The following is a 72,089-nucleotide window of genomic DNA, read 5'->3' as shown; positions in this document are numbered from 1 at the left end:
TTAAAAAAATGAAAGTGTTAGATTTGTAAAGAAGTGAAAAACCAACTTAATAAAAAATGCATAAATACGAAATAAATAAACAACATAAAAAAATGATAAAGTCAAATAGAAGGAACAAAATAGAATGATAAAATAAACAAAAATAAAATAAATATATAAAAAAGGACCGAATTGAAATAACCAGAAATCAAGGGTTAATTTGCGAAATGCAAAAAGCATAAACGTGACCAAATTGAATACTCGAAGTTCAAGGCCAAATTGCATGTAGTGACCAATTGTAAAGCGATTTAAGCTCTTATGGACGGCGGAGAGAGTTTAACAATACTGTAATTGCACTATGGTCCTTGGTATATAAACCTAAAAATCCCTTATTCTCCTTCATTCTCACCATTCCACTCAAGCTCTCCTCTTTTAAACGAGAGAAAGCTCTCTCGATGCCCTTCACCGGCGATATCCGCCACCGTCTGGTGGCCCACTCAACGCACCACCGCCGTTTCGCCGTCGCCACCGGCGGTCGGAAAAACCCAATCCCACCAAATGCTTCTCTCAAGCCCGTCAACCTAACCCCGAGCACCGATCACGCAAAAACAACCTCCAAATGGCGTAGATCTAGGCTTTAAACCTTCGATTTTTACCTTTCACTAAAACCGCTCGTCTTCCCGGCGTTTTGTTTTTGGCTTTTGCTTGTTGGTTTGTTGTTGTTCCTTGGTTTGATGTGGTTTCTGTTTTGTTGGTCGATGGTTTATGTTGGTTCTGTTTTTACTTGTTGTGGTTTGAACTCTTGGTTACTGTTGATCCGTTGTGGTTCTCCTTGATCTTGTTTTGGTTATTTGGTTTACTGTGTTTATGCTTCTGAGATTTGCGTGGTTTATGGTTGGTTCTGTTTTTACTTGTTGTTGGTTTGAACTCTGGTTTACTGTGATCCGTTGTGGGTTCTCCTTGATCTGTTTTGGTTATTTGGTTTACTGTGTTTATGCTTCTGAGATTTGCGTGGCTGTCCCCCCCCTCCTGATGGCCGTGGTGGGATATTTTATACCCACCCCCACCGGGGGTCTGCTCCGATGATAACGGTAACGTGCTCGTGGTTAGTTGGCCGGGATTTCGGGATGGGTCAGTCCCGATCTCCTCGGCCGGAAATCTCGGTGGCCGGTGTGACTGACCCTTGACCTCCTTGGCTTACTGCGCCTGTTTGAACATACGTTGGAACCCTAATCTGAGCTCTGGGCTGGATCAGGCCCTCGAGACTTATTGGACTGTTTGGACCCTGAAAAAAACATAAAAAAAATAATAAGAAGAATAAATAATAATAATACTGATATAATATAAATTATAATACATATTTCAAAAATATTTTTTAAACTATATATTATATTTAAAAAAGTTTCAAAACTATATTATATAGTTTTCAAAATGTTTTAAAAATATTATATAAGTTTTAAAAAAACGTTTTTAAAACTATATATATATAATTTATTCAAAATGTTTTTTTAAAACTATATATTATATAATTTATTCAAAAATGTTTTTTAAAACATATTATATAAGTTTTTAAAATGATTTTAAAACTATATGTTACCCATATTTTCAAAATGTTTTCTTTTTAAAAACTATATATTATATATATATTTTCAAAAACCGTTTGCAAACCATATAATATATATAGGTATATATGTATAAAATAATAATAAAAAATATGGACGAAAATTAGTGTCTACAATGATAAACTAAGAGATTTCAGTTTAACCACCGATCTTTTAGTTTTAGTTTTGTGAGTCAAACTATCAACTATTTAAATGATATGAATCTAATCACGTTCATCGACGAGACAATTAATAAAATTGATATAATTATATATTTGATCTTTAATGTTTTGCATAAATTTATCAAATGTGTAAATATTGAGGACCATATGTATAATTATATTAATTTTGTTAACTCTGACCTCAGTTCCTCCATCAACCTATAATGGAAGGTTTAGCGAAAGGTGGTATAATTTACATAATTTACATAATTTAAATAGTTAAATAGTTTGATTGATAAAATTGAAAGAACGGTGGTTAAATAGTTAGATGATCATGGGTGTAATTTACCATTTTATTAATGGGTATTTTCAAAATTTATTACAACTTGACAACCTCGTATAATGTTTGCTCCTTGTTACTCGCAGGCTGGAACTTGGGAGGAGAAAAACCTTAATAACTGGGCTACACAAAGATTAAAGGTTTTTATACAAAACTATGCTTTCTTTTATATATAATGTGTGTGTTTGTATATCTAAATTTAAAGCCTCAAACGTACTGAAAATCCAGTTTTATTTTCCAGGAATTGCTTAAATCTGTAGGCACATTGGACTTACCTCGCGGCATAGCGGAAATTTCTGAATTAACCAAGTGTGTTAGTGATGTCAGTTTTTTAACTTTCATTATTCTATTTTAATCTTATAATGTTATTTGACACCATTGATGTAGCTGTACTAAACTGCATCTATGGCTGTGCATATCGATTTTAATCTTCTTTCCTGACGAATATTACCGATTGTGCAGGCATTTTTGGTGACTGTACGAAACAAGAAGCGAGTAGGCTATACATATGAGTTGACATTAAAAATCGAAGGTAAGTTGGGTCTAAATGTGGTGTTAGGCTTTACTTGCTGAGCTTATTTATCATTTTTCTCTGATCAAATTGTGACTGAACCAATATCAGGCGAGTGGCATAGACGAGGAGAAAAAGTCTGTTAAGGGCCATATTGATATCCCAGAATTCTCATTCGGCGAGCTCGATGACTTGCAGGTACGATTGAGTTGTGTGTTAGTGATTATCAATTTGGTGTAGAAGAGGTACTAGGATAAACTTGTTGACTAGATCTAGGCATGAATTCTTTGACATGTTATGATGCATGGGCCTAAGGTACAAACTCGACGACTTCTAGTGCTAGGATTGTTTTTGGTGTAGAATATGTCTTACTATGGCTGTAAATGAGCCGAGTCTAGCTCAAGTATTGTTGAGCTCGACTCGAAAACTCTAAAATGAAGTTTGACTCGACTTGAAAACTCGCAAACTTAAAATTTTCAAGCTCTATTCAACTAAGCCGAGTCTAGCTCAAGTATTGTTGAGCTCGACTCGAAAACTCTAAAATGAAGTTTGACTCGACTTGAAAACTCGCAAACTTAAAATTTTCAAGCTCTATTCAACTAACTAGAAACCATCAATTGAAGCTCATAAAAGCTCGAAATGAAAAAAAAATATTGAACTTAACTCGATTGAAACATCAAACTCAAAACTCAAACTTGAACCTTAAACACATGAAAATCTTATATTTCAATATTTTTTAAATCAACACATAAATGGTAATATTATTAATAATTATTTTAAAAAATAAAATTTTAATATATTATATTTTCAAGTTTCTTGCGAGAGTATCAAATAGCTCGTTTCGGTTCGTTAAGAAATCTAGTCAAGCTCGAGTCAAGTCCATTCGAGTCTAATAGATATCGAGCTTTGACCGAGTCGATCTCGAGTAGCTTACGATCTGTCTCGTCTCATTTACAGCCCTTTTGATTACTATTTATTTAGATGATGTTTAGGTTGACTTCCAAAATTTGGATTCTATACTTGATCTTGGTTGAAGAAAAGTAAGAACACAGTTAAAGCCCCAACATAACATGAACAAATAACATGTACAATATGTAAATGTTGGAATTTGTTGGAAGCCATATAACACGAATTATTAGCGTGATAGAATTTATAGAATATATCACTATTATGGCTTAATTTTTTTTTGACGTTTATATTTTTTTTTTCAATTTAGCCCTTATGCTTTTTTTGAGCTAAATTTGACCCTCAATCTTAAAAAAAGTCGAATCACATTTTAACAAAAATGCTGACTAACAATTTTGAAGTGACAACTTATATGGCACCATAAGTATTTCATGCTGACGTACAACAAATAATTTAAAATTATAAAATTTTCAGAAAAAATATTACGAGTTCCTAAAAGGAATCTATGAATTATACATGGAGTAACATGTGAGATCCCATGTCAATGGCATTAAAATTTCCACGTTTTAATCAGTATTTCTGTTTAAAAATAGCGACTCAACTCTTTTTTAAAGGCCGAGGACTAAATTTGACTCTTTTTGAAAGGTTTAGAGCAAAAATAACTCAAAAACAGAATAAGGATCAACATAACAAAAAATAAGAATGTTGAGAGCTAGTTTTATCTTTACGTCTTAAATTTTTTTATGGGTTAATGTTCAAATTGATGCATGGTCTTGTCTTCTTGGTTAAAGAAACCATAGCATCAATTGGAACCAAGAAGTTCAGATGCCAAGTCAAATTGGACCTTCAAATCTAGTTCAAGTTCCAAAATGTATTTCTATAGAACGGGATAAGAATGTGATTTTAGATATAGGTTTAAGGAAAACTCAATGATATTTTAAAGTTAAAATTAGCGCAATAATGATGGTGTTGATGGAAATTTATTTTGAGATCTATGACATTTACTATAGTACTTTGGAAGTTGTCACGGGAAACGAGTTTCAATAAAATATGATTTTTTTATTAGAACTTGTTATGTTCCCGTGATAAGTTTCAATAAGAAAATATTTTTTATTAGAACTCGTCATACCTACGTGACGAGTTTCAAAACATTGTAGTAAATGTCATAGATCCCAAAATGTATTTGAAGGTGTCCTATTTTGCTAATTAATTATTCCGCCTGCATTGTCTGTCTGATTTTGTCTAATTTTAAACCCTAAACCTAACCTTAGGGGAGTAATATTATTTTCCACATTACATCCCGTAGTTACATGTGAGGCATTGGTAAACTATCGACTTTTTGTACCATAAACTGCTAAACAAATGTTCTCTGTGTATTTCCAACCATAGATGGAAGTGAAGCTTAGTGAAGAGAAGGATTTCATGCAGCAAGACAAGCTGCAAAATATCCGGGACTCGAAGAAACTATTTCTGCATCCGGTCCGGGAGAAATTGCTTCAATTCGAGCAGGAACTCAAAGATCGGTGGCAAGGGTTCATCTTTCGTTTCATTTAAACTCGGGTTTTTGGTGAAACCTCGAGCAAAAGCGAAGACCAAATTAAGAATTCACCTATTTAAAGAACTAAATGTGAAATCAAGCCTAAGATGGAAGCTCTAATATTAATCTTAATTAATTGTGCAAAAATTAAAACACTAATTGAAGTTTAGGGACTATAAAGTCAAGATTTAAAAAATACTGATTTCTAAGAGACTAAAAGTTTAGGGACCTAAATCAATAAATTCTAAAGTTGAGGACTAAATCTAAACTAAAAGCTTAATTATTATCTAAATTATTAAACCTAAAGTAAATTTTTAAAAAAATATTAATTATTAATAAATTTTAAAAAGTCGAGCAATCGATATCGAGTAATCGGATATCTTATGTGAAAACTCGACTCGAATTGCTCCCTAATTAAACTAGAGTGTAGTCCTAATTTCTAAATTTGATTCGAATGTTAATCTAATTTAAAGCTAAATCTAAAAATTTAAATATGAAATATGAAACAATTAATAAACTTAATAAAATAAAAAAAACATAAAATAAAAGAAAAAACAACATAAATTAAAAAATAAAATAAACCTACATTTAGGGACCTAATTGCATAAATTTGAAATTACTGAACTAAAAGAGAATAAATTAAACATGCAATAGGGGCTAAATTAAAATAAATTAAAATTTGAAGTCTAATTCGAAATAAAATAAAACTAATAGATTAATGACTAAAATACAAAACATGCGTAATATATAGGGACCTAAGAGAAAATTTTCATTTTTATTAAGCCTAAAAAGTAGACTGTTAAATAAAAAAGGTAAAATTATAGAATCAATCCACATACATTTAAAAAAATTAAATAGTCACTACACATGATTAAAATGCAAAAACACGGCAAACTTAAAGGGACCAAAAAGAAATTACACCAAAATAAATAAAAATAAGCAAATAAAAGGAAAAAATATCAGTTTTGGTCCCTACAGGAACCGAAATGCAAAAACACGGGTAAGTTGGGGGATCAAAACGCAAATAAACAAAAAAAACAAGGTATGCACAGAAAAGGTCAAATGGCAGTTTTGGTCCTTAAAGGGACCACGGTGGCCGAAGTTCCCAAAATGATCCAAAAAACCCGCTGAACGTAGATCCACTAGCCTAGGACATTTTTAGGGGGTAGAGCCACCGAAAAAAAACCTAAAACTCCAAAAAAAATCCCCGAAACCTTTCGATTTCCCATATTCTAGCAACCTCCGTTGAGCCCCCTTCGACTTAGGTAAGCCCCAATATACCTCTTTTATTTATTTTTATTTTATTATTTTACTGTAAAATATTGGTTTGTTTTGATTGATTCTAAAAACCAAAAAATATATATCTTTTTTTATTCGAATCTAAAGGTTTCTGTTTTGTTGATATTCGAATATAAACGAAAAAAGAAAATAAAAATAAAATATACTGTAAAAAAAGGATAAATAATCTTAAAAAAATTTATTGATGCCTGGATCTCTCCCAAGAAAACGAGAGAGTTACAAAGTTTTTGCTTCTGGATCTCTAACCGAGAGGACCTTGTTTTTCATTCGAGATTTATACCCGTTTTTACAGAAAAAATGAATGATAACTCTTTTTTTTTGTTGTTGTTGTTTGTTTCTGCAGGTGGCGTGGAGATGGTGGCTTCATTAGCATTGGAGCAGAGAGGGGTGGCCCTCGGTTGGAGGAAGTGGATGGTGGCCACTGATTGGTTGTTTGGGCGGCTACAAGGCTAGGTTAGGTTTCAGGTAGGGTTTGGTTGGGTCCCAGGTCAGATTAGTGTCTGGGTCGGGTTAAGGCTAGTTTGGGTTTTAATCGATTTTGGTCCTTTTTTTATTTGGGTTAGGGGTTTTGATTTGTTTGGGCTCTGTAAAAATGGTGCTCACACTAGGTATTAAAACAAATTATTTTTTTTGAAAAAAGTATTAAAACAAATTAAAACTGATAGTTTAGGTATTAAATGCATAATTTACTTTTTTTAAGAAAAGTTTTCATGTTTAAGGATGAGTCTACAATGAGTTTCATTCATTGACATGCATTGAAATACACCATTAATATAAAATAGGGTAAAAATAAATAAATAGTCACAAAAAATTTTAAATTAATTTTATGTAGCAATGAATTTTTAAAAGTTACAAAATAGACATTAAACTTTAAAATTTATTAAGAAATAAATAACAATCATTAAATGTTATTAAGGGGTGACATAACATACTAAATTAATGAAAAATATCTTATTTAGCCCCTCAATTATAATAAAAATTTTATTTTAATAATTTTCATTGTTTTTAAGTAATATTTCTACAAAATTAAAAAATTTAGATTTTTTATAAAAAATATGAAAATAAATTATTTTTAAAATTAAAAAATATTTTCAAAAAATTCAGTTATCAAAGAATGAAGTCAATTTTTATTAAGCAAGAAATATCAATGGTTAAACGAAATAAAATAATCATGTTTAACCATCTTTTAATAAAATTAAAAAATATTTTCAAAAAAATAGTGGTGAATTGCAAGGAATGACATGCATTCTAGAATTTTCCTATGTTTAACCAAATTGGTTTAATGGAATAGGCTAGATCTTTTAAACAAAATAAGGGATCGAATTCTAACGTTATGAATAGAGTAAATTAGGTTGAGAGTATTTTATCTAAATTAATCAATCAATAGATGAAATATCAATGGTTAAACGAAATAAAATAACCATGTTTCATATATTTTGTTCGACGTATATTCGGATATTTATGTAAGATATAATCCTCTAAATATATGGCAAAACTTCAATAGAATTATGCATAATTGTGTATATGTGATATATCTTTGAATTTATATACTATAAATTGATTCATTGCGTATGATTCTTCAAATTTATGAAAAACTTTGACATAATATTGTATGTGTATAATTTAGGGATAGTGTGAGCATTTGATCGAGTCGAGTAAAAAATTTCAAGTTATTCGAGTTGACGAGTCGTATTTTACGATTCAAATTTAACTTGAATTTTTTTCGAGTCGAATCGAGTTTAAGAAATTTGAGTTGAGTTATTTGAGTTTCTATACTAATTTTATTGTAACTATTTAGAGTATTATGACAATGATTTGTTGCAATTTTTGTACTTTCTCTAACCGTATAATATATATATATATATTCTTTTCACATTATAGTATTATTTAATATATCAAATACAATTTAAAATTATGAAATATATTCATAATATTATATTTTAAAGAAATTATTTTGAGGGTAAAATATTAATGAGAGTATAAAGGAGTTAAGGAATTGATGGGAAGAAAGAATTTGAAAGCAAGTGTAGTCAAAAGAGCAAATTGAGTAAACTGCAAAGTTAAAGGATTAAATAAAAAAGAGAGTGTATTTTTAGTAACAAGTGAAAATTGAAGTTACATAGGTATATCATTGTGGTATATGAGCATGTGGTTCAAATTTGGTAAAAAATTGATTTAAAATAAAATGATAAATTAAAGAAATAAGGAAAATATGAAAAACTGAAGGACTAAATTGAAAAATAAAAAATTTGTTATCAAAAAGAGGAATTGAAAATACATGTATATTTTTGGCCTGGTTTAGGAGTACGTTGTTCAAATTTGATAAAAAAAATGGACTTAGAATGAAGGAGAAATTGAATAAATAATGAACTCAAAGACTAAATTATAAAATTGTCAAAATACTTATTCAATTTTTTTGTTTTCGAGTAACTCGAAATTTCAACTAGACTTGAATTTGAAAATTGAATTGATCATTCGAGTTGACTCGAATAAATCGACTCAAATAACTCAAAATTAAAATTAAAATTGATTTTTCGAGTTGAGTCGAGTTTTACTCAACCATATTCAAGGATTTAATTATTTTTAAGTCTTCTTAATTTTGAAGGTAGACAAATAAGTATTCCCCCTAATTTTTTGGATTCAATTGTTTTTTTAGATCTCTTAGTTTTGAAATAATGTGAATTAGATACTAACACCCTATTTTCTAAGTACAATTACTTTTTAGATCCCTCGTAGTTTTGAAACAAGGGGAATTAAGCACTAGTTTACTATTTTATAAGTTTAAATGCTTTGTAGGTCCCTTTCTATTTCAAAACTAAACAAATTAGATCTTAGTCCCTCCATTTTAAATTTTAAAGAGTTAATTGTTTCACACGTCCATAAACTACAACTCTCATTCTAAATTAATCCTTAAACTTTTGGATATTCTAATTTCATCCCTAAACTATGACTCACATTCTAAATTAATCCTCAAACTTTTGAACATTCTAATTCCATCCTCAAATTATGGCCTCAAACTATGACTCCCATAGTTTAACCTAAATTTTATATTTTTTCAAACATATAATAGTATAACTTGGTCTAACGATTTTAATAACGGAGGATTTGATTAGCATATACTAATAGTTTGAGATGAAATTGAAATGTTTAAAAAATTGTTGGGATGAGATTGGAACATTCAAAAGTTTGAGGACTAATTTAGAATGAGAGTCACAATTTAGGAATATAATTGAAATATTTAAAAATTTAACGATTAATTTAGAATGAATATCATAGTTTAAGGATGTACGATGCAGCTAACTCAATTTTTAATTGATCGCTTAACAATTATAGTCTAACCATTATTTTGTTCCTATTTATATTTCTCCTCCTGAAGTTTTATCCTGACTTCGTCCTTATATATATTATATGTTTTTTCATGTATCTATGAGATGTGAATCAATATTTTTGAGAGGGGAAGGTAAAAGATGGTAGAATTGTTGTTGTGAAAAGACTGTCTCATGAGAGATCCCAACAAGGAGAGGCAGAGTTTGTTTCGATGTGAGGTTGCTCACAAGCTTCCAGCACCAGAACTTGGTTCGCCTTCTCGGATGTTGCTCCGACGGGACTCGACGTTTGCTTGTATATGTATATATGAAGAATGGTAGCTTGGACCACATTGTATATGGTATATATAACTCAACCCAATCCTCCTTTTTCTTCTATAATTCATAAAAATTATGGGTAAACTACACATTTAGTACATAAACTATAACACCCCTAACCCATACCCGACCCGGATACGAGTCCGAGATGTCACATTACCTTTTTAAAACCATATATTTGTACAAAATAATAGAAGATTTAAACTTATATTATAAAATCCCATAGGTTACATCAGTTTAATACAAAAACTTACAAAATGTAATCAGAGCATATAATATACAAATCTCTTAGTACATGCCAACTACAATTAATATAATAACATACATAAAATTCAAAACTCTTTTCTGATCTGAATTTCGTAAAGGAGAGGCTGACATGTCTTGTTCCATTTAGCTTCTATTCTTGCTTCCCGGAACCTACATGTGAAACACTCACACGCTAAGTCGATGACTTAGTTTTGCATAAATAAATTTAAAGATAACCTCTCATTACTAACTCCTACTATGCACACTTCATGTAATCATATTAAACTATAACATAAATTATGCATCAAAACATAAATACATACACATACATATAATCTTATTATCCTTATTATTATTCTTATCATTATTAGTATGATTATCATTCATATTTTTAATCATATTCTCTTGTACCTAAAATCTTAACCAATCAATACACACACCATCATATAATTTCTGTAATACATTTCACATCACAACACATATACACTACATATGATGTAGTTATTATTATTTCTTTATTAGCCCATGTACACATGTGAGAACTAAAGATATGCGAGTACATAGAGGTTGTGCACATATGCTATCACCACAGCTCGTATAATTCCCACTAAGGGCACTTAGAATTTGTCCCGAAGGACCACTTATAACACATATGTCCCGAAGGACCACTCCTTAAGAACCATATACATATTCTAATGGACCAAATAAGTGTACCGAAGTACCACATATATGTTCCAAAGGATTACATATATATCCTGAAGGACCACGTAGAACCCTCGACTCTTGACATGTCAACTATACCTCTAGCTCTCCTGACACATAACATGGGCATTATCTTTATACTTATCACATAGTCACTTATTCATATCACATAAGCTCATAGCTTCTTGTCATATCATTCACATTCTCTGACTTATCTCTTGTGATCATGTAATCACTACACTTATTTTCATACAACTTATTGTCACATAAATCACAAGTCACATATTACATATAGACACCTAGATGACTTTCACATGGCTTATATCAACTTTCCAAGTCCTTTCATATTACTTGTCACATTACTTAATAACATATATCATATATGTATATAATAACTTATATCATATCATATACCTTATACTTCATTCCTTTGTATTCACTTAGATCACATAACCTATATCATATTTATAAACATATATCACTTAATAGTATTTTTACATAAATCACATAGCACATACAAGAACATATCAACTCATATAATCAACCATACATACACTTTATGCACTATAACTATAAATAAGATCACTCACCTTAGCTTCACTAGTCCAAGTTATGCACTTATCTCCTTCTTGCTCAATTTCATCTCGTTGACTCATCAGATACTTGCTTCCGATTAACATCTACACAATTATACAACTTCTATAAATATTGAAGTTTGAATTGTTATAACCCATCAATAAAACGTAAGCTGAAAGAAACACATAACTTATCATTTTATACTTAATAGTATCAGTACTCCCCATATAGTACCGATACTACTCTTCTATGGTATTGATACCCCTCCTCGGTACCGATACCCTATTTACATTCAATGTTTACACCTTGATAATGGTATCGATACTAAATACTTAATACCATTCTTTAGGTATCGATATTTCTTTAAAGATTTCATCCAATTCTATCATATGGTATCGATATTGTTCCTTCAGTATCGATACCCCAAGCTCAATTCCTACTTATTTTGCTTTGAAGTATCGGTACTGGATGAACTGTATCGATACCCCATGCCCAGAATTCATATTTTAACTCGAAACTTCACTCATACCTACCTATACCTTCCATTATTAACTCATTTCATACTACTAAACTTAACTATACTTCCTAAAACCATTTTATATCCATATCAAACATCATTATCTTCAATATCCCAATTAAATTATTGAAACCAATAATCTCACTACATTTTCAACATGTTCTAATTTCATTTCTAACACCTTAAACTTCTTTTTCTAACCGATGTCAAGTCAAATTTAATCTCAAAACTCATTTACTAACTTCTTTCCACAATTTCACTTAATAACCCCTTATATTATTTTTCCATAACTTCCTTATCTTTTAGTTTTACACTACTATAGCCTTTCTTTAAGCTTTCTTAACACTCCAAGAATCAAACCAGCTTAAAAATTCAAAGAACAAATAACTTGAAAGCAACTCACCTTAAAATGGCTTACGGGAAGAGGAAGAACAAGAAGTTCCAGACTTCTCTTTCTTTTTACCTAAACTCCACGTGGTTAATTCCTTATAAAGGGAAAAAATAAAAATCTTTCCTATGAAAAGACCAATTTACCCCTCACTCCATCAAATATTTACTAAAAAATCTTTCACAAAATATTCCCAATTAAGTCCCTGAACTTTTAAAATTTTCAAAATCATGCCTCAAAGTTTCAAAACTTTCATTTTAGTCACTAGCCCTGATTTTGGGATGTTACATAAACTATCAGTTTTGGCCCGTTTTAGTACTTAATTTGTCATTTTTAACACTATATCTAATGTTTAGTTTTCATTTCTTTTTAGTACCCGCTATTAAAAACATAAAGCATTTTTTACCTAAACTATCAGTTTTGTTCTGTTTTAGTACCTAAACTTTAATTGTTTTTCAAAACTTAATGCTGAATTTTGAGCAGCTACTAAAATGAAACAAAAACTAAAGTTTTTAACGGTGGGATACTAAAATGAAATAAAAACTAAACTTCAAATATGATTTTGAAAAATTAAAAGTTTAGGTACTAAAATGGACTAAAACTGATAGTTTAGATAATAAACGTGTAATTTACCCTAAAATTATACCCAAAAAAGAAGGGTAAAAAATACTAGAGGTCACTAAATAATGCCCAGATGATCATTTTGATCAATGAACTTTCAAAAATTGAAAAATGATTATTAAATTTATTGAATTGTTACAAAATGGTTATAGTGACATTATAATAAGTATAAATGTTTGATAAATTTAATGATCATTTTGAACATTTCAATAAAAATTAATTATAATTTTGTATAGTTTAATAAAATTTAATAACTATTTTGTAATAGTTTGATAGATTCAATGATTATTTTATAATTTTCAAAAATTTAATGACTGAAATGATCATTTGAGCATAGTTAGAGTACCATCTAGTGAAGTTTACCTAAAAATAAAAAGAAGACATAGGTCAATGATGTATTTTATGTGTCCTCTTGCTAGCTAGGTGAAGGATAATTATATGAACTTGATTTGTTAGTTGAGTCTTAGTTCGATTGATATGATTGTTATTAGGGTAAATTATACATTTAGTACCTAAACTATCAGTTTTGGTCCATTTTAGTACCTAAACATTCAATTCTTTCAAAACTTACCGTTAAATTTTGAACGAGGTACTAAAATAAAACAAAAACTAAAGTTTTTAATGGTAGGGTAATAAAATGAAACAAAAACTAAACTTTATGTATGATTTTGAAAGAATGAAAGTTTAAGTACTAAAATAGACCAAAATTGATAGTTTAGGTACTAAACGAGTTAAGTTTTTAATGGTGGGTACTAAAATGGGAAAAAAACTAAATGTTAGGTATGATTTTGAAGAAAATGAAAGTTTAGATACAAAAACAGACTAAAAATAATAGTTTAGATACTAAATGGGTAGTTTACCCTTGTTATTTTAACATTTATGAAAGATTTGAGCTTGCATTATCTTTCAATTTTAGGAATGGAGTTTGGGGGGATTTGAGTTGTTAATACTTGATAGGCATTGTATAACCAAATGCTGCAGGTGAGTTCTTGATGAATTACTAAAAGCAAGAGGGAATACAAAGGAGGAAGGTAAAGGTAGGGCCTTAGCCCTCATTGGATAAAATGGTTAAATGATGTTTCTGGTCCCTCATGGAAACAAAACTTTTAGTTTTGGTCTATGATAATTTATATTTTTATATCATTCCCCCTATGAAAGAAGCAAAAAGATCATGATTTTGCTGAGTTAGAACTACTTTGGGATGTATTGTGTTTTAAATTGATGCAGGAACAAATGAGATTTTATTGATTTGGGAAACAAGGTTTCGGATAATCTTGGGTGTAGCACGAGGACTTCGATACCTATACGAGGATTCACTTGCGAGGATCATTCATAGGGATATAAAAGCAAGCAACATCCTTCTTGATGGCAAATTTCAACCAAAGATTGGTGATTTTGGGTGGCTAGGTTCTTATGATGATGGATTTTCTTCTCAGAGATCCCATACTAAGGCAGTGCCTCAAAACTTTTAATTGTTCAGGTACAGATAATTGACGCCAATAATAATGTTTCCTACAAAGGCAACATGTAACATCAAGAATTAGTTTACACTCAGTGTGAAGTAATTAGGGTTGAAAAAATTCATGTTACTCTTCTGTGAACTAGTTGAAGACCATGTGGAAACTCACGAGAATAGTAAGTGTTTTTCTATATATTGTATATAAAATATAGAATTTATTTAAAGACTTAGAGTACAAGAGTTTAACTACTACTAGTAGTTATTAATTATACAAACCTTATCTTCTGTTATCAAGAGATAATATTTTATCTCTATCACTAATTTTAAATAAACTCTAATATTTACAATAATAACAACTCATACTCCCCTTCAAGCTGGAGAATATATATTGTATAAACTCAGCTTGGATAGAAAATTCTCAAAAACTTGATTGGATAGAACTAATGATTACATCTGCTAGTTGTTCTTCTATAGGGACATAAGTCAAGTTTACTATCTCACCATTCATTTTTTTTTGCAAAAGTTTCTATCAATCTCCACGTGCTTAGTATGATCATGATGAATATGATATTTCGCAATTTGAATAGTCGATTTTTTGTCACTGAAGAGTTCTAAGTTTCCTTCATGCTCTATGTCCAACTCCTATAGTAGCCGTAACAACCACATGACTTCATAGATTCCCAATGATAAGGCTCTATACTTTTCCTCGACACTGCTCCTAGAAACTGCATTTTGTTTCTTACTTATCAAAGTAACTAAGTTTCCCCATACGAATAAGCATTTTCTCTGCTTTATAATCAGACCTCTGTTTGATAGAGCAACCTCCATAACTAGGAAAATACCTCAATTTCCCTAGGTCCTTTGTTTCAAATACTCTGTTCAATAACCTCTTCAAATGATTTATTCCATCTTCATCATCTTATGTCACTATAATATTAGTTCATAGACAATGAGAATAACTTTTTCCTTGTTATAATTAATTCTAACAAACAAAGTATGGTCCGCTTGACACTGTTTGTACCCATTCTCTATAAGGACCTTGGTAAACCTGTCAAACCATGCCTTAGAAGACTGTTTTAAACCATACCAGAATTTTTTAAGTTGACAAACCTTATGACCTCCTAGTTCAGACTTTATTCCAGGTGACATCTTTATGTAGACTTCTTCTTGTAATTTTTGATTAAAAAAAGCTTTCTTTATGTCAAGTTGGCAGAGACTCTAATTTATGTTCATCGCAAGACTCAAGAGCACTCGAACAATATTCAGTTTTGCCACCGGTGCAAAAGTCTCCTTGTAGTCAATATAATAGGTTTGCGTAAAACCCTTAGCTATAAATTTGGCTTTGTGTCTCTCTATGCTACCATCAGAATTATACTTAATAGCAAAGACCCACTTAATACCAACTAATTTCTTTCTATGAGGTAAATTAGTAACAGTCCAAGTGCCATTTTTTCTCAATTGCTAGAATTTACTCTTCAACATCCCTCTTCCACTTAGGGTCTTTCAAAGCAACTTCAATGGTTGTCAGAATTTTCTCTTTATTAATACATGTTGTAAAAGCTCTAAATGACGGCATTAATTTACAATAAGCAACATATTTTTGAATGAGATATTTAGTGCATTGTGTAATTCCCTTTCTTTTTGCGATAGGTAAATCTTCCATATTTGATAAACTAAGAGAATTTTCTTTACCACCATAATTTTCTAAGGAAATTGGACTTAAATCTTCCATATTCGACAAACCAAGAGAAGTTTCCTTGTAACATTCTCAATACCGGGTTAATGACTAAATTAAAAAACTTCAGAATTTGTTGGCCAAAATAGATAAATTGAATAGTTCAGGGACTTATATCGTAAATTTTGTATATGATTAAATATCAAAGAAAGAAGAATGAAATAGCAAAATGGTCATTTGATATCAAAATAATAAATTTGAGAGGGGTTATATTATCACCACGTGGGAAATGAAAGATTAAAAGAAAGCTTTCCAGAAAGAAAACTTTCACGATAACTCTTCTCCACTCTTCTTCTTCTGTCGTTAGACATATAACAAAGGTGAGTTTTCTTGTGAGTTGATTATTTTTTGAATTTAAGGTTGGTTTATGATCCTTAGGTGATACTTAAGCTTAAGGAAAACTTAAGTTATAGCAAAACCATAAGATGTAGGAGTTAGGAAAGATTAAAGATAAGGAGTTTTTAAATGAAGTCGTAGGAAAGAGTTGATAAGTGGATTTTGAAACTAAATTTGACTTGTCAAAGGTTGAATTAAGAGATATAAAGTGATAGAATTGAAATTAGAACATGTTGAGAATTTGGTTTGATTATTGATTTCCATATGGAAGATGAGATTTTGAGGTTAAGAATGTGTTGAATGAATAGAAATTGGTTTAAGTATGTGTATTTGAGTTAAGAGAATGAAAAGGATTAAGTCATGAAGTGTTTTTTTTGGGTTTAAAAGTGAAATCTAGGCTTTGGGTATCAGTACTGCTTCATCCAGTACCGATACTTCAAGAGTAAAATAGGGATTTTTGGTATAGGGGTATCGATGCTGGTTGAACAATATCAATACCATAAGTCTGAAATTGACAAGGGCATTCATGGGGTATCGATACCTGGAAGGTAGTATCGATACCAAGGGTACCGATACCGTAAAAATAGTATCGATACCATTTTTGAAACAAAAACATCGAATGTAAAATGGGTATCGATACCCGATATAGTATTGATACCACAGCTAGGGAAGTATCGATACCCTATGGGGGTACCGATATTACTTTAAATGGGGAAAAATTTAATCTTTCTTTTAGCTTAAGAAATTAAGGATTGAATTATAGTAATTGGAATGTATGATTGTGTAGATATCGAGCACAAGCAAGTTCTGGAATATCCACCGAGTTAGGATTTGATCCATAGAAAGGAAGTCATAGAAGTAATTGATATCAAGTGAGGCTAAGGTGAGTGCATACTATAGGTTTAGTTCGATGGAAATAAGACTTGTGATAAGTCTATTTCCTATATTAGTTTTCATGATCTAATAGTTATGAACATGCATATGTTATAATCATTATAAACACATGCATGAGTTATACATGTTTATATGATTCGATAAATGTTATTTGATTCATGTGAATATACACTTGAATAACATATGTTATATGATATGCGATTAATAGTTACACGTATATGTGATATGTGACAGAAGAGAAGAAGAAATACGTGACCATAAAAGAAATGATATGAATACATGAATATATGTAGCATAATGATAGTGCCCATGTTATATAATATGAGAGTTATAGGTATAGTTGGCATGCCAAGAGTCGAGGGTTACCTATGTCCTTCGGGACATATGGACAGGTACCTATGTTCTTCGAGAATATGGATAGGTCCTTCGGGACATAGATGACGTCCTTTGGGACATAGATTTCATATGCCACTCCGTGGATTTTTATACGAGCTATGGTGACAGCATATATGTGCACAACCTCAAAGTACTCGTATACCTTGAGTTCTCAGTAATGTACATGGGCTTATAAAAGATATAAAGAGTATGTACATGATTGTATATTAACATGTTATTATTGTTTACACAGATTCATATATGACATTATTGATTTATGATATGATAAGCATAATTGTATTGGATAGTTAGATTGCATGTTCATATCTATAGAAAATTCATTATTATATGTTTATGCCTCACTAAGTCTATGACTTAGCGTGTAAGTGTTTTACACGTAGGTACAAGAAAACAAGAGGACCAGTCTTAGGAATCAGCAGAGCAGCATATCTCCACTTGAAGATCATATCAAAAGTACTTTGCACAGTATGTTTTGTTTATGTAATAGATGTGAATAGAGTTGTAAAGTACATATGCTCTGATCAATTTTGTAATGTTTTGAATTTAATTATGTAAAATACAAATTTTATGTTAATGAAAGTTTAAATTTCTTATAGTTTTTATAAATGTACATGTTTTGAAAAGTCAATGTGACACCTCGGATTCGTATCCGAGTCGGGTACGGGTTAGGGGTGTTACATTCCTTACCTCTATCATCTTCCAAGGCAGTTGGATTCAAATCCAATTCTCGGCAAGTGTTAGACTGTAAAATAACCTTAGGACTGATCTTTTTGTTTCTAGTATAAACTCTAAACTGTTTAGGAATATGTTTAGAAGATGCAGTGGGCAAATCATCTGAAGGAATAGAAGAAGAAAAAAGAATAGATATACCTGGCGAGGCTGAAATTCTGTCCAAGTCTCCCCCGAATTAGAGCCTCAGAAAAGTAATGATCATGTTAAAAAAACATAATATCCATGGAAATAAAAAATTTCTTAATAGGATGATAGTAACACTTGTAGCTCTTTCGAAGTGAAGAATAACCCATAAAAACACACTTTAAAGCCTTAGGATCCAATTTAGACTTAGGAGGATCCAATTTTTTTAACAAAAACAGTACAACCAAAGATCCGAAGAGGTAAAATAGAAGAAAGCAGTTTGAAAGAAGGAAAACTCTCCAAGAAAACATCTCTAGGTGTTCGAAACTTAAGAACCTTACTAGGCATACGATTGATCATAAAAGTGGCAGTTAATAAGACCTCTCCCTACAAATATTTTGGCATATTCCCAAAAAATAACAAGGATCGAGTTACCTCCAATAAATGTCTATTTTTCCGCTCTGCAATTCCACTCTGTTCTGGTGTATCCATACAAAAGCTAATCTTAACAATGCATTTTTTCTTAAAGAACTCTCCCTCATTATCAGACTAAAATATTTTATTATGACTCTAAAATTGAGTTTCAACCATGGTATAAAACCATTCAAAAATAGACATAGTTTCAGATTTATCCTTCACTAGGTAAGTCTATGTTGTTATGCTATGATCATCAATGAAGGAAACAAACCATCTACACCCATTAATATTCTTCACTCTAGAGTGCCCTCAAATGTCACTGTAGATTAAAGCAAATGGGTGTGGCGTTTTATAAGAAGATGGGATATAAGAGGATTATTTTGTTTGCTTAACAAGTGGACAAACATGACATTTAAATAACTGCAGTTTTTTTATTAATAAACAGATGAGGAAGAAGTTTAGCAAGATAAGAAAAATTAGGTGACCAAGCCTGAAATGTCATAACATTATTTGATCATGTTGGTCTAAAGGAGAAACATAACTAGAAAGAGCTGAAGAAAGCAAAAAAAGGAGTGCTATAAAGAAGATAGAACCCATTGTCCAGTCTAGTATTGCCAATCATCTTCCTTGAATCTAGTGCTTGCAAAATACAATCAGTATTGGTAAACCGTGAGCAATAATGTAAATCCTTAGAGAGTTTACTCACATATAGCAAATTACAAACAAGATTGGGTACGAAAAGGACATCCTTAAGCATAATATCCTTATTAAGAATAACGAAACCATAACCTTTAATAGGAGATAACGACCCATCGACAGTTTTAATAGACTACTTAGAGTATGATAGTACAAATGTAGAAAAAAATGTTTTGTTACCAGTCATATGGTTAGAGGCCCCGGAGTCAATAATCCATGATGGATCATATTGATTTGCTAAAGGGGCAGTAGTAAATAAACCATGTTATGTACCTTCTACTTCTGTTAGAACCACATTGGTCTTACGAGTCTCCCATGCTACTAAACATCTTTTGGAGGATAACAATATGTTATCGTGAGAAAACATCATTGCTCATAGGGTTGACGATCTTGGAGTGGGATTCGCGAGGTGTCCGATGGGAAAAAGGCTTCTATTCACCAGGCTTACCATGAAGTTTCCAGCACTGGTCCTTCAAATGTCCAACTTTCTAGCAAAAATCACAAATAGGTCGGCCCTTCTTAGTCGGAGATAGTCGGAGATGAAGAAGACTGAGTAACCAAGATAGAATTCTCAGTGATAGGAACCAAAGGCAGCATGAAGGATCTCCTACTCACTTCTCTCCTGACTTTCGCAAAGACTTCCTGAAGAGAAAGAACAGGTTTAGTTCTAAGGATTCGTGCTTTCAAAGCATCCCAGTTAACCTTCAAGCCATTAAATTGAAAAACCCTTCTCTGTGCTTGTATCTGTTTATACAAGGCCGCATCCTTGGGAGTTTCCCAATTATGAACCGCGTACAGATCAAGCTGCTGCCACAGACCAGAAAAAGTATGAAAAAATTCAGTAACACAAAAGCATCCTGCTTTAAATTCGGTGCCTTACTCTCAATATCGAACAACTCAGATGTGTTGTCTGTACTGGAATATGTTTCCCGAACAGCTTTCCATATATCTGTAGCGGTTTAGAGAAGAAAATCAGTACCAATGTCATGAGACATGGTGTTAACCAACCAAGACATCTCCCGGCCATTCTCACGTACCCACTTATAAAAAAATAGGTCTGTTGAAGAAGGTTTCAGAATCTCCCCGGAGATATAGTCAAGTTTCCCCCGTCCAGTAAAGAAAATCTTGACTGATTAAGACCACAGAAGGTAGTTGTGGCCGACAAAACGATGGCAGATTACTGTTGCGCTAGAGAACTCTGGGAAATCATCGACAGTTTGAAGGGAATCTGCCGATTAGTAAGCATCAGAAGATTCAGAAGGGAAAACCATCGATCCTGATGGAGAGATCGATCTATAGACTGATACCATGTGGAAACTCACGAGAATAGTGAGTGTTTTTCTATATCTTGTTGATAAAATACATAATCTATTTAAAGATTTAGAGTACAAGAGTTTAACGACTACTAGGAGTTATTTAAATAAATAAACCTCATCTTCTGTTATCAAGAGATAAGATTTTATCTCTATCACTAATTTTAAATAAACTCTAATATTTACAATAGTAACAACTCACAGACCAAGTAGCATACTCCTTTTTTAGGATTGAAACTCACATCTAGGAAGTTCATAGACACATTAGGTTTGGCTAGTTTGCTTCACAAAATTGCTAAAACTTTATGAGATTTTCCTCCATAAATTCATATGATTGATGTGCTTCTGCTCAATGCTCTTAATCGTTTACTTATTTGAGAACTTCAAAACCAAGATAACAAATTACCTAAACTGCTTTAAGAAAACGCCTATAAGTAGAAGGTTTGCTTAAGCTTGAAAGTTGAAATAGTGTTTGTGTTGCCTAATATCCATTGTATTTTTATGAATATTTTAATTTGACCATAAGATGACAAAGATAACATATAACATAATTGTTGATTAAAGTGATAATATGCAGTTGGGAAACTTTTCAACCAGTTGGTAATCTTCTCACTCAGCCACTGACTGCATGGAACCAAACCGTTGAGTACCGTGCTCTTGCTTATCAGCATTATATTGTCATCTGTACATTGCGCCCCCAGTTTAGATACCTTGGCGATGTTGCAATTGCTTATGCCACTGGAGCAGTTTGGCAAAGGAGACAATTGTTTGTGGCTACACCAACTACAATCGAGTAAGATATAGTTACTTTCAGAATCTTTCCTTCTTTAAGCAATATAATGAAATCGATGCCCATTAAAGCATTTATGTCACTTAAGGCATCAAAAGCTATTCAGAAGGCTCCATTTCATTCAGAAGGCTCCATTTCTTGCTGTCTGATGCCCGTAATCCTTGTATTCCCCGGTTTCTGGAATGCTGGACAGGCAGAGTAGTAGTTCTGCAGTGCATATCTAATATGCTGCATTTTCAGATGTGTTTTTGTGGATGCTGGAGTTGCACCTATTGACATAGAAACAAGAAAGAGAAAAGAAGAGATGAAACTAAAAGAGGCACAAGCAAGAGCAGTCGCGGCTCATGGAGATTTGGCTCTAATCTCTGTAGACGGTCCCCAAACTGCTAAAGATGAAAAAATAATGTTGAGACTACCCATGTTACAGGTCAGAATTCTTATATAACTTGTTTATAAATTTTCTTTTGGATGTCATTAGTGTAGGGTGTGCTTTGTGCACTTCCTGTCAATGTTGTTGAGGCATATGCCGAGGCACTACGGCACAACATAAACAAGCAAAGTGGCTTTTCCCCTTCAAACAAGGCAACTTTAATCAGGCAATGCGCCTAGGTGAATTCTTTCAAGGCAAAAGGTGCGGAGAAGTAAGCTTGAATTAAATTGTCCTTTGGTTTCTTTATTTCTTCTATTAAAAAATTATTTATAGCTATTATTTTTTGCAAAAGAAAATCTCTATCGAAGTAAATACAAAATTAAATACTGTTATTGACGTGCAACTTTTAGATGAAAATGGAAGTGAAGAACATAATGCACTCTAATAGCTTGCACTCAGTTGGCTTCTTTTTGCTGTAATTACTTCTCTTATGGGACCAAGATAGTGGATGATTCAGTGTGGTATGCATTATCATATACAATTTGATTAAGGTTCTCTATCTTGTATCAACATGTTTACTTGTCAGGTGGTTCGATTAGCTTCTTTTCAGCATGCTCCTTCTGTGCCATCTTTCTTGTCGTCTCCAAAACAACTTAACGTTTTGGGGGATGTCATAGAAGAAAAAAAGGTTAATGAGATAGCTGTTGGTGGTGGAGGGGTCACAGTAGCAGTTACTCGTTTTCCAACTGAGCAAAAGCGACCAGTCGGACCATTAATTGTGGTTGGTGTCAGAGATGGAGTTCTTTGGCTCATTGATAGGTAGCATGTTTTGCTACTGTGAGATATGCAATGTCTTGCTAAATAATTAATCGCTCTACTATTTCTTTATAGGTACATGACTGTGCATGCCTTGTCCCTAAGTCATCCAGGCATTCGTTGTCGGTGCCTCGCTGCTTATGGAGATGCCGTTAGCACAGTGAAATGGTATACATAATAAAAAAAAAGAATTCTTTTCTATTCAAATCATAAATTTTGTGCAATCTCATTATTTTCCTTTGCAGGGCAATTCGGCTTGCCAGGGAACATCATGATGATTTAGCTCAATTTTTGCTAGGAATGGGCTACGCCACTAAAGCACTTCATTTACCTGGCATATCTAAGAGGTTTGCCTTACCAGTTTTGTGCTCGGTTTCTTTTATGGTTATGGTGCTATTTTTTCACAATATTTACAATGCTAAGATTTCTCGCTCTCTTACACATACACACATGCCTTTTCATTCTTGATTGCTTTCATATTCGCTACCTTTTGCGTGTGGCTGGCTATCTATAAATTAACCTGCAACAGTCCCGATGTCTGATCAAGAAAGTAGGGAGGGAAGTCGATGCTCGAACAACTATAACTGTTCTAGTTTACATGGATGAATCACTCTTGATAAGTATAATACACTGTTGTCCGTTTTTGTGTTGATTACAGTACAGCAAGTACCATATGTTATTCTTACATTGCAGTTTGAGTGTTTGACCGTCCTTTTCTTCAATTTCATTGGTATTCCATGTTTACAGGTTGGAGTTTGATTTAGCCATGAAGAGTAATGATTTGAAAAGAGCTCTTCAGTGTCTTCTTAAAATGAGCAACAACAGGGACATAGGACAGGATAATCCAGGGCTTGATATGAAAGATATCCTTAATTTGACTGCTAAGAAGGAAAACTTGGTTGAGTCTGTTCAAGGAACTGTAAAATTCGCCAAGGAGTTTATGGACCTTATCGATGCAGCCAATGCTACAGCTCAGGTTGACATTGCTCTTGAAGCTCTTAAAAGGTTAGCCAGTGCAGGTTCAGTGAAAGGAGCTTTACCGAGCCATGATTTAAGAGGACTCGCTCTTCGCCTTGCAAATCATGGAGAGTTGACATGCCTTAATGTATGTTGGTGCTATTTTATTGAGAATATTCATTTTACCATATTATTCTGGTGTGATAAAATTATCATATTTGTGCTTGACATTCTTGATTTGATTATCAACTGGTAAAAGAAATTCTGTGATTGCAGGGTTTAGCAAATAACTTGATATCCCTTGGATTGGGTCGGGAAGAGGCATTTGCAGCTGCATTGATGGGAGACAATGGTCATATGGAGAAGGCATGGCAGGATATCGGGATGCTTGCAGAGGCCGTTTTGCATGCACATGTATGACTTGGTTCATATTGACAGTTTGTTGTTCGTCGAAAGAATATTTTCTTGCATTCAAACTGGTTTAAAATTTGTTACAGGCTCGTGGGCGATCAACGTTAAAGAACTTGGTTGAGTCTTGGAACAAAGTGTTACAAAAGGAGGTTGATCGCATTCCAACGGCAACTACAGATGCTACTGCTGTATTTCTGGCCTCTCTTGAAGACCCGAAACTTTCGAGTTTGTCAGAAGCACGAAGAAACCACCTATTGAAATCTTTCCTCCAGGGATGTCGATACTCTCTCCTTCATTGTTATTAAGAAAAGTCTTGCTTCTGACAACACAGACTTCCCAGTCCAACACAGACTTCCCAGTCCAACAAACCATTGGCGATAGAAGGACCACAACCTGGTGGACCGATTGGAGCAACAATAGGCGCAGTACCTCCTAGTACATCAACTGCACCACTAGGCACACCAATAGAACCACCAGTTCTTGGTGCACCGGCTGCTACACCTGGCACACCATTTCTGGTGCACCGGTTGCTACACCAGAAACACCAATAGGAGCAGCACCTGCCGCACCACCTGCTGAGGTACCAGCCGCAACAACAAGCATGCCAATAGGAGCACCATCTCCTGATGCATAAGCTTCAACAAAAGGCATGGCAATTGGATCATCACCTCCTGGTGCAGCAGCTGCCACACCAGACACGATAAGAGGAACACCACTATCCGACACACCAGCTAAAACACCAGGGACGCCATCAAGAGCACCATCTGGAGCGCAAGACACAGTCATAGGAGCACCAACACCTGCTTGACCAGCTACAAAACTAAACATGCCAATAAAAACACCACCTCCCAGTACACTAGCTGCAACACCAGGAACCTCAATAGGAGCTCCACTTCCTGATGCATCAGCTGCAGCATCAGACACGTCAAAAGAAGTACCACCTTCAGCTGCGACACCAACCATGCCAAGAGGAGTACAATCTCTCGATGCATCAAATCCTAACTCAGAAAGCCAATAGGAGCACTACCTCCAGCTGCAACACCAAGCATGCAAACAGAAGCACCACCTTCCACAGCACTAAATACTACACCAGGAAAGCCAATAAGAGCATCATCTCTAGCTGCAATACTAAGCACACAAACTAGCGCACCACCTTCTGATACACCAGATTCTACATCAGGCAAGCCAATAGGAGCACTTCAAACAAGAGCACTAGCTCCCCATGCACTGGATGCTACATTAAGCAATCCAATAGGAGCCCAACATGTCGGTGCACCAGCTGCAAAACAAGATAAGTCAATAGAAGCACCACCTTCTGCTACACCAGATGCATCACCAGGCACGCAAATAGGAACATCACCTCTCAATGCACCAGCTGCAACACCAGGAATGCCTATTGGAGCATCATCTCCCGATGCATCAACTGCAACATCAGGTACACCAATAGGAGCACCATGTCCTGGTGCACCGACTGCAACATCAGGCAAACCTATAGGATCATCACCTCCTGGTGCAACGGCTGCAACATCAGGCAAACCTATAGGATCATCACCTCCTGGTGCAACGGCTGCAACAACAGGTACACCTATAGGCTAAGCGTGTCCTGGTGCACCTGCTGCAACATCAGGTACATCAATCGCAGCACCACCTGTTGATGCATCAACTGCAACACCAGGAACACTAATAGGAGCACCACCACCTATATCAAAAGCAAGTGAACCTGTTTCGGGTGATAAAGTTCCTAATACCACATCCGGGAGAAACCAACATATGATTGCTTCAGTAGAAAGCAATCCAACCACATCTGCCAGCGGGAAACCAACACTAGATGCAGCTATGACGAATAAACTGTTATCAGAGGTATCAACTCTAACACTAGGTAACCAAGAAACAAGTGTTCCAACTACAGTCCCAAAAAAGTGAACCACTTCCTCGAGTCTGTTGAGACTTGCACATAATGAGTAATATACTAATTCATCCGATTCCAAAGAACTTTAATTTGATTTCATCTGTCATATGAACTGCAGTGATCCCGAACCAGATTGAAAAACAATATCATGAACCATTTTTTGTCTAGGCATCTATATGTATATATTTGATTTATCTGGACTTCAGCTTGGCTTGTCCTAAAGTTGTAACTAGAGATTATATTTGATCTTGGTTTAGCTTTTTTTTCACTCGGAAGTTGTCCATATGAGTAGTTTAGTTGGTATTACATATAGGAGAATTGTGTCGTTACCGTGGCCGAGCATTTATCGAACTTAGTATGCCTTGCATGTTTTTGAAATTTTACTCAGAATGCATATCAAGTGTAGAGCATGCAAAATGAGAATGCTATTTTATAGTTGTTTGGCTTTCTTTGTTATGCTTAAATTTACACTTTGTATCCGTCTGGTATGCAACAAATAGTTCAACTGTCCATGAGCATTTACACTTTGTTTTCTTTGTATCCATTATGTATAATCATATTCTTCATGCAATATTTAAAAAAAAAAATCGATTAGAGTTTGTGACTCAAATTTTGAAGATGGTTTCTCAATTGAAGAAATTGCCATGTTTTTCACTGTGATTTTCTCATTCTTTCACGTCTTCCTCTTCTTAATGCATGTTTTTGTTTTGTAATCTTCAAATGGTTTCAAAATAATCATTAAAATTCATTAAACAATTATAAAATGATTTTTAAATATGAAATTATAAAAAGGGTAACAAATACTTTAGTTACTAGTTACCTATGAGGAGTAATCGTCGTTGGTAAGAAGGAGATGGTAGTATTTGATCAAAGAATTTTGGGTGGAGTTTTGAAAGTCGAGCATTAGGGTTGTAAAATAATTTACTTTTTTTAGATGGTAAGTTGTTTTACGGGAGTCAAGAGGTTATTTTACTTTGACCATAAAACATATCCATTAATCACTAAGTTTCCTTCGACCAAACACAAGAAAATTAGGAAAACATTTTCTGTAAATTGTTTTTCTCCAAACAAACAAACAAACCCAAAAACTTATTAAAATATTACAAAATTATCCTTAAACTCATTGAAATTTATTGATATTTTAGCATTGCAAGGGATATTTTATAACTGTTTAAAAATTTTAATGATCATTTTGTAATCTCTAAAAGACTAATGATCATAAAAAGTAATACTATATAATTTGATGGTCTCTAATGTACTTTATCGTTATTTTTGTTAGATAAAAATTATTTTCAGCAACTAAATTTTAATAACATATTAAATAATTTTATATTATTAATTAAAATTTAAAAATTCAACACTTAATTTTTTATAATTAAATTTTAAATTTATCAAAAGAATAATTAAATTAATTTCATTATCATCCCCTTTTTTATATTTTAGTTGCAAAGCCCAAATTTAATAGGTTCGAGGCCCATAAGCCCTGAAATATCCAAAAATATGTTCTTTAATAGCGAAACTATGAACTAGAATAACAGAGACGGCAATGACGGCAGCTCCTGCAGCCACGAGTAGAACAAGAATACATGTGGGAGGTTTGGGGCAGAGCGTCAGCAGCGATGATCTGCGAAAGATATTCTCCGCCGTGGGAACGGTGGAAGGAGTGGACATCGTAAGGACCAAAGGCCGCAGTTTCGCATACGTCGACATACTCCCGTCTTCTTCCAATTCAATCTCCAAGCTTTTTAGCATGGTGATAAATCTTTGTAAACTGTAGTTTTAGGTTACTGATTCAGAAATTTATGATTTTTTTTTTTGCTTTTTTGTGCGATTTATACAGTATAATGGGTGCGCTTGGAAAGGAGGCAAGCTGAAGCTCGAAAAGGCCAAAGAACACTTTCTTGCTCGCCTGAAACGGGAATGGGAGGAGACACAATTTGAAGCTGAAGATGAAGAGGGAAGCCTTCAAGCCAAGCAATCTTCTTCAAATAGCTCCAATGGGAAAAACAAGGTTCATGGTTCCCAAATCAACCAGCTTCAGATCTTCTTTCCTAGATTATCGAAGGTTAGATTTCTTCTTCGTTCAAATTTCAATCTTGTATTGCAAATTGCTTTCAGATATCTAGGGGTGAGCATTCGATGAAGTGAGTGAGTTAAAAAATTTCCATTTAGTTTGATTGTGGAATTTTATGGTCGAGTTTATGAAATTAGAGTTTGGTTATATATATATATATCATACAAAGCTGAGAGGCTCGAACAAACTTGAAAACAATTCACTTATTATTAAAAATTTTGAGTAATCCGAATCTTACGTTATAACTCAAAATTTTTATTTGAAGTTTTTTTGAGTCAAGTCGAAGATTCAATTTTTTTAGTTGAAAGATTCAATTTTTTTTAAGTCTATTCGAGTTTTGCTGACCCATGATTAAAGAACCAGACTGTCAACTCATTTTCGGACAAGAGTGACCCTCTAAATGTATAAAATAATTTATAAAGATTGAACATACTTGATACCCATTTCGGATATATATATATATATTCATATCGAACACTAACGTCCAAATTCGAGTAATATCGGTCTTTGTTTATGTTACTTGGAATTGTTAGCTTAAGCTGAAACAACATACATCATGAGGCTTACATGATATATACTTACTCACCTCCAATCCCGAGTAACAATGATCTTTGTTAGCTTCAGCTGAAACTTTATAAATCATGAATTTACAAGATACCAGTGTTTGGATCGATATCCGTATCGGACGCTCACATTGGTCTTTGTCATATTATTCGGCATTGTTAGCTTCTGGCGAAACCACAGAAATCATGAGAGGCTTGCATGTTGTGCAGGTCAAATCGTTGCCATTTAGTGGGACTGGAAAGCATAGGTACAGTTTCCAACGTGTTCAAACACCCACCCTCCCGATTCATTTTTGTGATTGTGAAGAGCATTCTGGTCGCTTTGACGCTACGAAACCGAAAGACGTTCAACATCATGAAGAAATTAGTGGTGCCATGAATGAGGAAGAGCTTAGTATGATGAGCTCGGTAATGAACAAGCTCTTTGAGAGGGAAAATGTTTCCAACACTAACATATCTTCCATAGCAAAGGAAAGAGATGATGTCATCGAACCAGTCAAGGATTTGCTGTCTGATGATGATGATGATGATATCATAATTAATGTTGTTTCTAATGCAAAAAATCTAACAGCTAGGACCAGGGAGCCGGAAAAAATCTCCACCGAGGTACAATTTCACGTGTATTTATTGCAAAGCTCTTAGTTTTCATGATTTATTATTGTTTTGTTGTCCTTGTAATTAATTTTATCCTCTTGCTGTATTCAACACACAGAAAACTAGATTCGTTGAAAACAAAATTTTGAAGGATGGAGTGATTCCGAATCCAGGCAAATTGCAGAAGAATAATATTTTGCATCCTGAAAGGAAGAGGAAACCTCTACCGAATAAAGACAATAAACATGAAATTGTTTCTGTTTTACCTCTAGTGGGAAGCAATCCACTGTTTGATGAGAGTGAAACGGGTTTTGAGGAGAATGAAACTGATGAAGACGACCTTGTTATTAATGTCGCATCCACTGGAAAGAAAGGGACAGGTTTGTCCGGAAGTATGAAACGTGCTAAGGTATCATCTAAACAGGTTGCCCCCTTTTCCATTTGGTGCAGAGAAGTTGTTTGTTTCTTATATGCTACTAGCATTATGTATCTATCTAGAATCTGGTTCAGGTCCTAATTTGTTCATATTTCTGTGATGACGTATAGAAGTTCAAATCCAGTGAGGCACGAACTTCTGAAGATAGATCAGCCGAGGATGATCACAAAGAGGAAAAGGACCATTTACTTCATAAAAAGAAGATGAAACTGATTTCTTCCCAGGAAAGGAATGGAAATGAAGTTGTCTCTACTGTACCTGCCGAGAAGGGACCCTTTGTAGCCCAATCAAGTACTAGTTTGTGGTCTCAAAAGTCTTCATGGAAGGCACTTGTTGGAGATAAAAGTGATAGTGCTTTCAGTCTCTCCAACATTCTGCAAAATGTCGACACCATTGACGAAGCGCAACATATTTCTGACGGTCCCAAAGTGGACAACTCACTTGATAGCAAGATTGAGAAGTTGTCGGCATCTGAAAACTTGGAAGGCACGTCGAACAAAACGGAAATAGCGAATGTGGTTGCTGAAGCTCAGCCAAACCAACCTAGCACGGGTTCGAATAATGCAGGAAGAGGTTCTTCATGGCTCCACAAGTCTTCTTGGATTCAACTGGTAAGTAATAGGAGCAATTCTTTTAGCATAGCAGAAATTTTGCCAGGCACTACTGCATTACAACAGGTTGCAAAGCCTGCTGGTGAGGATGTGCTGCAGTCCGCTGCCGGAAATCATAGCAACATAAAGCAGCAATATACAGCTTCAGGTGTCGGAAAAGAAAGAGACTCTATTGAGAGTATTCTGAAAAGTAATCATCAAACCATTGATGCTGATAAGGATGCTTCTGTTCCGGCAGTTGAGAATTTAAGCAACTCCGAACCAGACAAAGGTTTCGGTGTAGATACCAGCACAGGGGAAACTTGTTCGTTTATGAGAAGCTCTGCTTCATTGAAAGAATGGGCTAAAACTAAGGCCTCCCTGAAAGGGTCACGCAAGAAAAAAAAATAGTGGTGGTTCGATGTAGTAGCGCCCAAGCTTCCTTGTGAAATTGTTGTTATTGTTCGATATTGTATTCCATTGATATAAATACTTGGAAGTTTAAGAACCATCTGAAAGTTTTGGTATGCATTTTTACTTATTATCAATGAAACCATAGGTCGGTTTTTGTTCGTTTCTTCAAATATTTATTAACAGAAACATTTGGATGCATACTCTGCCTGCCATTAACGTCAACAATAGTTGAACCTTTTTCAATCATGACAAATAGTTTTATCAGAATGAAAACAAGTATTTGAACTTCTACTTGGTCTCGGATGTTGGTTTTGTGCTGCTTTCTCCTCTATGCTGCTTTCGACATTGTTTGGATTCAGTAGTTTGAGAGCTATCGTGCTTTGGTGAACGAGTTGAAGAACAGTCGGTAACGGACTTGGCCGATCCGGATTTCTGTAAAAGGCTGGCAGTGTCTGGTGAAGGCAAAATATGTTTTTCATTTGGAGATGTTTTCTTATTAGCTGAAGTTGATTCAGATTTAAGACGTTCACCCATAAGCTTTTTCAAAAGCTGTCCTTGATGCTCTATTTGCAGCTGAAGCTCCCTTTGCACCTATCAAACCCCCAAAAAACAGGTAAAACGTGTTTGCTTGATGCTCGTGTTTGGGAATAGGTAGAACAAGAATAACAGACATAAATACTTAAAAAAGAAAGACTCGGAGCCAACTATAACAGTCGAATGCAACGCACCCTCAGCTGCTCATGCAACAGCTTCTGAACTTGAACTTGCATTTGCAAAGTCTCTACCACTTGAATGTTACCGCTCATATCTCTATATATGCCATGGAAAGATGATCAGTGCTTAATCTGTGCATGAATCAATGATTCGAAACAGTTCAGGTTGAATTTGTATCACCTTTCTATATTGTCATCACTTTGGATTAAAGTAGCCTTCTTTTCTTCAACTTTGGAAATTCTTTTATCTAACAAGTGTAAAATCGGTTAGTGCAGGTTACTCTAGAGTAACCGTGATCAGAACTTAAACTTTTCTTCGTAGAGAAGTTCGGTGTTTACCGTGCTTGAGCTCTGTAACATCCTTGGCGAGTCGATACTTCTGCAAGTAAAATACAAACAAAAGAGTCATATATGATCAACTCATATATATATACTCGCTTTCACGAAGATCCCATCGAATATACCTCAAATTTACCTGCAAATGGCTCTTGACATGATAGATATTCAAACCTTCAACATTCATAAGATTCAAAATATTCTTTGGTGTGGCGCCTATGATTTCATAGCAAAATTTGTTAGGTTCTAAAAACAAAAGAACACCCAGAGTTTTTCTCATGATGATCAATCGAAAGACGGTTTAATCTCACTTTCAGGGCCACCAAGTTGATCCACTGCATTTAAGAAAAGTTCATGGAGCTCAGGTATCCACCTTATTCTTTGTTTATTTGCAGCTACGACATTGGGATGTTGATTCATTGAATATGTATTACAACAATCCATATCAACGGCTGAAGAAAGAAGCTTTCTTTTACATCCCAACTGATGAATCCCTGGAACTGGAGAAACTTGTGGAGCCCCATGTGTTTCCTAATGGAGATTGGAAGTCAAAATTCGAACAAGCACATGACAATCGATGTATATGCGAGAAATCAATGCAACATCACAGTATACCTATATACTCACCTGATCAAGGCCAAGATTTTCAGGTTCGTTCTCATTGATCTCGAGCTCTTTTGACAAATATTGAAGTTGCAGCTGCTCTTTCAATGTCAAACTCTGCTTTGCATACACTGAACCTTGGGCAATACCACCAGGACTTGGTGCTGGGACATGACCAAAGGCAATGAAATCATCTATTTCCCCTGAAAGACATGAGCAGTCGAGAGCAGTCTCCGAATGAATGAGTTGACAACTAATCGGAACTTTTTGAAAATATCTTTGGTCTCCATTGCGGTTTCCGGTATCTGAACTTAATAGCATTGACGAGTTTGAACCAGTATCAAACCTATTGGTCTTATGACTTGTGTTCCAAGAAATCCAAGGAACAGCATGGGGGAGGGACATCGATGCTTGTGGTGGTGGTGGTGCAGGGGCTTCTGGTTGTTGGTATTGAGGCGGAACATAAGGAGTTGGTGAGTTTCCATATGCTGAATAAAGCCCCATTGGCTCACTGGTGGGGAACTTATCAATAGAATAGGGTCCATAATAACTAGTTTGCATTGCTACTTTTACACTTTCCTTGTGATATGCTGCAAAAAAAAAACAAAGTACAAGGACTTGAATTTGCAGAAAAGTTTGTTAATAGACTCCTAGGACTTGTAAACGGTTAAACCCGTATAAGTGTCGGACAGAAGTATCTATCCGACACATGTATGGCTAGATTTTCCGAAATTTTTCTTTATAATTGAAGTATCATATCTCCATATCTAAGTGTCAAACAAGAAAAATGAAGAATTCGACTAACATAAGTTCGTTAAATATATGAAGAGAGGAAATAATACCAATGAAGTTGAAAGCTTAATTTCAGGGAGAAAACATACAGATTCCTCAGCTTCTGCTACGGGGTTCAAGATAAGGTTACTGCATATACAGGCTTTGATGAATGTTGTGTTTAAGGGGGCAATAAAATATTAATATATATATACACACACACAACATGTACACATACATACATGCATGCATGCATGGATACATACATATAAAACAATGAAGAATGGGGTGATTGGTTGATTTGAATAAAGAAATAATAAGCTGGTGCAGCTGCACACGGCTGCTGATTTCATAGGTGTGGATAAGAAGCATAGGAAATGAAGTTCCACAGGAATTTTCACAAACAGTTTGTGGGTTGTCATGATTAGTATTATATATAATCAATTATTTAGAGTAGGCGGAGATTCTAAAGGCCAAAGGGGGTGCAGATTCAGAAGCTTTTGATTGGGATTCTCCTAACAATACATGAACAAACGGCCATTGACGATGTTTTGATAGGAAATTGGGGCAATGCCGGAGGTGACAGTGACTCATAAGACGGGAATACCGAGATTGAATAATTGAAATGTATATGGGAATGGGATGCGGCTGACAGTTTTTTCTTGGTGTTTCCGAAAATGTGATAAAACTTAGGGTAAATTATGAGTTTAGTACCTAAACTATCATTTTAGTTTGTTTTAATATCTAATTTTTCAAAACAATATCTCAAGTTTGATTTTTGTTTCATTTTAATTTTAGTACCTCGTCCAAAATGTAACATTAAGTTTTGAAAAAATGGAACTTTATGTACTAAAATAGATCAAAATTGATAGTTATGTACTAAACGCATTAAGTTTTTAACGGTGGGTATTAAAATGGAACATAAACTAAAGATATTATTTTAAAAAAAGTAAAAGTTTAAGTACTAAAACAGACCTAAACCGATAGTTTATATACTAAATGAGTAGTTTACCCTAAAATTATAATACTTTAGGTTGAAGGCACCCTAAAACATTACCTTCACGATGAATGTAACATTTTAGGTTGCACCCAAACTAAAATTATATGATTTTTATCACATTTTCAATTGCACCTAAGATTATCGTTTTTTAACCTTGAATTAGGTTGTCTCTCCTTAGACTTTACCATATATTGAATTAGGTTGTCTCTCCTTAGACTTTACCATATAAGATGGTAAAACTCAAACCATCACACTACAAAGCGTTGGGTCGGAATGAATTTTTTAGTCCATTTAAACCCGACTTGAATGAAAACTTCTCTTTATCTTTTATTCAACTATTCAATTTTAAAAAAAATTCACCTATCTCAAAACCTAATCCAATTTTTAAGATAAAAATATGTACTTAAGCTTAAATTGATTCGATATATAAAAATATATAGTTTTTGGGTAAATTAAACATTTAGTATCTAAATTATCATTTTAGTACCTAAACTTTCAATTTTTTCAAAACCATACCTAAAATTTAGTTTTTGTTTCATTTTGATACCCTCGTTCAAAATTTGAAGTTAAATTTTGAAAATAATTAATGTTTAGGTTCTAAAATGGGCTAAAACTGATAGTTTAGGTACTAAATACGTTAAATTTTTAACGACAAGGTACTAAAATGAAACAAAAGCTAAACATTAGATATAATTTTGAAAAAAATTAAAAGTTTAAGTATTAAAACGAATCAAAACTGATAGTTTAAATACTAATTGCATAATTTACCGATAATTTTTCTATTAGATAAACAGAAATCTTATTGAAGAATATACATATGGAAGAATAAAAATAAATATTATTTATAAATACATAAAGATGAACTATATCATTATTTTTAGATTAGTTCACTTAGTTTTAAAAACTGCGTCTAAACGTGCCAAAAACACACAGCAGACGTAGGCCCATAAAAAAATTCTCACATACACGAAGCTAAGGATGACAACGGGTCGGGTTAGAGTTAAATTTTTCGTTAACTTGATCCGACCTGAAAATATGCACTCTCCACTCGAACTTGAGCAGACTCAAATTTTATATCATACATCCAATCTGACCCAAAAAATTTATATCATCCACCCGATTTTTTAGAATATAAATTTGACCTAACCCGGTATAAATTAAAGATTTAATTAAATAATATTAATATTTTTCAAAAAAATACATTATTATCCTTAGATCGGATCAGAGATCTTTCACCCTCTATCCGAACTTAACTCAACTTTACCCCTTAAAATATCCGACTCGAATCCAAATTTTTTTAAAAAAATTCAACTTGATCGGATCGAAATCCATCCGATGTGAGAGTAATTATCATCCCTATGTGAAGCGAGGAATCAAAAGCCTACTTGAACATGTGCTTTTGTAGCTTTTCGAAGAGACACAAAACACATAACGTTAGAGATAAATGTCTTTAACGTTCTTTTGTACAGCGGTATGAACAAGTTATTTCCCGATGAATGTGAAAACAAAGGCAGATGAAAGATCTACCCAAGGATAAACGCGTCATCCTATGGTAAGAAGAATAACTTGAACTTATAAAATTTTAATAAAAAATATATAAAAAAAAAATCTAAAATATATGATAATATTTTATTATTAGGAGAAGACCGCTCCACCTAGATCCATCCCTGGATCTACCACAAGTCCATGGCCTTTACCACCTATCTAATTGTGTGAGAGTAAACAATTCTCTTAAAAACTCAAGTATTGGACACATCAAAACTCAACTCGAGAGAGATAAGAGACAACAGGTTTTAATTTTGATGTCGAAGATAACAAGATTCAAGCAAGTTGAGAGAATTGCCCCTTCAACCAAGCAAGTTGAAATGAAGGTGAAGAATTTCCCAACTCTTCACTGGAAATTGCTCCAAAGTGGTCAGATAGTTACAAGGTTTAACACCCGAAATTCTTCCCATCTATAAACACCACCGTATATCATGTTATTGGAAAGATCTAAAACCTTCGAATTCGATGTTCGAAAGAAATTCGGGAACTGCCTTACGCTACAATAAGAGAATAACACAATTTCCAGCGAAGGGAAGGAACAGTTCATATCATATGAGCTAATAAAAACTTCAAATTACCACATTCTGATACTTCGAAACCATAATTTCTCAAAATAACCAAACCATTTGAGTAAACATATCAGCATATATAAACCATATAGAAAATCAACCCATTTTCAGGTCTATATACATTCACAATGTTTTCTTGACCAAGTCAAGATAACTTCAAAAAATGTAAATTAAACGTTGAGAACTTAAATTATCATTTTTGATATATTTTAGTATCTAAATTTTTAATTTTTTCAAAATCAAATATCTAAAGTTTAGTTTTTATTTCATTTAGTATCCATGTTCAAAATTTAATGTTAAGTTTAAAAAAATTAAAAGTTTAGGTACTAATGCGTTAAATTTTTAAAGCTGGGGTACTAAAATGAAACAAAAACAAAATATTAGGTATGATTTTGAAAAAAATTAAAAGTTTATGTACTAAAAAATACCAAAACAACAATTTAGACACTAAATATGTAATTTACCTAAAAAATAAAATTTTTAATTATTTAGGGGATTAATGGATTTTAATTAGATTATTAACCTTTAGAAGGGCTAAATACAAAAAAATTATATTATATCAACCGATATTACCATTTCATGTATATATATATATATTGGTTTGAGATGAGATATACGTTCAAATTATTTTTGAAGAGTTGATTAACATTGAAAAACACAACAAATTGATATAAGCATACACTTAATAAAGTATGGCTAAAAAATGTTATGTATGAATCAAGATGTTTCAATTGTTAAAAGAATGATTGTTATTCTTAGAGGTTTCGGGTTCAAATATCAACGACTACAGAATATTTGGGTATTCATTATCAAACGGTTGAGAGTATTTAGAACAAAGTTATTCATCGTATACAACTTATAGTTACTTTTTGGTGGTAGTTGATAATGTTTTAGTTTATCATAATATCTTCAGTTAATTATACTGTATATTTTCATATTATGATATTTTAATTTTATCACTAAACTATAACTTTTATTTCAAATTGATCATTAAACTTTTAAACGTTTCAAATTCATTTCAAATTTTGACCTTCATTGGTCCCCAAACTTTTGAATATTCCAATAACAAACCCTAAAATCATTCAAAAGTTTGGGGGTCAATTTAGAATGAAGGTCGTAGTTTCGGATGAATTTGAAGTAATCAAATTATGGATGAAATTAGAATGTTTAAAAAATTAAGGATCATTCAAAATGAGAGTCATAATTTGAGGATGTGTAGAATAGTTAACTCTAATATCTTTTAGTTATTCATTAAAATATGTTCCAACCCATTATACTTTTCATACATTTAAATTTTAGTTTTAGAAATTTAAACCAACTTAAATCTAATTATTAATTTTTTAATTAAGTTTTTAATACGATATTTTGAATTTAAAAACTAACTTGATAATCGTAAAAAAATAGGGTAAAATATTGTGCATTTAATACATAAACTAATAGTTTTGGTTCGTTTTAGTACTTAAACTTTCAATTTTTCAAAATTATACATAGCGTTTAGTTTTCATTTCATTTTAGCATCATGTCATTAAAAACTTAACGTGTTTAGTACCTAAACTATCAGTTTTATCCCATTTTAGTACTTTAACTTCCTTTTTTTTTCAAAATGCAACGTTAAATTTTGAACGGTTACTAAAATGAAACAAAAACTAAAGTTTTTACGACGGAGTATTAAAACGAAACAAAAACTAAACTTTAGGTATAATTTTAAAGAATAAAAAAAACTAAAACTGATCAAAATTAATAATTTAGATAATAAATGCATAATTTACCCAAAAATATTACATTAATAATGAATCTAAAATGTTTTTTTTGATAATTTACCCAAAAAACTAAAACGGATCAAAATTAATAATTTAGATAATAAATGCATAATTAACCCAAAAATATTACATTAATAACGAATCTGAATTTAACAATCGTACTCGAATAGAACAAATTTTACAACATTCATACCAAGACAAGCAAGTTGTAAACCCATCTTCCAGTCAAAGTTTGTTAATAATGGAACTTTAAATGTGGGAACTGATCCACAACTTGTTAATGTAACTGCCTAAGTGCATGCATTTCCTTTCTTTCATTTATATCTCTATTATTATTGATTGAACTTCAAACACCGGGATTTTGCTGGTTTAACAAAGCCAAATATTTAATTTAATCAAATTAATGTTGTTGTGTAGGTTAGTTAAATGTTGACTAACTAAACCTTGTTGTATTAAATTAAGGGTAAATTACGTATTTAGTACCTAGATTATTAATTTTAGTCTGCTTTAGTGCCTAAACTCTCAATTTTTTAAAAACCATACCTAAAGTTTAATTTTGGTTTCATTTTAGTACCCATGTTCAATTTCACGTTAATATTTTTAAAAAATTGAAAGTTTATGTAAAAAAACGGACCAAAACTGATAGTTTAAGTACTAAACATATTAAGTTTTTAATGGTGGGGGTACTAAAATAGAAGAAAAACTAAACGTTAGATATGATTTTGAAAAAAATGAAAGTTTAGGTACTAAAATTGATCAAAACTGATAGTTTAGGTACTAAATGCATAGTTTACCCTTAAATTAATGTTGTTGTACTTTATAGGTTAGTTAAATATTGATTAAGTTGGTATAATATTTTTTTTAATGTTTGGTTAAGTAGTTATTTTAACTTTGTTTAAAAAAATATTTTATCTCCTAACATTTTATTTTGGGTTCAAATAATCTACAATTGGATTAAAATTGTTAATCGATTAATGGTCAATGTTTATCGCTGACGTGATAAGTCTCATGTATATAAAGTGTTAATGTGGTATCTCCATGTGTTCATAAGCGATGACATGATACATGTAACTTGTCTAAAATGATAATGTGACATGTAACACGTGTCTAAAATGTCGAAGCCTGGTATTTGCATATGGAGCAAACTAGGATGGGAGGGTCGCCCCTTAATGGGCCTCTGCAAAACTTGATCTGGATTAGTCGATTAATAGATCGGGGTTTACCTGAGTCGAAGAGGGCTTCGTCAGAGGTCACTGGAATCCGGGGAAACTGAAGGGTTTTTGGGGATTTTTGAGAGCTTTTAGAGCGTTTTTGGGGGCTTTAGACCTTAAATAGGACATAGGCTAGTAGATCTCAGTTTTTCGAGCATTTTGTGTCAATTTTGGATTTCAGGGAAGAGTGTGAGGGGGTCGGACAGCGGTCGGAGGGGGTTCGAGGAGCGATGGGAGAGCATTGATATTTTTTTTTATGTTTTGGTTTAAAATGAAAAAAAAATAATGGTATATATAGAAATAATTTGGGGGGAAATCACGCTGAAGCCCCCCCTCTTTTAGCGTGTTTTTGCAAAGTGGTCACTTGGGGGGTCATTTTGGTAATTTCCCTATTTAAATATATCCTTTGTAATTTTTTTATAAATTCTCTGTATAATCCCTCTAATTTTAGCGTGTTTTTACATTTCGATCACCTGTAGGGTTTATTTTTGTGGTTTACCCATTTTTATGCATGTTATATATTTTTAGGAAAATTTGTTGTTTAAAATTTCAAAGTTGGCAGACTGTTTTAAGAAGCGCAGGAAATTAGTGACTAAACTCATGGTTTACCCATTTTTTTATGAGATGAATTATAACCCCTCCCCGTGTGTTTTCTGCAAATTTTCCAGTTTTTCTCTTCTCCCTCAACTCATCTTTGAACTCTGATCTACTCGCCGTCCGACCTCCGATCGACGAACCGAAACTACCATCGTGTTTGTTGTCGACCGATGAACAAAACCCCTCAAACCTCTTATTGTGAATTGGCACCGTTTGCCATTAATTTAATCGGAAGTATCATCGGTTTTAACTCGATTTCCGTTGGTTTTTTGTCGATTCACGACGTTCTGACCATTCGTTTTTGACACCTCCCGCACCATCGTGTTCCTTGTGCCGTTCCGAGTCTGTCGGTGTCCTCATTGTCTCCGTCAACGGCGGCGCGTGAGGAGGTAAAGCGGTCAAAGTTTCGGATTTGTTGAAATCGAGCTTTCCAACGTTCAAAATTGTGAACCGAGCTTTGTAAGTGCCTCAAAATCGCTTAAAATAATTTTTAGGATTTTTTTCGGGAATTTTCCGACACTGTATCACTGTTCACGCGCCCCATACTCCACCCCCGAGAGTGGACATCGTCTGGCCGCAGGATGTTAATTTTGTAATTAATTTCTGTTTGGGTGCTATTTGTGTAAAATTCAGGTGTTAGTTTTGTAAATATTTGTGAAAGGTGGCTAATTTTGTAACTAATTTTGATTAGGGTGATATTTGTGTAAAACGGTCGACTGTTGACCTGCGTTGACCGTAGACCGGCGTTGACCACTATTGACCAGAACTTTGACCGGTGTTGACCGGGAGTTGAACGACCTTTGACTTTGACCGGGTATACCTATCCTAATGTTTTTCGACGTTTTGAGTCCGATTCTGCAGTCTATTTTTTGAAATTCGGACCCGAATGCCTCGAAATTGCCAGTCAAACCCGTTGACTTTGACTTTGACCGAAAAAGTCAACATTTTCGAAAAGTCATAATGTATGTTTTTGACGTCCCGAATATGTTTTTGGGGTCTGTTTCGCCAAACTAGAACTAGGTAAGCTGTTTTTGACTGATTTATCACCCGATTCGATCTGTTTTTTGGAATTATACTCCATTTTTTATGTATTTTCTGTTGATATGGATCCGAGGAAATATTGGAAGTTGAATTAAAGATCAAAGGCATTCGAATGGAATTTAAATGGTCGATCAGTATGGCATGAAAATCGAGGTAATACTTTACTACCTCTTTATGCTTTATAGAATATGTTGATATTGGTAAATGTATGAATAAGATAAGGTTTGGTTTGATTTGTGTAGTTAATTAATTTCTATACTCGATCCGAATACAGTAAAAATTCGGTAACAAAATATGGTTCAGATCATAAATATAAGAAATGGGAGAATAGTTGGTATTACACTAGGTTTTGTGATTATGCGATAAATGAATCAGTTTGATTTTGTAACTTATAATTTATATCATCAAAGGTTAAATGCTAAAGCTACTTGGATGGAAAATTGAGAAAACTCCGATTTGGTAAAATTATGAAAATACACTTATGTTGTAAAATGACAAGAATTGTCCTTGGAAGGTAATTGATAACTCTGAAAAGATATATTGATATGATGAAACTACTGATGTAGATGATACGTTTGAATTAATAAGATCATATGGAATGAAATGATTGAACTACACCAGATCTGTAAAATGGCCAAAATACCCCTGTAATGGACATGACCCAAGAATATCACCAAGATTAATAATGATTGGATATCCTCGAGCTCTGTAATGAATGGAATAAAACTAAACACCAAAATGACCAAAATACCCTTATGGCCTAGACTAAGTAGATGTTTTGGATTATTTAAGGACTCCAACTAAACATGGATGTTGTACTGCTCTTAAAAGTTATGGAACGCAGCTTAAGTCAGTCAACCAACGCTAGTGTTATATCAGTACCTGAATAGCATAGGTACCACTTGAATGCTTGTTTGTCTCCTCAATATTGGATCAATGATAATTCTGGAAGTACTTAGCTCAGCTCAACTCTAGATCGCATTTGGTGCTAAGAAATGGATATTCATTAGACAAATCAACCACAAAGACCAAATTGAATTGAACGGAAGTACAATATGTATCCGAAATTCAGAAACGTCTGAATTACTCTAGAAAACCCCGAAGTAACGAGAATAGACTTGACTGCTAAATGAGCTAAGTAACCTCAGTAATTGAGGATTAAGTAAGTGATTTGGATAAGTCTGAAAACTCTAATGAGTTTATAAGATGTACTGTCCTTATGGGTCATGAACTACAAATCAAACACATCAGTATTTCATGATATCATGAAAGTGTGGAAATGAAATAAAGACCATTGGAAGATCTATTCAGCGATGATTTTGAAGATGATCTATGGACAAGAATTTTTGGTATTAAAAAGTAAATATACTGGAAGAACAATGAATTGACCATTCAACAAACATTAGTTCTGGGAGTTATTCATCTGGAGTTGTTTAATAATATAATCAATCGAAAAAGATTGTAAAGGATTCTGAATACCCTTATGATTACGTTAAGCTTCTGAAAAATGTCTAAATAAGATATGATCCTGATAAATCACATTCTGAATAACTGATAATTCCGTCAGTTAATGAACTCTTCCCATAGTGATTCTAACTTCTAGCATTCTATCGGTAAATTGAAGATCTGTGTTTCTCTACCTGATAAGATTATCCAGTAACTCTGAATAATATCTGTAAACTCTGGTGTGTTCCCTAATCACATGACTATTTTACTTGATTTTCGACATGAATTATGTTATAATACCTTACTTGGATTCTGAACAGATACTTGACCTGGATTTTGATCTGATACTAGACCTGGACTATGTTTTGATTTTTGATTTATCCGTTTACGGACGGACATGTTTTATTTGGGGGGGTAATGTTGGAGGAAGTATACCTGGAGACTCATCGGCTGTGTGCTCAGGGCCTTACTTACCGGTTCCTCAGCTGTGTGCTCAGGGCCTTACTTACCGGTGCCTCGGCTGTATGCTCAGGGCCTTACTGGACTTGACGGTGGGTGTATGGTTTTGGGGAACCTACACATTTTGGACTTGACGGATGGGGGTAGTGTTCATGTTTTTAAAACATGTTACATAAACCGATTTTACTGAAATATTTTATCTGTATCTTTTCACTGGTTTTACGGGAACACACTAGATAATCTATTCTGATCTCCTGAACCTAGATATCTGAAATATTTCCATCTGAATTGAATATTATCTGTTACTACCTGAAATATCAATGGGACCTCAGCTCAGCCAAAGAAATCTGTAAATATCTGAACCAATAAGAAAAAAAATATGTTTATATGTATCTGCACGTTCTTCAGCATCATCTGGTAGTTCTGTATTACTGAGCTTTCCGAAGCTCACTCTATTACTCATCTTTTCAGGTTAAAAGAATCGTACCAGTGCGGTTATCGACTTCAGTAAGGGAGTTCTTTCGGCGTTGGTTGCAGAGTATGGTATTTGTGATTATGGGGCATATAATTGTATTTTGTTTTAATATTTGAATCTGAAAATCTGTTTTATTTCTGTATACTGATAAATCATTTTATAAGTTACATGTTTTAATAAAAGTTTTAAATTTTCCGCTATTTTTACAGTGGGTCGCTCCGGTGGCCCTAATGTGACACCTCAGATCGGATCGGGTTACCCTTATCGGTCTGAGGGGGTTACATTCACACTTAAGATCCATTTATTTAGCATGAATCCAAGTGACCTCTGTGGTAAAGAAATTGTTGTTATTCCTTGAGGACCTGAGTTCGAGCACCATAAATGCCAGGAGTGTGAGCCTTAAATATCGAAAGGTTAAGAGTTATCTTTGAACAAATATTACCTTGTACTTACCCTAGATTAATAAAAAAATCCATTTATACAATGTACAAATTTTAAAAGTTACACGTTTTTAAATACACAGACGGTTCCTGAATAAAAACATACATTTTTTTAAATTCTTTGATACGATAATTTGAATTTTAAAAAATTTAACTTGACAACTATATAACAAAAGACTTACGTTTATAATGAATATGAATTTAACAATCATCCTCTAATCTCTGATATCTATTCTATTAAAGAAAATTTACGAGAAATTATGTGTTTAGTACCTAAAAATTATCAATTTTGATCTACTTTAGTATCTAAACTTTTAGTTTTTTCATAAGCATATTTAAAGTTAACTTTTTGATTCATTTAAGTACTCCGTCGTTAAAAACTTTACTTTTTGTTTCATTTTAGTACCCTTATTTAGAATTTAACATTAAATTTTGAAAGTTTAGGTACTTAAACATACCGAAAATGATATTTAGATACTAAACGCGTTAAATTTTTGACAACGGATACTAAAATGAAGTGAAAATTAAATGTTAGATATGATTTTGAAAAAACTAAATTTTAGATACTGAAACAGACCAAAATTGATAGTTTAAACACTAATTGAAAAAATTAAAATTTAGATACTAAACACGTAATTTACCCTAAAATTTATAACATTCACTCAAAGTCAATCAAGTTGTAAACTTATCTATCAATCGCAATTGGTTAATAATTGATCTTTAAATATAGGAACTAATCCATCACTTGTTAAGTTAATTTTGTAAGTACCAAATTCTTTCTTTCATTTATATCTAATTATATTGTTATTAGTTGAACTTTAAATACATGAATTTTATTGGTTTAACAAAGCAACGCATTTAAGGTTAGTTAAATATTGACTAAGTCATTGAATTAATGTTGTTGTATAGATTAGTTAAACATCGACTAAATTAGATATTATATGATTGCGATTGTTCGACGAACATTCTGAAAATTGCAGATTTTGTATTTTTTTATCTGGTGTTATAAATAATAAAGTCAACTTTAAGCAAGAAATGGATCAAAGGAATTAAGGAGAAAACGGTCGTACATTTTAAAATTGTAAACTTTTATAATCTAAATGTAATTTAAATATTTTTAGGGTAAATTATACAAGTGATCCCTTGATTATAGGATATTATTTTATTAAGTCTCTCTAATAATAAAAGTTACAAAAATGGTCTTCTGACTATAGAATGTTGCTTTGTTAAGTCCCTCGACTATTAAAAGTTACAAAATAATCACCTGACTATTTATTGTGTTCCAAACTCGTCATTTTTCGTTAAAAAAATTGGCAGTTGACTAAGCTGAACGTTAGCATGATGACTGAGATATGATAGTCGTTTTAGATTCTAATATCAAATTTTATCATATCACAGTCATCAGGTTAACGTTCAGCTCAGAATACTGTCAATTTTTTTAACGTAAAAAGATGAGTTTGTAACATAATAAATAGTCGGGGACCATTTTGTAACTTTTAATAATCAAGGGACTCAACAAAGTAGAACTCTATAGTCGAAACACCATTTTGTAACTTTTAATAGTTGATGGACTTAATAATGTAGTACTCTATAGTTGAAGGACCATTTTATAATTTAACCTATTTTTTAAATATTTTTATATTACATTAATTAAACAACCTTAGTGGTTAAATGATGATTATCATCCTTAGAGGTTTTGGATTCAAGCATGACACGTGTAAGAGTGTATGAATGTTCATTATCAAATGAATAATAATCTTTGAAACAATTATTATCTTATAATTATTTCATCTTACTTGAAAGAATATTTTATATATATTTGTTAAATTTAATTTCACACGTACTAAACTTTAATAATTCTATATCTTAAAATTTTTAATATAATTTTTTTTTAAAATATATTTTTTATAAGTTTTACCATAACGGAATGACATGTTCGAATTTTAATACTTTAAATAAAAATAAATTACTAACAATCAATTGGTCAAATAGGATGATGCATTATATTCCTCAAGCAAGGTCAAGGGATTAAATCCTGATGTTTACATATGGAGAAAACTGGGTTGAGAGGGTCGCCCCTATAATGGGCCTCTGCAAAACCTGATCTGGATTAGTCGATCAATAGATCAGAACCCGTGATTAATTCAAAAAATAATAATAAATTAATTAAAAATATTAATTTATAATGAATTTTCGTAAAATATGATCGAAAACAAATATCAATCGTGTTATAATAAATAAATAATAAAAATACAATTCGGGACAATCAAACAATGGTGTCGGCCCTTCCCATTTTCAGGTCTATATACATACACAACGTGTTCTTGATCAAGTCAAGAAAACTTTAAAAAAATGTAAATTACGCGTTGAGAATTTAAATTATCAGTTTTGATATATTTTAATACCTAAACTTTTAATTTTCAAAATCATATACCTAAAGTTTAGTTTTTATTTTATTTTAATACACATGTTCAAAATTTGATGTTAAGTTTAAAAAATTAAAAGTTTAGGTACTAAATGCGTAGTTTACCCTTAAATTGATGTTGTTGTACTTGTATATGTTAGTTAAATATTGATTAAGTTGGTATAATGTTATTTTTTTTAATGTTTGATTAAGTAGTTATTTTAACTTTGATTAAAAACATATTTTATCTCCTATCCTTTTATTTTGGGTTCAAATAATCAATAATTGGATGAAAATTGTTAGTCAATTAACGGTCAATATTTATTGCTGATGTGATAAGTTTCATGTATCTAAAGTGTTAACGTGGTATCTCCACGTGTACATAAGTGATGACATGATACATGTATCGTGTCTAAAATGATAAAGTGACATGTATCACGTGTCTAAAATGTCGAATCCTGATATTTGCGTATGGAGCAAACTAGGCAGGGAGGATCGCCCCCATAATGAGCCTCTGCAAAATCAAATCTGGATTAGTCGATCAATAGATCGGATATCCGTGATTAATTCAAATAATAATAATAAATTAATTAAAATTATTATTTTATAATGAATTTTCGTAAAATATGATCAAAAACGAATATTGATCGTGTTATAATAAACAAATAATAAAAATACAAATCGGGACAAACAAACAATGGTGTCGGCCCTTTCCATTTTTAGGTCTATATACATGCACAACGTTTTCTTGACCAAGTCAAGAAAACTTTAAAAAAAATGTAAATTACACGTTGAGAACTTAAATTATCATTTTTGATATATTTTAGTATCTAAAATTTTAATTTTTTCAAAATCAAATACCTAAAGTTTAGTTTTTATTTCATTTAGTATCCATGTTCAAAATTTAATGTTAAGTTTAAAAAAATTGAAAGTTTAGGTATTAACGCATTAAGTTTTTAAAGGTAAGGTACTAAAATGAAACAAAAACAAAATATTAGGTATGATTTTGAAAAAAATTAAAAGTTTATGTACTAAAACATACCAAAACAACAATTTAGACACGATTATTAATTTTAGTCTGTTTTAGTGCCTAAACTCTCAATTTTTTAAAAACCATATCAAAAGTTTAATTTTGGTTTCATTTTAGTACCCATGTTCGATTTAACGTTAATTTTTGAAAAAAATTGAAAGCTCGAAAACGGACCAAAACTGATAGTTTAAGTACTAAACGTATTAAGTTTTTAATGGTGGGGGTACTAAAATAGAAGAAAAACTAAACGTTAGATATGATTTTGAAAAAAAATGAAAGTTTAGGTACTAAAATATACCAAAACTGATAGTTTAGGAACTAAATGCGTAATTTACCCTTAAATTAATGTTGTTGTACTTTATAGGTTAGTTAAATATTGATTAAGTTGGTATAATGTTATTTTTTTTAATGTTTGATTAAGTAGTTATTTTAACTTTGTTTAAAAATATTTTATCTCCTAACATTTTATTTTGGGTTCAAATAATCTATAATTGGATGAAAATTGTTAATCGATTAACAGTCAATGTTTATCGCTGAGGTAATAAGTCTCATGTATCTAAAGTGTTAACATGGTATCTCCATGTGTACATAAGTGATGACATGATACATGTAACGTGTCTAAAATGATAATGTGACATATATCACGTGTCTAAAATGTTGAATCCTGATGTTTGCGTATGAAGCAAACTAGGTTGGGAGGGTCGCTCCCATAATGGGCCTTTGCAAAACCCGATTTGGATTAGTCGATCAACAGATCGGATACTTGTGATTAATTCAAAAAATAATAATTAATTAATTAAAATTATTATTTTATTGAATTTTCGTAAAATATGATCGAAAACGAATATTGATCGTGTTATAATAAATAAATAATAAAAATACAATTCAAAACAATCAAATAATGGTGTAGACCCTTCCCATTTTCAGGCCTATATATATTCACAACATTTTCTTCACAAAGTTAAGAAAACTTAAAAAAAATGTAAATTACACGTTGAGAACTTAAATTATCAGTTTTGGTATATTTTATTACGTAAACTTTTAATTTTTTTTCAAAATTGTGATCGCCATTTTTATACATTGCAACTGTGCCTCAAGCCCAAACCCAATAAGAGCCCAAAATCAGAACCCAAATACCCAAAACCTAACCCAACCAAGACCCAACCTGAAATACCATACCCAGGGGCCCAAATTAGACCCAACCCGGTCTAAACCTAGCCCTAGGTAGCCGCCCACTCCTCCAACCAAATGCCACCATTTTCTGCCCCAATCCCAACAAATCCACACCATGCACGCCACTTCCACTAGCACTCCAACTATTGCAAAAGGCAACAAGCAAGAGACAAGAAATGATGATTTCATTTTTCTCTGTAATGGATATAAAACCCGAACAAAAATCATGTAATCTCTCTTGTGATTTTCATTTTCCAGAAGGAATAAATATTGCATTTCAAGGTTATTATTTTCCTCCTTTTTTTTAGTTCGAATAAGTTTTTTTTATTTTCTTGTTGGCTTCGAATCTCAACAGAGAAAGGAAAATCCTTGTAGTTTTTGAAATAAAAAAACGAAAAATGTTTTTAGGCTCCGAAAAACAGATTATAGATAAAAAAGCCCCATAGTTTCTAATAACGAGCCAACAAAGAAAAATATTATCTTCTTTCAGTTTTCGAAACAATAACCCAAACCAAAGTCAGTTTTACAGTAAAAGAACACTAAGAAAATTAAAGGAAATAATTGATTGGGGTTTACCTGAGTCGAAGAGGGCTTCGTCGGAGGTCACCAGAATTCGAGGAGACTGAAGGGTTTTTAGGGATTTTTGAGGGGTTTTAGAGCATTTTTCGGGGGGGGGGGGGTTTAGCCCTTAAATAGGACATAGGCTAATAGATCTCAGTTTTTCGAGCATTTTGTGTCGATTTGGGATTTTAGGGCAGAGTGTGAGGGGGTCGGACGGCGGTCAGAGGGGTTCGAGGAGAGAGGGGAGAGCATTGATATTTTTTTTATGTTTTGGTTTAAAATGAAAAAAATATTGGTATATATAGAAATAATTTGGGGGGAAATCACGCTGAAGTCCCCCTCTTTTAGCCTTTTTTTCAAAGTGGTCAGCTGAGGGGTCGTTTTTGTAATTTCCCCATTTAAATATATCCTTTGTAATTTTTGGTAAATTCTCTGTATAGTCCCTCTAACTTTAGTGTGTTTTACATTTCGATCACATGTAGGGACTATTTTTGTGGTTTACTCATTTTTATGCATGTTATATATTTTTAGGAAAATTTGTTGTTTAATCCCCTTACTTTTAGTGTGTTTTTACACTTTAGTCATGTGTAGTGACCTTTTAATTTTTTTAAATGCATGTGGATTGATTTTGTATTTTTCCATTTTTAGTTTAACAATTTATTTTAGGTTTAAATAAAATGGATAATTGCCTTTAGGTCCCTATAGTTTTTGCATGTTTTTACATTTTAGTGTTGGATCTCTTTTTTTAGATTTAGCCATTAAATTTCAATTTAGTTTAATTTAGCCCCTATTGTATGTCTAATTTATTTTCTTTTTTTTCTTGGTAATTTAATGTTTATGCAATTTAGTCCTTTAATTTATTTTCATTTTATTTTATTTTTACCCTTCATTTTTTAGTACTTTAATTTTAGTACTTTTTTATATTTTATTTGTCTTTAATATTTGTATCCTTTTAGTCATTGATGGATCACTATTTAGATTTAGTTCATAGTCTTTTAATTATTCGATTTCATATTTAATCCTTTAATTAAGAGAATTCTTAATTTGGTCTTCGCTTTTTCTCGAGGTTCCAATTTAATTATTCGAATTGTAATATTGATTAAAATTAATTTAAGTTAGTGTTAGAACCTCCACTTTAGATAGATTTCAATATAATTCTTTTAATTTAGGGAATAATTCGAGTTGGCCCTCGCCTAAATGCTCAAGGGACCATCTCGCTTATTCGATTCAATAATTGATTAAAAATCAAATAGGGTTAACATTAGGACCTACATTTTTGGCTTGAGCTTCTAGGTTTATTAATTTTCATAATTTGACACTTTAAGCTAGAAAAAGCCTTAATTTACCTATAGCTTAATTAGGATGAATAAAAATTAGTTTGATTGCATTTTATTTTTAAACCTAAGACAATGTTCACTTATTAGAGAATTAATGGTATATCTTCCGCAAGTATCAGGGGGTGACTATTGGTGATTCTCGAAATAGGTCAACATCATTTTCAAGACCGCATCATTAAGGCAATATCCGGTTATTAGGAACAATAGTTGATCTCCCGCATTTATGCTAGGGGGAGAATGCTATCGGCTTTAATAAATGAATACCCTTTTTAACTTTGCATCCGTAATGGTTTTTAAATTAAATAAAGTTCAAACTCAAAATTTCCAATTTTAAATATAGTGTAATCAACTAAGTACCAAATTTTGGGCTCTTGTGGGAGTGCTAATCCTTCCCCACGCGTAACCGACTCGTAAACCCGATTTCTAGATTTTTCGCAGACCTTAAACCTCGATATTTTGATAAAAATAAAAAGTTGTATTAAAGTCACCCGGTTTTCATGGTGTCACCTTAAATAATTGGTGGCGACTCCTCACATTTCGAAATTCTTTTTAAAGAAAAAACCCCAAGTCGGTATCAGTCTTACCCCACCCGGGCAAAAAACGGTGTCGACAAAAATCAAATACCTAAAGTTTAGTTTTTCTTTCATTTAGTACCCATGTTCAAAATTTAATGTTAAGTTTAAAAAAAATTGAAAGTTTAGGTATTAAACGCGGTAAGTTTTTAAAGGTTGGGTACTAAAATGAAACAAAAACAAAATATTAGGTATGATTTTGAAAAAAATTAAAAGTTTATGTACTAAAAATACCAAAACAACAATTTAGACACTAAATGTGTAATTTACCTAAAAATCAAAATTTCAATTATTTAGGGGATTAATGGATTTAAATTAGATTATTAACCTTTAGAAGGGTTAAATACAAAAAAAAAATATTATATCAACAGATCTTACCCTTTCATATATATATATATTGGTTTGAGATGAGATATACGTTCAAATTATTTTCGAAGAGTTGATAGTTTAAGTACTAAACGTATTAAGTTTTTAATGGTGGGGGTACTAAAATAGAAGAAAAACTAAACGTTAGATATGATTTTGAAAAAAAAATGAAAGTTTAGGTACTAAAACGGACCAAAACTGATAGTTTAGGTACTAAATACGTAGTTTACCTTTAAATTAATGTTGTTGTACTTGTATAGGTTAGTTAAATATTGATTAAGTTGGTATAATGTTATTTTTTTTAATGTTTGATTAAGTAGTTGTTTTAACTTTGTTTAAAAAAATATTTATCTCCTAACATTTTATTTTGGGTTCAAATTATCTCTATGTGTATATAAGTGATGACATGATACATGTAACGTGTCTAAAATGATAATGTGACATGTATCACGTGTCTAAAATGTCGATGTGGAGCATACATTGTTAACATTTTACATATGTGGTATGTGTGACATCATCATTTTGGATATGTGACATGTACCATATGTCATCACTTATGTATACATAAATGTACCACGTTAGTATTTTTAGACACATGAGATTTGCCACGTCAGCGAAATGTGTTTACCATTAATCAATTAACAGTTTTCATCCAATTAGGAGTCATTTTGACCTAAAATAAAATATCGAGGGCTAAAGTGCTTTAAAAACTAAATAGTAAATTGACTTTTTTGATTTAATCATTAGTTCCGATTCAATTATAATAACCACATTTGTTAAATACAACATTAACACTTAAGATCCATTTATTCAGCACGAATCCAAGTGACCTTTGTGGTAAATGATTTGTTGTTATTCCTTGAGGACCTGAGTTCGAGCACCATAAATGCCAGGAGTGTGAGTCTTCAATATCGAAAGGTTAAGAGTTATCTTTGAACAAATATTACCTTGTACTTACCTTAGGTTAATAAAAAAATCCATTTATACAATGTACAAATTTTAAAAGTTACACGTTTTTAAATACACAGACAGTTCCTGAATAAAAACATACATTTTTTTTAAATTCTTTGATACGATAATTTGAATTTTAAAAAATTTAACTTGACAATTATATAACAAAAGATTTACGTTTATAATGAATATGAATTTAACAATCATCCTCTAATCTATGATATCTATTCTATTAAAGAAAATTTACGAGAAATTATTTGTTTAGTACCTAAAAATTATCAATTTTGATCCACTTTAGTATCTAAACTTTTAGTTTTTTCATAACCATATTTAAAGTTTAACTTTTTGATTCATTTAAGTACTCCGCCGTTAAAAACTTTACTTTTTGTTTCATTTTAGTACCCTTATTTAGAATTTAACATTAAATTTTGAAAGTTTAGGTACTTAAACAGACTAAAAATGATAGTTTAGGTACTAAGAGCGTTAAATTTTTGACAACAGATACTAAAATGAAGTGAAAACTAAATGTTAAGTATGGTTTTGAAAAAAATTAAATTTTAGATACTGAAACAGACCAAAACTGACAGTTTAAATACTAATTGAAAACAAATTAAAATTTAGATACTAAACACGTAATTTACCCTAAAATTCATAACATTCACTCAAAGTCAATCAAGTTGTAAACTTATCTATCAATCGCAATTGGTTAATAACTGATCTTTAAATATAGGAACTAATCCATAACTTGTTAAGTTAATTTTGTAAGTACCAAATTCTTTCTTTCATTTATATCTAATTATAATATTATTAGTTGAACTTTAAATACATGAATTTTATTGGTTTAACAGAGCAACACATTTAAGGTTAGTTAAATATTGACTAAGTCATTGAATTAATGTTGTTATATAGATTAGTTAAATATCGACTAAATTAGATATTATATGATGTTGATGTTTGATAAACTGGATAATGAGTATACCAACAACCAATTAATCTAATGAGATGATGTACTAGATCTTTTAAGTAAGGTTAGGGGGTTCGAATTCTGGAGATTGTTAATGGAGTAGATTGGGTTGGGAGGGTCACAATTCCCTCTGTAGTACCCAATCCAAATTAATCGATAAATAAATCGGATATCTGTGGATATACAAAAAAAAAGATTATGAGTATGATAATTGGTGATAATTATCTCTATTTACTTAGATTTAGAGTCACTAGTCATGTAAGAAGAGACTCGAGCAAAAAAGGAGTTCTAGAAGAAAAATGATGGCCCTCTTATTGAATGAGAGGATGAAAGATTATCGTTTAGCTCATGAAAATGTAACTTTAACCATATTTAAAGTTTAACTTTTTGATTCATTTAAGTACTCCGCCGTTAAAAACTTTACTTTTTGTTTCATTTTAGTACCCTTATTTAGAATTTAACATTAAATTTTGAAAGTTTAGGTACTTAAACAGGCCAAAAATGATAGTTTAGGTACTAAGAGCGTTAAATTTTTGACAACAGATACTAAAATGAAGTGAAAACTAAATGTTAAGTATGGTTTTGAAAAAAATTAAATTTTAGATATTGAAACAGACCAAAACTGATAGTTTAAATACTAATTGAAAAAAAAATTAAAATTTAGATACTAAACACGTAATTTACCCTAAAATTCATAACATTCACTCAAAGTCAATCAAGTTGTAAACTTATCTATCAATCGCAATTGGTTAATAACTGATCTTTAAATATAGGAACTAATCCATCACTTGTTAAGTTAATTTTGTAAGTACCAAATTCTTTCTTTCATTTATATCTAATTTTATTGTTATTAGTTGAACTTTAAATACATGAATTTTATTGGTTTAACAAAGCAACACATTTAAGGTTAGTTAAATATTGACTAAGTCATTGAATTAATGTTGTTATATAGATTAGTTAAATATCGACTAAATTAGATATTATATGATGTTGATGTTTGATAAACTGGATAACGAGTATACCAACAACCAGTTAATTTAATGAGATGAAGTATTAGATCTTTTAAGTAAGGTTAGGGGGTTCGAATTCTGGAGATTGATAATGGAGTAAACTAGGTTGGGGGGTCACAATTCCTTATGTAGTACCCGATCCAGATTAATCGATAAATAAATCGGATATCGGTGGATATACAAAAAAAAGATTATGAGTATGATTATTGGTGATAATTATCTCTATTTATTTAGATTTAGAGTCACTAGTCATGTAAGAAGAGACTCGAGCAAAAAGGAGTTCTAGAAGAAAAATGATGGCCCTCTTGTTGAAGGAGAGGATGAAAGATTATCGTTTAGCTCATGAAAATGTAACTTTAAGCATAGAATGATGGTTGATGGTAAGGATGAGTATTCGATTGAATCAAGTTGAGTTAAAAAATATTTGAGTTGGTTAAATTACTCATATTTGTTTTCTCTTTTTCCTTTTAGTTTATGCTACGTTTTAGGATTCAAACTTTATTTGATTTTTTTGAATTAGTCATTGGTATCTGATTTATTGGCTAATAAATCCAAATCAGGTTTTGCAGAGGTCCATTATGGGTATGACCCTCCCAACCCAGTTTGCTCCATACACAAACACTATGATTCAAACCCCTAATCTTGCTTGAAATCTAGTGTTTAATCTCACTAGACCAATTGATTGTTGGTTATTTAAAATTTTCTTAGTCAAGTTTTTGAATTTTTGTTCAAATTTAATTAAAAAGATCTACAATATTATGATGTTTATTGGACCAATTTAACTATTCTCCAATCATATAAAATATACATATATATTTCTTCATATTACAATATTATTTATAGATCAAATATCATCTAAAATTATAAAATATATTTATAATTTTATTTTTAAAGAACGTATTTTGGGATAAAATATTAAGAGAAGTGAAAAGGAGTCCATTGATGAGAAAAAAATTAATATAAAAATGTAATAAAATAAAATAAATTAAAAAATATAATATTGAAGGGTTAAATTGCGAAAAGATAAATTTGTTGTTAAAAATAAAAATAAAAATTACATAGATACTCTATAGTGACAGAGGATTATACAATTTAATTTGGTAAAAATAAACTTAAATAATTAAGGGTATGATAAATTATAACTGATTATTCCATCACGTTAATTTTTTTTATTTAATCAAATTAATGAATTTATCATTTAAATTTTTTTAAAATTTTCTGACTCAATTTAATTACATAAAATTTGACGACTTTTTAGTTTCTTATGTGTTTTTGAATGATTCCACTATACGTATAACACCATGACTAAAATAATTAAAATACAATTTAAAAAGTATATTAATACAATTTTCATATGAATATGTTAAAATTTATATAAACTAAATATTATATTATTCAAGATTCTTTAAAATATAATTATAAAAAGGGTAAAGTACAAAAAATATCCTCTAACTATAGGGTATTACTTTTACTGAGTTAAATTACTTAAAAATTACAAAATGATCCCTCGACTATAAGTATTACTTTATTGAGCCTCTCAACTATTAAAGGTTAAAAAATAGTCACCAGACTACTTATTGTGTTTCAAACTCGTCCCTTTATATTAAAAAAATTGATGGTAGTTTGAGTTGAATGTTAACGTGCTGAATGTGATATGATAAAATATGATCTTACATTCTCAAACAACTATCATATCTCAATCAACAGGTTAACGTCCAGCTCAAACTGCCATTAATTTTTTAACAAAAAAGGACGAATTTGGAACACAATGAATAGTCGGGTGACCATTTTGTAACTTTTAATAGTCCGGGACTCAACAAAGCAATGTCCTATAGTCAGAGGATTATTTTGTAACTTTTAATATTCGAAGGACTCAATAAAAATCACCATATAGTTAGGGGATCATTTGTGTACTTTATCTTATAAAAAATAGGAAAAAAATTACGAGATTAATGAGTTAATTGTATCATATTCCTCAAAGTATTACTCCCATTTTAAATTGGTCCTTAAACGTTTAAATATTACAATTTCATCCCTAAAATATGATTATCATTCTAAATTAGTCATTAAACTTTTAAACATTTCAATTTCATCCCCAAACTATGAAATTCATTCTAAATTAGTCCTCAAACTTGTTAAACATTCCAATTTCATCCAAATATGTAATTAGTTTCAACCATTGTTTAACCTAAATTTTATTTTTTTCAAAAATATAATAATACAACTTGACCTAACGATTTTATTAACAAGAGATGTGACTAGTATATACATATAGTTTGAGATAAAACCGAAATGCTAAAAAAGTTTAAGGATTAATTTAGAATGAAGCTCATAGTTTAGGGATGAAATTGAAATGTTCAAAATTTTAAGAATTAATTTAAAATAATAATCATAATTTAGAGATGAAATTATAACATTTTATTATGAATCAATTTAAAATGAGAATGTTACGTAGAGTACATGTACTACAATTAACTCGAGATTTATTTCAGGGCAGTGGTTATGGTTCAGTGACAGCACAAGCACATAGGAAAACGACCTCTCTCTCTCTCTCTCTCTCTCAAAATCCTTTTGAATTTTGAATATTAATTACTATATAAATACTTACTTAGACTGACTACTTCCACTCTGCAGTTCTCATTTCAGCTGAAAATCCTTGACGGCATGCGATTGGCATTCTCTTCGAATATGCTCAACGTTGTTTTTTGATTTGAATTCCGACTAGGTTTTACTCGGAGCTGTGGAAATGTGGAAGCTGAAATTCGCCGAGGGAGGGAATCCATGGCTGAGATCGGTGAACAATCACGTGGGGAGGCAGATTTGGGAGTTCAATCCCGACCTCGGTTCGCCGGAGGAGTTAATGGAGATCGAGAAAGCTCGCCTCGACTTCACCAACGACCGATTGAGAAAGAAGCACAGCTCAGATCTGCTTATGCGCTTGCAGGTACTTCGATCGATACACATTCTTTGTTATCTTTTTTCTTTTGTATTTCTCATTGCGTTCCATTGTTGTTAATTCCATTAAGACGAAGAGTGAAGTGTTGGGTAGCACTATTGAAATTCCTCAGGTTCTCATTCATTGCTACTTTATAGAAGCATTATATTTTGCTATATTTTATAATTGCTTGGTAGGTAGCACTATATTTGGTTGATAACTTATATTTTGATAATGGTTTCTTAATCCCGTGTAGAAGCAGTCAAACTGCTACTAAACATCGGTCAATGAACAATTATAAGCAATCTATCGAAACATGGCAGTATTAAACCTCAAGCGTTACGAATTACAGTCTTAATAGTTAATAGTGTCTTCTTTGATTTTGCTAATTTTCCCAGCAGCCTGCTTATGATTGTTATCAGTGCTTTTCCTTTTATGTGGGAAATGGCCCAGCGTAATTCCTCCTAAATCTTGATAAACTACCACTTTCCCTAAACTGTTTTTTTTTCAGAGCTAGCTTCGTGTTGTCTCAATTGGTTATCAGATAGGTTTAAACTTTGAACTTAAAATTTGCTGCTAGTAGCGATGAGTATTTGAAGCTTCTGGGCTGGACGAAATTTGTGGGAAATGGATAGGCAGCTTGTTTGAGAACCGTAAGAATATGTGGTAAGATTATTGTCAGCATGTGAAGTAGTTGTTAGCAATGGATGTGCTGTGTAGTAATATTCTTTAATTTCCTGAGAAGACAAATTTTTTTAATCATTTTACAGTCATTGTTCCCTCAGATTATATTACATAATGGGAGCTTTTGGATAGCAACTTTTCTTTATTAATGGTGCGGTTAATGCAATTTTAATGTATATCATCTGTCTTTTGCTTTCAGTTTTAAGGTAGAAGCTTTTTCATAGCTTTTCTGATTCTGTACTGTTATTTGGATTATTGAACTTTCATCTTTTATTTATGAAGTACGCTTATTGTTCTCCAGTTATTAATTATATTATTTAATCTCTTTCCTCCCATAATACAGTTTTCCAAGGAGAACCCAGTACCTGAAGTTTTGCCTCAGGTCAAAGTTGAGGAAGCGAAAAAAGTTACGGAAGGGATGATCACCAATACGTTACGAAGAGCTATAAATTTTCATTCATCTCTCCAGGCCCATGATGGGCATTGGCCAGGTGATTACGGAGGCCCCATGTTTCTTATGCCCGGCATGGTAAGTGCTGATTTTTTTAAGGTGCTCCTGATAACATCAGTTCCACTTATATTGTCTTACATGGGTGGCCAAAAATTTTTCATTTACCTTAACAAAATCTTGTTATTAAAATAAATATCATACTTTTAAAAGAAATAATTATGTAGCCTTCATATATATTTTTGTTTTGTTCATGTAATGCATCAGATAATTACTCTGTCGATCACCGGGCAATTGAATGCAGTGTTATCAGAAGAGCATAAGAAGGAGATGCGTCGCTACCTCTATAATCATCAGGCAATTTAAATATCTTTTATGCTGCTCTTTTAGCAAGTTTAATAGCTCAATTTTTTTTTCTCGAGTGTTTTGCATCTATTTCTTCTTGCCCTTGGGCTGTAAAGTTTGTGAACTATGGTAATGCATATGCAATTTCAGAACGAAGATGGTGGCTGGGGCCTACACATTGAGGGCCCAAGTACAATGTTTGGTTCTGCCTTGACTTATGTCACTTTAAGATTGCTTGGTGAAGGACCTAATGATGGGGAGGGGGCAATGGAGAGAGGAAGAGATTGGATTTTGAACCATGGTGGTGCTACTGAAATAACATCATGGGGGAAAATGTGGCTTTCAGTTCAGAACCTAACCCTTTTTATGTTGGTTCAAGTGCTTGGTTTAGTGTTCTTGATCTTCAAACGGGAATCTGTTTGAATAGTTGCATGCATTACTTGGTGGAAACAGGTGCTTGGAGCTTTTGAATGGTCTGGAAATAATCCCTTGCCCCCTGAGATATGGCTTCTCCCTTATATGCTTCCATTACATCCAGGTTCTCGTCCCTTCATTTCTTTCTAGAAACTTTGTTGAATCTGCATTTGGGCCAATTCTCTCCCAAAGAGAATAAAGGATTAAGTTTTTTCCCTTGCTACAGGAAGGATGTGGTGTCACTGCCGGATGGTCTATTTGCCTATGTCTTATTTATATGGAAAGAGGTTTGTTGGCCCTATCACACCAACAGTTTTGTCTTTGAGGAAGGAGCTTTTTACTAGTCCATACCATGAAATAGATTGGAATCAAGCACGAAATGCATGTGCAAAGGTTAGTGAAATTGATAGTTCATATAATTGATGTGCCTCTAATATTTATATACTTCTATAAATGATTTTAGATGGCCATGCAGTAATCAGAGCAAACCCAACTTGAGCTCTTTTTTATGTTAAGCTTTCAATCCAGAATCAATTGGTAATATTTAGATTGCCTTACCCTAAAATAAGCCCACAACTGATTTTAAACTTGGCCATTGCTGATGGAACCTGTTAACGAGAATCATAGGGACCACATCTTTTTCTCATTAGTTCTTTCCATAGATTGTTGAACAGTTCACCTTTGGTGTTGTAGATTTTCATTTAACATCAATAAACTCTCATTTTTTCTCGCAGGAAGATTTGTACTACCCTCACACGTTGCTGCAGGATATTCTTTGGGCATCACTTCACAAGATCGTTGAACCTATCCTAATGTGTTGGGCCGGAAAGAAGTTGAGAGAAAAGGCTCTCCAAACTGTGATTGAGCACATACACTATGAAGACGAGAATACTCGTTACATCTGCATTGGACCTGTAAACAAGGTGTGCAAGGAAAATAAATTCCTAAATCTCAAAAAGTAAATAAAAATAAAAAGCTATGCATGTTTCTTTGGTTCTTATACAGCTTTTTTGCAATTATCTGGTGTGTCCGAGTCTTTCAAAATTCAGATTACCATGCAGTTTGTATTCATTTTTTTACTGAACTCAGATATTTGTCATAATGCATGTGATGTGATTATATAGTATCAAATGTATCCCATGCAATTATTCTGTAATTTTTATTTGCTAAGCTAATTATATTTGTTTTGCCTTGGGATATATGTTTTGCTGATAATAGGTGTTAAACATGCTTTGCTGTTGGGTGGAAGATCCAAATTCAGAGGCGTTCAAGTTGCATCTTCCAAGACTTTATGATTATCTATGGGTTGCTGAAGATGGCATGAAAATGCAGGTGAGTATACCTTCTCATCCTTTATGTTGGTAATAGCCTTGAAAATCGGTCAAAAAAGAAAATTTATTTACATGATCTTTGGTATTAAGATATTTTTAACTGATAAGACAATATTAGTGCGTAGCTGCTGCTTCTAAATTTGAATTGTTGATATCTGAAGGTGGCTTCCATTTCATTTGGAAAATATAACTTATGCTTTATAAATAATGTTCTACAAATCTATGATCTGTAATTGTGTCTATCTTTTGGGTTTTTCATTTTTACTGCATTTGCAATATCTTAATGACCATTTATTCCGTGGGTATAATGAACTTATTGCAGGGTTACAATGGAAGTCAACTATGGGACACTGCCTTTGCAGTTCAAGCAATTATTTCAGCCAACCTCACTGAAGAGTACAGTTCAACTCTGAGGAAAGCGAACATGTACTTAAGGAACTCACAGGTGGATTGTGTTTCAGAAACACATTGGAGTTTATTCATTTGGGAGACTGCTTGCTATTGTATTTTTTATATGTTTTTTTTTCTCATTATTTTGAAGGTTCAAGAAGACTGCCAGGGGGATCTTAACTTTTGGTACCGTCACATTTCCAAAGGTGCTTGGCCTTTTTCAACTGCAGATCACGGATGGCCTATTTCAGATTGCACAGCAGAGGGATTAAAAGTACGTAGTTCTAAATTCAGACAATTTTCCTTATGTTTTCTTAACATTTTCCCCTCCTCCAGGCTGTCCTTTTATTATCAAAAATATCCCCAGAGATGGTTGGAGAACCACTAGAGGCAAATCGGTTATATGATGCCGTAAATGTTATCCTTTCACTTCAGGTAATTCATTTTCTGGTTATGATAAACTGGATCCATATATCTATAGACACACATGCAACATTAGTAAATATATTGTTAATACCAGGTAACCCTAGTCCAAATAGATTATCATAGTTATATTTTAAACCATGAAAACACCCATCCGGCAGTCCGGCCTCACCATTGGTCATTCATAATCTAGTTTCATCTTGAGATCAGTGTGGTAGTGTTGTTAATGAGCTCGGAGGTTGTTGCTAATATTTATTAGATTATGTTTCCATATATTTGCAGAATGCAGATGGTGGCTTTGCAACATATGAGCTGACAAGATCATACCCTTGGTTGGAGGTATCCGTCTTACTCTGTTCATGCCACTATTTTTCAACAATAGTTTTAGTTAATTTTACATTTGTGTAACATGAAACCTTAATTATCTAATACCTGGAACTAAATAGCTTGCGATGTTATCTGAAATTATGAGCACGAATGAAGTATGTATTTCATGAATAAACGGAAAAGATCATCCATAGGCGAATATTGTATTTTTAATTGCAATTCCTTATAGGCTTACCATATTGTTTTATGTTTACAGCTGATCAATCCTGCTGAAACATTCGGTGATATTGTTATTGACTATCCGTAAGATTCCAGCATTTTTGTTGAACTCTCTGGATTTTCCATTTTTATCTTTTTTGCTTGAAGTATGTAGTTTAATATCAATTATGATGGCTATTCAGTTATGTAGAATGTACATCGGCTGCAATTCAAGCTTTGACAGCTTTCAGAAAGTCACACCCTGGGCATCGTCGACATGAAGTAGACCAATGTATCCAAAATGCAACCAAGTACATCGAAAGCATACAAGCCTCAGATGGCTCATGGTTTGGCCCTTGCTTTCTTTAAAACCAATGTTTATAAGAAGCTTTTGTTGTTAGTCTATGATTTCTATCTATGGATAAACTTATTGAAGTAGTACAAGCCTCATATACCTCATAGCAATGTTTTCCGACTCCTGCCCGTGTCATGCGTCCCTGAATTTTCTTCCAAAATCTACTACAATGTTTCGATTCCGTCTTTTTCTCCTAGCTTTGAGCTCAATTCGAGTTATTTATGCTATGCAATTAGGTACGGCTCGTGGGGTGTTTGCTTCACCTATGGTACATGGTTTGGGGTGAAAGGATTGGTGGCTGCTGGGAAGAGCTTCAATAACTCTTCTAGCATTCAGAAAGCCTGCAATTTTCTGCTGTCCAAACAGCTTCCCTCAAGTGGCTGGGGAGAAAGTTATCTTTCATGTCAAAACAAGGTCTGGTTTATTAACTTGCCATGTAACAGTTATTAATTTCTACTCGAGCATATACGAAACATCTGAATTTTATGGATGATTCTGAAATACAACCGGTTAATATAACGCTAAAAATGGTAGAAATCGGTCGTAACAAAAAATTACCAAGAGCATAACTTTTTAAACTAGATAACATTTTAGGTTAAAACTGAAAATATTACATTTTTCATAACAATTTATGTAAATGGCATATCTATTCCTTATGCAACTTAAAAAGTTATTGTCAAGACATTCTGGGTTGTAACTGAAATTATTACCAATTTTCTAACTTTTTAGAGTATACATGTAACATTTTAGGTTAAAACTCGTCGCAATGTAATATTTTCAGTTGTAACCGAAATTATTACTGATTGTATAAATTTTTAGATTAAACAAGGTAATATTTTAGGTTAAAATCCATCGTAAATTAGCCTTTGATTAGGCTCTCGCAGAGTAGAACTACCCGTATTTTATAATATTAGTATAATATACCTAGTACGGGTATATGGATATTTCCTAACGCTGGTATATTGTATAATCTCAGTTCTAATTTTTATATTGTTTACAACGAATTAAATGCTCCCCTGTACAGGTTTACTCAAATATTGAGGGAAACAAACCACACGTGGTAAACACTGGCTGGGCTATGTTGGCTCTAATCGATGCCGGGCAGGTAAACTGTCACTCTATTACGAGTCCAGTCGAGTCGAAAATTTTTAAAATCAAATCGAGTTTTGTTCACCCTTACATGTTAGTCTGTAAAATGTTTCTGATTGAGAGAAACCGGACGTAAATACACATCTATTGGTCGCTTTATACGTTGCTATATATTTTCATGGTTTCATTGTTTCTATTTTGAACTTATTCAAACAGGCCGAGAGAGATCCTACTCCACTGCACAAAGCAGCCAGATATTTGATAAATTCCCAAATGGAGAATGGGGATTTTCCACAACAGGTAAGTTTTTCCGACGACGCCGGTGTGGAAAACGTTCATCTTAAAATGATGCATGTTCTTTGATTGAATTCGTGAACTCATTACATTCAGGAAATCATGGGAGTGTTCAACCAGAATTGCATGATCAGTTATTCCCCGCTTATCGCAACATTTTCCCTATTTGGGCATTAGGCGAATATCATACTAAAGTATTGCAGCTGTAACCCCTTCAGACCGATACGAGTAATCCGATCCAATCTGGAGTGTCAAATTAGGGCCACCAAAGTGACTTATTGTAAAAATAACAGAAAATTTAAAACTTTTTATCACATGTAAACTTATAAAATCATTTATCAATATTCAAAAATAAAATAAATTTTCAGACTTGTATATATAAAACAAAATACAAATACATGTCCCCTAATCAATGTATCATATTCTGCAAACAACGCCGGAAAAACTCTTTTACTGAAGTCGATAGATGCACTGTCATAATTCTTTTAACCTGAAAAAGTGAATAACAAAGTGAGTTTCGAAAAACTCAGTAATACAGAACTACCAGATGATACTGAAGAATGTGTAGATACATATAATATATATTTCCTTATTGGTTCAAATATCTACAGATTTTTAGGCTGAGCTGAGGTGCCATTGATATTTCAGGTAATAACAGATAGAATTCAGCTCCGATGGAAAATATCTGGGATGTTTAGGTTCAGGATATCATAATAGGTTATCTAGTGTATTTCTGTAAAACCAGTGAAAAGATACAGATACAATATTTTTAGTGAAATCGGTTTATGTAACATGTTTTAAAAACATGAACACTACTCTCATCCGTCAAGTCCAAAATGTGTAGGTTCCCCATAATCATATACACATCGTCAAGTCCAGTAAGGCTCTGAGCACACAGCCGAGGAGCTTCTAGGTATACTTCCTCTAACATTACCTCCTAAATAAAACATGTCCGTCCGTAAACGGATAAATAAAAAATCAAAACATAGTCCAAGTAAAGTATCAGATCAAAATCCAGGTCAAGTATCCGTTCATAATCCAAGTAAGGTATTATAATAGAATACATGTCGAAAATCAAAATAAAATATTCATGTGATTCGGGAACACACTAGAGTTTACAGATATTATTCAGAGTTACTGGATAATCTTATCAGGCAGAAGAAACAATGATCTTTCGTGTACCGATAGAATGCTGGAAGTTAGAATTACTATTAGAAGAGTTCAATAACTAATGTAATCATCAGTTATTCAGAATGTGACCTGAGCTGATAAGGAAGAAATGAAGGTTCAGGACATTTACAGTTTATATCGATTGATTTCATTATCAAACAACTTCAGATGAATATCTCCCAGAATTAATGCTTGTCGATTGGTCAATTCATTGTCCTTACAGGCTATTTACACTTTAATACCACAAATTCTAGTCCATATATTATCTTCGGAATCATCGCTGAATAAATTTTTCAATGCCTTTATTTCATGTTCACGCTTCCACTATATCATGAAATGCTGACGTGCTTGATTTGTAGTTCATGATCCATAAGAACATTACATCATGTATGTTCATTGACGTTTCTAGACTCATCCAAATCCCTTACTTAATCCTTAGTCCTTGAGGTTACTTAATTCATTTAGCAGTCAAGTTCATTCCAGATACTTCGGGGGTTTTCAGGGTAATTCAAACGTTTTTTAATTTCAGATACATATTGTACTTTCGTTCAATTCAATTTGGTCATCGTGGTTGATTTGTCTAATGAATATCCATTTCTTATTACCAAATGCAATCTAAAGTTGAGCTTTCAAAATTATCATCGAACCAAACTTGAGAAGACAAACACACATTCAAATGATACCTATGTCGTTCAGGTACTGACATATCATTAGCGTTGGTCAACCCACTTAATCTGAATTTCATAACTTTTAAGGGTAGTTCAACACCGATGTTTTATTTGGATTCCTTAATTAATCCAAAACATTTACTTAGTCTATACCATAAGGGCATTTTGGTCATTTTGGTGCTCAATGTTTTTCTATTCATTTCAAAGCTTGAGGATATCTATTCATTCATGGGCTTGGTGATACTCTTAGTCATTTCCATTTCAGGGGTATTTTGGTCAATTATAGATCCAGTGTATTATAACCATTTCCTCCCATCTGATCTTTTTATTTAATTTTAATGTATCATCTTTTCCAGTTCTTCTGAATAATTCTGACAAAAGAGCACCCTCAATAATTTATTCTTAACTCATAGATTTTCAGGTCAATTGTCTTCTCAGAAGCTTTCAACAGGTTATCAGAAATTTTCGGTACAAAGACAGTATCTTAACAATTAAATCCATACTTTATCGAGTTAAGTACGAATCCTCAAAGTATTTTATCATTCAGGGTCAACTCAGACTATTTTTACCTTTTAAGGGCATTTTCGTAATTTTTTAACCAAATAGTTTCGGTATTAACTTTTAACGAAAATAATTGTTATTTAGAGATTTTGTGGTTAATTATTTTCCCGAACATTCTCTGATCTTGAAATAATTCCTTAACAAACTTTTAGTATCTTGTACAAACCCTCTTGGGGTTAAAAATCGGTTATCCAAATTTTCCAAGCAAAACTAGCATTTCTTATGCACATCAGTAGTTTCATCAGATCAATATGTCTTTTTAGAGTTGTTAACCAACTTCCAGGGACAAATCTTGTCATTTTACAATATAAGGGTATTTTAATAATTTTACCCTACCGGAGTATTCTCATAATTTCTCATCCAAGTACTTTTAACATTTAACCTTTGATGAAATAAATTATATGTTGCATATCCATGCTAATTCTTTTATCACTAATCACACAACCCGTAATTTAATTCTAATAATCCCTCAATTTCTTATAATAACCATCCGAACCGTATTCAGTTACTGAATTTTTACCGCATTCATATCGAGTGTATGAATTAATTAAATACCCAAATGAGACCAAACATATTCATTCATGCATTTACCAATACCAATATGTTCCATAAAACATGAAAAGGTAGTAATGTATTACCTCGTTTTCCGTGCCATACTGATCGACCATTTAAATTCCATTTGAACGCCCTCAATCTTGAAATCATCTTCCATATCGAGTGTATGAATTAATTAAATACCCAAATGAGACCAAACATATTCATTCATGCATTTACCAATACCAATATGTTCCATAAAACATGAAAAGGTAGTAATGTATTACCTCGTTTTCCGTGCCATACTGATCGACCATTTAAATTCCATTTGAACGCCCTCAATCTTGAAATCATCTTCCAATAATTCCTCAGATGCATATCAATAGAAATTACATAAAAAACGGAGCTTAATTCTGAAAAATAGATCGAATCGGGTGATAAATCAGTCAAAAACATTTTATCGGGTTTTAATTTGGCGAAACGGACCCCAAAAAAGGATTCGGAACGTCAAAACACATAAAATATGATTTTAAATTTTTTTGACTTTTTCTGTCAAAATCAACGGTCAACAGTCAACGGCGGTCCAAGGTCAACGTTCAACGATTTTACACAAATATCACCCTAACAGAAATTAATCGACGGAAAACCAACGGAAATCGAGTTAAAACCGATGATACTTCCAACTGAAATTAACGACGAACGACGACGATTCACGACGAAAGGTTTAAGGGGTTTTGTTCATCGGTCGACAACGAACACGATGGTGGTTTCGGTTCATCAAACAGACACCGGATGGTGAGTAGATCGGAGTTCAAAGTCGTTGACTTGGGAAAGGAGAAATGAGAGTTTTCTGCAGAAATACACGGGAGAAGGGGTTATAATTCATCTCATAAAAAATGGGTAAACCATGATTTTAGTCACTGAATTTCCTGCAATTCTTAAAATGGATTGCCAACTTTACGATTTTACAATTTAATTATCAATTTCTTCCAAAAAATCAAATTAAATTCACCACTTTATAATTCCTAAAATTTAGCCCCTAAATTGGGGTGTTACAATTCTCTCCTCCTTAAAAGATTTTCGTCCTCGAAATTCATTCATGTCACATAATTGCAAAATGAAAATTCCATAATTCTTCCATATCTTCGAGTAGCTTTTACAAAAGTACGGATCCTCTACAGATTCTTAACCAGCTGAGTATACATTCTCATCATAACTCTCCCTCAGTCCAAATAAATAATCAGAACAAAATTATCATTGTGAAATCAATTCAGCATTGGTTACGAAATTAAGCTCATAGAGCAATAGCATATCCTAAATTCATTTCTGGAGTCAGGTCAGAATTTCTCAGATGAGTAACTCTCACATGGCTCGTGTGGTACTTTACAGAATTTATGCAGACGTTACTGGTATTCCTTTATAAAACGATAGAGTCCTAACGGATGAAAACTTAGGTTTGCTCATTATAGATAGGGACTCAACCTTGGAGTTCCGGCTTAGAGAAGTACGATTGTAGTCTAGGGGCATGTACTGATCAAACATCTTTTGACATTCGATCGGTCAGTCTATCATGAAAAATTTGACTCAACCATAGCTCTGATACCACTAAATGCAACCCCCTCAGACCGATACGGATAACCTGATCCAATTTAGAGTGTCACATTAGGGCCACCGGAGTGATTCACTGTAAAAATAGTGGAAAATTTAAAACTTTTTATCAGAACATGTAAACTTATAAAATCATTTATCAATATTCAAAAGTAAAACAGATTTTCAGACTCGTATATATAAAACAAAATACAATTACATGCCCCCTAATCAATGTACCATACTCTGTAAACAACGTCGGAAAAACTCCTTTATTGAAGTCAATAGATGCACTGGTACAATTTTTTAACTTGAAAATGTGAGTAACAGAGTGAGCTTCGAAAAGCTCAGTAATACATAACTACCAGATAATACTGAAGAATATGCAGATACAGATAACATATATTTCCTTATTGGTTCAAATATCTACAGATTTTTAGGCTGAGCTAAGGTCCCATTGATATTTCAGGTAATAACAGATACTATTCAGTTTAGATGGAAAATATTTGGGATGTTTAGGTTCAGGAGATCAGAATAGGTTATCTAGTGTGTTCCAGTAAAACCAATGAAAAGATACAGATAAAATATTTCAGTAAAATCGGTTTATATAACATATTTTAAAAACATGAACACTACCCCCATCTGTCAAGTCCGAAATGTGTAGGTTCCCCAGAACCATACACCCACCGTCAAGTCCAGTAAGGCCCTGAGCACACAGCTAAGGAGCCGGTAAGTAAGGCCCTGAGCACACAGCCGAAGAGCCTCCAGGTATACTTCCTCCAACATTACCCCCCAAATAAAACATGTCCGTCCGTAAACGGATAAATAAAAAATCAAAACATAGTCCAGGTCAAGTATCAGATCAAAATCCAGGTCAAGTATCCGTTTAGAATCCAAGTCAAGTATTATAACAGAATTCATGTCGAAAATCAAATAAAATATTCATGTGATTATGGAACACACCAGAGTTTACAAATATTATTCAGAGTTACTGGATAATCTTATCAGGCAGAAGAAACAATGATCTTTCGTGTACCGATAGAATGCTAGAAGTTAGAATTACTATTAGAAGAGTTCAATAACTGAAAGAATCATCAGTTATTCAGAATGTGACTTGAGCTGATAAGGAAGAATGAAGGTTCAGGACATTTACTGTTTATGTCAATTGATTTCATTATCAAACAACTTCAGATGAATATCTCCCAGAATTAATGCTTGTCGATTGGTCAATTCATTGTCCTTACAGGGTATTTACACTTTAATACCAAGAATTCTAGTCCATATATTATCTCCGGAATCATCGCTGAATAAATCTTTCAATGTCTTTATTTCATGTTCACGCTTCCACTATATTATGAAATGTTGACGTGCTTGATTTGTAGTTCATGATCCATAAGAACATTACATCATGTATGTTCATTAATGTTTCCTGACTCATCTAAATCTCTTACTTAATCCTTAGTCCTTGAGGTTACTTAATTCATTTAGCAGTCAAGTTCATTCCAAATACTTTGGGGTTTTTCAGGGTAATTCAGACGTTTCTGAATTTCAGATACATATTGTACTTTCATTCAATTCAATTTGGTCTTCGTGGTTGATTTGTCTAGCTAATATCCATTTCTTATTATCAAATGCAATCTAAAGTTGAGCTTTCAAAATTATCATCAAACCAAACTTGAGAAGACGAACACACATTCAAATGATACTTATGTCGTTCAGGTACTGACATATCATTAGCGTTGGTCAACCCACTTAATCTGAATTTCATAACTTTTAAGGGTAGTTCAACACCGATGTTTATTTGGATTCCTTAATTAATCCAAAACATTTACTTAGTCTATACCATAAGGGCATTTTGGTCATTTTGGTGCTCAATGTTTTTCTATTCATTTCAAAGCTTGAGGATATCTATTCATTCTTGGGCTTGGTGATAATCTTAGTCATTTTCATTTTAGGGTTATTTTGGTCAATTTATAGATCCGCTGTATTACAACAATTTCCTCCCATCTGATCTTATTATTTAATTTTAATGTATTATCTTTTCCAGTTCTTCCGAATAATTCTGACAAAAGAGCACCCTCAATAATTTATTCTTAACTCGAAAATTTTCAGGTCAATTGTCTTCTCAGAAATTATCAACAGGTTATTAAGAATTTTCTGTACAAAGACATAATCTTAACAATTAAATCCATACTTTATCGAGTTAAGTACGAATCCTTAAAGTACTTTCTCATTCAGGGTCAACTCGGACTATTTTTACCTTTTAAGGGCATTTTCATAATTTCTTAACCAAATAGTTTTCTTATTAACTCTTAACGAAAATAATTTTTATTTAGAGATTCTATGGTTAATTGTTTTCCCGAACATTCTCTGATCTTGAAATGATTCCTTAACAGACTTTTAGCATCTTGCACACACCCTCTTGGGGTTAAAAACCGGTTATCCAAATTTTCCAAGCAAAACTAGCATTTCTTATGCACATCAGTAGTTTCATCAGATCAATATGTATTTTCAAAGTTGTTAACTAACTTCCAGGGACAAATCTTGTCATTTTACAACATAAGGGTATTTTCGTAATTTTACCATACCATAGTATTCTCATAATTTCTCATCCAAGTACCTTTAACATTTATCCTTTGATGAAATAAATTATATGTTGCATATCCATGCTAATTCTTTTATCACTAGTCACAGAACTCGTAATTTAATTCTAACAATCCCTCAATTTCTTATAATAACCATCCGAATTGTATTCAGTTACCGAATTTTTACTGCATTCATATTGAGTGTATGAATTAATTAAATACCCAAATGAGACCAAACATATTCATTCATGCATTTACCAATACCAACATGTTCCATAAAGCATGAAAATGTAGTAATGTATTACCTCGTTTTTTGTACCATACTGATCGACCATTTAAATTCCATTTAAACGCCCTCAATCTTGAAATCATCTTCCAATAATTCATCAGATGCATATCAATAGAAATTACATAAAAAACGGAGCTTAATTCTGAAAAATAGATCGAATCGGTAGATAAATCAGTAAAAAACATCTTACCGGGTTTTAATTTGGCGAAACGGACCCTAAAAAAGGATTCGAAACGTCAAAACTCATTAAATATTATTTTCAAAAATTTTGACTTTTTCGGTCAAAATTAGCGGTCAACAGTCAACGACGGTCCAAGGTCAACGTTCAACGATTTTACACAAATATCACCCTAACAGAAATTAATTACAATTTAGGCACCATTTTAAAAATATTTACAAAACTAGCACCCGAGTTTTACACAATTATCACACTAACAGAAATTAATTACAAATTAGGACTTCCCCATACGTAGGGGCGACGCGTGGGGCACGTGCGACGCTGTGGAGTGTCAAAAAATTCCTGAAAAAATTACTAAAAATTATTTCAAGGCATTTTGAGACACTTACCAAGTCCGGTTCACAATTTTGAACGGCAGAGAGCTCGATTCCGAAACATCGAAAACTTTGACTTTCTCACCCCTCCACGTGCCGGCGACGACGGAGAAACGAAGGACACCGGTAGACTCGGAACGATGCAAGGAACACGATGATGTGGGTGGTGTCGAAAACGGATGACCGGTTCGACGTGAATCTACGGAAAACCAACTGAAATTAACGACGAACGACGACGATTCACGACGAAAAGTTGAGGGGTTTTGTTCATCGGTCGACAACGAACACGATGGTGGTTTCGGTTCGTCAAACGGACGCCAGACGGTGAGTAGATCGGAGTTCAAAGTCGTTGACTTGGGAGAGGAGAAATGAGAGTTTTCTGCAGAAATACACAAGGGTTATAATTTATCTCATAAAAATGGGTAAACCATGAGTGTAGTCACTGAATTTCTTGCACTTCTTAAAATGGACTGCCAACTTTATAATTTTACAATTTAATCCTCAATTTCTTCCAAAATATCAA

General features: G+C 32.6%; 4 protein-coding genes and 2 pseudogenes across 7 annotated transcripts in view; 5 read left to right on the top strand and 1 right to left on the bottom strand.

Moving 5' to 3' along the window:
* LOC120142363 overlaps positions 1-5,043 on the top strand; it is a 13,930-nt gene extending 8,887 nt beyond the window's left edge. The window contains exons 2-6 of one of the 3 annotated variants that reach the window (XM_039157071.1): positions 2,168-2,221; positions 2,323-2,403; positions 2,544-2,613; positions 2,704-2,790; positions 4,888-5,043. In XM_039157071.1, coding sequence (XP_039013002.1) covers positions 2,168-2,221; positions 2,323-2,403; positions 2,544-2,613; positions 2,704-2,738 — 240 coding nt within the window. In that variant the 3' untranslated portion in view covers positions 2,739-2,790; positions 4,888-5,043. The other 2 variants (XM_039157070.1, XM_039157072.1) reach the window with 2 other exon arrangements.
* A 9,361-nt stretch (positions 5,044-14,404) lies between these two features.
* Positions 14,405-24,909, top strand: LOC120142340 (annotated as a pseudogene).
* A 606-nt stretch (positions 24,910-25,515) lies between these two features.
* Positions 25,516-26,270, top strand: LOC120142374 (mucin-1-like). Its single transcript, XM_039157079.1, has 2 exons — positions 25,516-25,665; positions 25,729-26,270. Exons 1-2 carry the CDS (start codon positions 25,521-25,523, stop codon positions 26,067-26,069), a joined length of 486 nt encoding a protein of 161 aa, XP_039013010.1. The 5' UTR covers positions 25,516-25,520; the 3' UTR covers positions 26,070-26,270.
* Positions 26,271-27,888: 1,618 nt separating this feature from the next.
* Positions 27,889-31,212, top strand: LOC120142431. 2 transcript variants are annotated; one of them, XM_039157136.1, is made up of 5 exons: positions 27,889-28,135; positions 28,223-28,447; positions 29,230-29,625; positions 29,732-30,022; positions 30,160-31,212. In XM_039157136.1, the coding sequence occupies exons 1-5, from the start codon at positions 27,929-27,931 to the stop codon at positions 31,048-31,050; spliced, it is 2,010 nt and encodes a 669-aa protein (XP_039013067.1). In that variant the 5' UTR covers positions 27,889-27,928; the 3' UTR covers positions 31,051-31,212. The 2 variants fall into 2 exon arrangements, with proteins under 2 accessions (XP_039013067.1, XP_039013066.1); XM_039157135.1 differs by having other exon boundaries at positions 29,732-30,037; positions 30,163-31,212.
* A 108-nt stretch (positions 31,213-31,320) lies between these two features.
* LOC120142339 (myb family transcription factor PHL6-like) lies at positions 31,321-33,266 on the bottom strand. Its single transcript, XM_039157053.1, has 7 exons — positions 32,730-33,266; positions 32,414-32,633; positions 32,242-32,318; positions 32,106-32,145; positions 31,948-32,014; positions 31,782-31,863; positions 31,321-31,644 (listed from the first exon to the last, which is right to left on the bottom strand). Exons 1-7 carry the CDS (start codon positions 33,264-33,266, stop codon positions 31,342-31,344), a joined length of 1,326 nt encoding a protein of 441 aa, XP_039012984.1. The 3' UTR covers positions 31,321-31,341.
* Positions 33,267-57,112: 23,846 nt separating this feature from the next.
* Positions 57,113-63,844, top strand: LOC120142432 (annotated as a pseudogene).
* The last annotated feature ends 8,245 nt before the right edge of the window (positions 63,845-72,089 follow it).

Source organism: Hibiscus syriacus, unplaced genomic scaffold (assembly GCF_006381635.1).
Source record: "Hibiscus syriacus cultivar Baekdansim isolate YM2019G1 unplaced genomic scaffold, ASM638163v2 tig00110828_pilon, whole genome shotgun sequence".
NCBI lineage: Eukaryota > Viridiplantae > Streptophyta > Magnoliopsida > Malvales > Malvaceae > Hibiscus > Hibiscus syriacus.
The sequence above is the reverse complement of the archived record's forward strand: the minus strand, read 5'-3'. Positions and strand labels throughout refer to the sequence as shown.

Coding starts and splice junctions, on each gene's coding strand:
- LOC120142374 (XM_039157079.1), top strand. CDS start 25,521: ATGCAAACAGAAGCACCACCTTCCACAGCACTAAATACTACACCAGGA. Junction 25,666..25,728: donor TACATCAGGCAAGCCAATAG/GAGCACTTCAAA, acceptor GCAATCCAATAG/GAGCCCAACATGTCGGTGCA.
- LOC120142431 (XM_039157135.1), top strand. CDS start 27,929: ATGACGGCAGCTCCTGCAGCCACGAGTAGAACAAGAATACATGTGGGA. Junction 28,136..28,222: donor TCTCCAAGCTTTTTAGCATG/GTGATAAATCTT, acceptor CGATTTATACAG/TATAATGGGTGCGCTTGGAA. Junction 29,626..29,731: donor CGGAAAAAATCTCCACCGAG/GTACAATTTCAC, acceptor TTCAACACACAG/AAAACTAGATTCGTTGAAAA.
- LOC120142339 (XM_039157053.1), bottom strand. CDS start 33,266: ATGCAAACTAGTTATTATGGACCCTATTCTATTGATAAGTTCCCCACC. Junction 32,319..32,413: donor TCAACTTGGTGGCCCTGAAA/GTGAGATTAAAC, acceptor ATGAAATCATAG/GCGCCACACCAAAGAATATT. Junction 32,015..32,105: donor TGTTACAGAGCTCAAGCACG/GTAAACACCGAA, acceptor TACACTTGTTAG/ATAAAAGAATTTCCAAAGTT.